This window comes from Erythrolamprus reginae, chromosome 2, assembly GCF_031021105.1.
Source record: "Erythrolamprus reginae isolate rEryReg1 chromosome 2, rEryReg1.hap1, whole genome shotgun sequence".
NCBI classification, from domain to species: domain Eukaryota; kingdom Metazoa; phylum Chordata; class Lepidosauria; order Squamata; family Dipsadidae; genus Erythrolamprus; species Erythrolamprus reginae.
The window spans coordinates 36,331,274-36,403,362 of NC_091951.1; the positions used below are offsets into that span (position 1 = coordinate 36,331,274).

General features: G+C 40.0%; 3 protein-coding genes across 3 annotated transcripts in view; all 3 read right to left on the bottom strand.

Moving 5' to 3' along the window:
• Nucleotides 1-2,152: 2,152 nt before the first annotated feature.
• Nucleotides 2,153-18,654, bottom strand: LOC139159367 (vomeronasal type-2 receptor 26-like). The gene is made up of 6 exons (XM_070736685.1): nt 18,497-18,654; nt 13,718-14,009; nt 12,130-12,942; nt 7,995-8,222; nt 4,731-4,857; nt 2,153-3,063 (listed from the first exon to the last, which is right to left on the bottom strand). Exons 1-6 carry the CDS (start codon nt 18,652-18,654, stop codon nt 2,153-2,155), a joined length of 2,529 nt encoding a protein of 842 aa, XP_070592786.1.
• Nucleotides 18,655-23,280: 4,626 nt separating this feature from the next.
• Nucleotides 23,281-41,035, bottom strand: LOC139159368 (vomeronasal type-2 receptor 26-like). The gene is made up of 6 exons (XM_070736686.1): nt 40,874-41,035; nt 36,179-36,376; nt 35,570-35,851; nt 27,431-27,658; nt 24,854-24,980; nt 23,281-24,191 (listed from the first exon to the last, which is right to left on the bottom strand). The coding sequence occupies exons 1-6, from the start codon at nt 41,033-41,035 to the stop codon at nt 23,281-23,283; spliced, it is 1,908 nt and encodes a 635-aa protein (XP_070592787.1).
• A 28,420-nt stretch (nt 41,036-69,455) lies between these two features.
• The window catches only part of LOC139159369 (lymphocyte antigen 6 complex locus protein G6c-like), a 12,903-nt gene continuing 10,269 nt past the window's right edge, over nt 69,456-72,089 (bottom strand). The window contains exon 3 of the mRNA XM_070736687.1: nt 69,456-69,592. Within this exon, the coding sequence (XP_070592788.1) occupies nt 69,456-69,592 (137 nt within the window). The remainder of the gene's footprint in view (nt 69,593-72,089) is intronic.

Here is a 72,089-nt window from a genome sequence, read left to right on the forward strand (position 1 = left end):
AAAGCCCTTCATGGCACCGGACCAGAATATCTCCGGGACCGCCTTCTGCCGCACGAATCCCAGGGACCAGTTAGGTCCCACACAGTTGGTCTTCTCCGGGTCCCATCAACTAAACAATGTTGTTTGGCGGGACCCAGGGGAAGAGCCTTCTCTGTGGCGGCCCCGACCCTTTGGAACCAATTCCCCCCGGATATCAGAGTTGCCCCCACCCTCCTTGCCATTCGCAAGCTCCTTAAAACCCACCTCTGTCGTCAGGCATGGGGGAATTGATACTTTCTCTCCCCCTCGGCTTATAAAATTTATGCATGGTATGCTAGTATGCATGATTGGTTTTTAAATTGGGGTTTTAAATTAACTTAAATATTAGATTTGTTTACATTGTATTATTATTGCTGTGAGACGCCCCGAGTCTGCGGAGAGGGGCGGCATACAAATCTGATTAATAAATAAATAAATAAATAAATTGATTTATTACTTCATTATCTTTTCCAGGATCTATGACTACGTGGCTATGACAGTGGCTATGACACTGTGAAACATACTGTATATTTCTCTTGTGGCAGCTCTTTTAACTGATCTTATTTGAAATAAATCTTTATCCTTTGTGTAAGGAAAGCCTATCTAATAATAGATTAAAATCAGGGATGGGTTCTGGATCCTTTTGCTGCTAGTTTGGTCAGGATTGCAGTGTGCGTGCACACTCACTTCATGTGCATGCAATTGTCTGCAGCAGAAGCAAAATAAAAAATGGTGGTGCCCACAGAGACATTAACAGAACCTTCTCTGTGATATCATTGCTGAACTACAAACGATTCTAAAGAACCAGTTAGAACTGGTAGAAACCCATCTCTGATTCAAATGGTCAATTTGAATATATTGGCAGTTGGAGAAAAGGGCTGCATAGTTCAATGAGCATGCTGGCAATAAGCAAGAGACCTCTTAAGCATAACCAGTCCATTTTTGCCTTTCGTAAGCTACTTAAAACCCACCTCTGCCACCAGGCATGGGGGAATTGAGATACCCTTTCTCCCTAGGCCTTTACAAGTTTATGCATGGTATGTCTGTATGTATGTTTGGCTTTTTATTATAATGGGGTTTAATTGTGTTTAGTATTGGATTATTGTTATACGCTGTCTTGTTGTTGCTGTTAGCCGCCCCGAGTCTCCGGAGAGGGGCAGCATACAAATAAATAAATAAATAAATAAATAAATAAATAAATAAACAAACAAACAAACAAACAAACAAACAAACAAACAAACAAACAAACAAATTTTTAAAATGAAGTCCCTTAAGCTAGTTATTTTAGGCTAGTTATCTTATTCCAGAATATAATACAATATTACATGTGCAGTTTTATGGTTGCAAGTTAGGCAGAATTATCTTAAGATGGGTGGCCATAAGCATCTTTTAAAATAAAAAAGTAATTAAAAGAAATAAACTATATTGAGATGTAGAATGTTTTAGAGAAATGAGAATAATACACTATCAAATAGTCCTCATGAGAAACTTACACACAGCACAAGAAGCCAGACTCTGAACACGATAGGATAGGGCAAAATGAAATAATTCCATGACGGTAAAGAAGTGAGACAAGACAGCATTACTCTGTTCTTATTTATTTGTGCTCTTTACTGAAAGGATATTAAGAGAATTTGGATTAGAAGAAAGTTCCACATTGGTTGAACAAATATAAATAACCTTCTGTATGCTAGCACACTTCCCCATCCCCAAATCAATTATCAGATTGTCCCAATTGATTGGGGGGGGAATAAGTGGTGGCATAAAATAAATAATTACCCAGGCAGAGGAAGAAAACTTCAATCCATAACAATAGGACATGAAAAAAAAACCCTAAACTCATCACAACTTCATAAAGATTAGCAAACAATTGTCATATCTTCTAAACATCAAATGAAGCAAACGTGTTTCTATAATGCTTTCTAATATATTTAAATTTTGCTTTTAATAATTCAAAAGGAAATGACCTCTTATACATCTCTATTATATCTTATTATATTAGTCATAATTGAGACTTCATGTGAGAGAAAAAGGTTTTAGAATATATAAAACAAAGAAATCTATAACAAAGCTTTTACTTCCAACTATCCTATTTTATCTTAAAAATAATTTGGGCAACAAATAACTTTGAAAATCAAGATCCCTCGTTGTTTTTCGTTATTAGATGGCCCTTAGTGTTTATATCAGGTCTCAGAATAATGATGTAACATTTGGGGAGAAAAATACACCCCAGTAAACCAATGCTGGAGGCCAGGATGGAAAAGATCTGCACAGCCACCATGTATTTCCCTTTGGTGCTCAAGTAGGTCGGGACAAAGGAGATCCAAACACTGCAGAAAACCAGCATGCTGAAAGTGATCCACTTGGCTTCATTGAAAGTCCCCGGAAGCTTGCGGGCCAGGAAAGCCACAAAGAAGCAGATGGCAGCCAAAAAACCCATGTAGCCAAGGGCAGTATAGAACATGATGACTGAACCTTCGTTACATTGCAGGAGGATCTCTCTTGGTTCAGAATGTAAGTCACAATGTGGAAATGGGGGAGAGATTCCCAACCATGTAAGGCAGATGCCCACCTGAACTCCAGAACAGGACAAGACAATGGAGTTGGCCAGACTTTTCCCCAACCATTTCCTCATCCTGCTGCCTGGTTTTGTGGCCAAAAATGCTACCACCACCATGATTGTCTTGGCCAGCAAGGAAGAGACAGCAACTGAGAAAACCACACTGAAGGTGATTTGTTGAAGAAGGCAAGTCACTTTATGGGGCTGACCAATGAATAGAAGGGAGGTCAAAAAGGAAAGCAGGAGAGAAACCAGGAGAATGTAGGTGAGATCCCTGTTGTTGGCTTTGACTATGGGGGTTTCTCGGTATTTAATGAAGATTCCCAGAACTAAGGCAGTGATTAGAGACAAAAATAAGGCTGTGATAGCCAGCATAAGACCTAACATTTCTTTGTAGGACAGAAAAGTTGTGACTTTGGGGACACACTGATCTCGCTTCTTGTTGGAATGTTGTTCATCTGGACACTTTTCACAATGTGCTGCATCTGTAAAACATGAATTGCCTTTTATCTACTGATTCAGTAACATTTTACACCTCATGACCAACTGACTAGGGGCAGGGTGTGGATACACTGTCTAGTGAAGCTGTTCTTTGCTCCTTCATTGCATTTTTTAAAAAACATAAAAATATATTTACCATTAGAATAATGAACTTTAGAGGGAAATGATTTATATGGATATTGACAATGAAATAGCACATAAAGATATAGTTATTAAGCATGAATAAAGTAGAAAATGATTATAGAAAAACATTGCCACCAACCCTTCTTCTTTATTTACCAAGTGAAAAACTATCTTTCCAGAAACCATCTTCTAACGTTCTAAATTCTCTGTGTCAAGTGTGGCATGGATGGCAGCCATTCTTGCTACTTCTGTCATATTTATTTTTAGATATTTTAAATTTTACCATTGTGGCAAATTCTCTAATTTCACCTTCCAATGTGGCAATCACTGACAAAATGTGTTGTTCCAATTCTGTATCAGATTTGTAGAATAATACCTCAAAAAATATTTGGTGTTTCAATTCTATTTTTGTTTATTTTTTTTCTGAAAATTATGATGCATTAAATTCTCTGAATTCTTATCATACAGTTGTTTATTTGTTCCATCTCCATGTCCTATTTCAAAAAATATTTATAGTTGACCTTGGATTTATATAAATGTTTCAAATTCTGTCATCTCTCTAGGTTTTCCCATCTTTTTCAATATTACTTTTTAATGTTTCACCATGGTAAATCCCTACTTTTTTTCTATATGTTTTATTTACAATTTTTCTTTAACAACCAACATTTTTGTTGACATTGTAATTATTGTGTTAACATATTTTTCACACAGTGCTCACAGAAATAATACAATTACATATACAGAATGTATCTCTTCCAATTCATAGCCTTAATGTGCTCATTATAATATATTATTTTGTGTATCAATAGATAATATAGTATCCAGTTTATCAGCCAGTGTTCCACAACATTTTTGGACATTTTATTTTGCTTTGACCCTTCTACCACTCCTTCTAATTTCTCAGCTGTCTTCCTGTATGTTATATTCATCTTTTCCCACCATTTGTTGAGAGCCTTCTACTTTCATATCTTTATTTTTAAATATTCCCATCAATGTCTTATAATTCTTTGTTGTTATTTCTAGATAGAAATAGAACTTCATAGAACTTTATTGTCTCCTGCTGGATCATTTTGTAACAAGTTAATATACGTCTAATGTCCCAATATCCCAATAACTAAAAACTCTGGAAAAGATCACTTTTTAATAAGATTTGGTCAATCCCAAAGCTATCCCTCCAAGTCCCCAAATTTTCTATTAATTCGTGCTTTTCCATTTTTATAATTTCCAATGTACACCTTTTTAACTGTCCACATTTTAAGGTCTTATTTATCTTTTCTTCTTCTGTCCTTCAAGTCTTACAAATCCTCTTTCAGTGTACATGTGTTCAATTTAATTTGCCTCCTGAATCTTCAAAAAACTCATTAAATATTTCCCAGCATCCACACCTACTAAGGTGTGTTACGATTGGGCACTTGTTTCCTGAGTATGGAGGCAGCATACTGGTATAGGATATTAAAACTTGGTTATTATATGTGTCTCTAGAATAAGAGGCTGGTGTACCTTTTTTAATTATCCTTGAGCCACCTACCTTCCTGCCTAGAGATTGTTCCTTCCATGCATGGAGAACAGTAATAGCAGCACACCGGTTCACCTTCTCTTGTGAGCTTGGTGTATCCTGGGAGACAACTTTTTGTACACCTGGAAAAAGGTGCCTTCTAAACAGAAAGTAATGTACGGTTTAGGGAATTCATTTTAAAAGTGGAAGTCAGTGCAAAGATAACTTCATGAGCTCAGAAGTTACTTTTAAGATCTTTTCTCAAACATAATGAAAATATTTCTGTTTGGGTGATTTCTGCAGCATATGAAAGACTACTGGCTCTCCTGTCCAAACATTTTTAGGCTTCTGTTTGTAGACCATGAAATGGTATGGATATAATATATTTAGATCTCAGAAAGATATTCAACAAAGTAGACCACAACCTACTTCTTGTGAGCTTAAAAATGTGAAATAGACAGCATTATCACTAGATGGATTTTTAACTGTCTGATCAACCATACTCAACAAGTAGTACAAGTAATAGTGCTACATCTATTTGGAAGAAAGTAAGCAGTGGGGTAGGCCCTGTACTCTTCAATACCTTTATAAATGACTTAGATCAAGGAATAGAAGGGAAATTCATCAAATTTGCAGATGACACTAAACTGCCAGTAATAGCCAACACCCCAGAAGACAAGCTCAGCATCCAAAAGGATCTTGGCAGACTTGAACAATGAGCCCTATCCAACAAAATAAAATTTAATGTGAAGGTAAGCAAGGTTTTGCACCTGGGCAGGAACAACCAAAGGTACAAGTAAAGATTAGGTTTTGGTCACCAAAATACAAAAAAAAAGGTTGCGATTTTGGAAAAAGTGCAGAGAACAGCAATTCAGATTAAAGACCTGGAGACTAAAACATATGAAGAACAGTTTGCAGGATTTGGTTTTGGCTATTCTAGAGAAAGGAAAGATCAGGGGGGAAATGATAACAGTATTCCAGTATTTGAGGGGCTGCCAGATAGAAGAGGTGGTAAACTTGTAATATGGTAAATGATTTAGCTTTACTAGATAAATGGTCAAAGCAATGGAAACTGCAGTTTAATGTTTCCAAATGTAAAATAATGCACTTGGGGAAAAGGAATCCTTAATCTGAGGATTGCATTGGCAGTTCTGTGTTAGCAAAAACTTCAGAAGAGAAGGATTTAGGGGTAGTGATTTCTGACAGTCTCAAAATGGGTGAGCAGTGTGGTCGGGCAGTAGGAAAAGCAAGTAGGATGCTTGGCTGCATAGCTAGAGGTATAACAAGCAGGAAGAGGGAGATTGTGATCCCCTTATATAGAGCGCTGGTGAGACCACATTTGGAATACAGTACTGTGTTCAGTTCTGGAGACCTCACCTACAAAAAGATATTGACAAAATTGAACGGGTTCAAAGACGGGCTACAAGAATGGTGGAAGGTCGTAAGTATAAAACGTATCAGGAAAGACTTAATGAACTCAATCTGTATAGTCTGGAGGACAGAAGGAAAAGGGGAGACATGATCGAAACATTTAAATATGTTAAAGGGTTAAATAAGGTTCAGGAGGGAAGTGTTTTTAATAGGAAAGTGAACACAAGAACAAGGGGACACAATCTGAAGTTAGTTGGGGGAAAGATCAAAGGCAACATGAGAAAATATTATTTTACTGAAAGAGTAGTAGATCCTTGGAACAAACTTCCAGCAGACGTAGTTGTTAAATCCACAGTAACTGAATTTAAACATGCCTGGGATAAACATATATCCATTGTAAGATAAAATACAGGAAATAGTATAAGGGCAGACTAGATGGACCATGAGGTCTTTTTCTGCCGTCAGTCTTCTATGTTTCTATGTTTCTAACTTATTTTCTAAAGCACCAGAGGGCAGGACAAGAAACAATGGATGGAAACTAATCAAGGAGAGAAGTAACCTAGAATTAAGAAGAAACTTCCTAACAGAGAGAACAATTAATGGAAGAGCCTGTCTTCAAAAATGAGTGCTTCATCAATAAAAAATATTAAAGAAGAGACTGACAGCCACATTTTTGAATGGTATAAGGCTGTGGTGGCAAACCTATGGCATGCATACCAGAGATAGCATGCACAACCCTGTTTGTGGGCACATGTGCCATTGCCAGCTGGTCTTTTGGTTTCTGACACAAGCATTCATGCTGGCCAACTGGTCTTCACATGTGCCAGAGTGCCAGAAACCCAAAGACCAGCTGGCTAGTGCATGCTTGCCTGGTCTTTCAGTTTCTGGCCTTTGGGTTTCCGGCATTCCAGAATGCATGCACGCATGCATGCAAATTCTGGTTTGAGCAGTCATTGTCAAAAAGGGTCACCATCACTAGTATAGGGTCTCTCGCCTGAGCAGGGAATTGGACTGGGAGATCTACAAGGTCCCTTCCAGCTCTATTCTGAATTTGCAATTTGAACAAGCATGGAGTCTGCGGAGAGGGGCAGCATACAAATCCAATAAATAAATAAATAAATAAATGAATGAATGAATGAATGAATGAATGAACGAACAAATAAATAAACAAATAAATAAACAAATAAATGAATAAACAAATAAACAAACAAACAAACAAACAAACAAATAAATAAATAAATAAATAAATCCAGTAGAATAAATATGTGTAGTTCAAGGTTGGAATGTTGGGTCCTTGGTGTCCTCTGATATGGTTGTTTCCTTGTAGACATTTCACTACCGGATTAGATAACATCATCTATGCTATTATCATTGCACCGAGAATGCTATAAAGCTGGGTAGTAAAATATCTGTAAACAACCATGCTGATAGAGCACTAAGGACTGTACTGAGTTACCTGACCTGAGGGAAGGGTTTTGTATAGTTCCTTAGCTTCCTTACAAGGAACAAGCATCATTGAACTAGCCAAAATGCTAACCTAGAACAATGCTAGCATTTCCACAGTTAGCAATCCAGGAGACATCTAGGAGAAATAATAGCAGTGGTGAAATCCATTTTTTTACTACTGCTTCTGGCTTGGTGGGTATGGCAGAGGTAGGATACTGCAAAATCCCCATTCCCTCCCCACTTTGCGGCCAGCCAGAGGTGGTATTTGCCAGTTCTTCGAACTACTCAAAATTTTCGCTACTGGCTCTCCAGAACCTGTCAGAATCTGCTGGATTTCATCCCTGAACAATAGCGTCTCCTTCCACCAGTTTTTTTTCATTAGCATAGAGACTGCATCAAAGTGAAAAGACTGATACAAAAGCAGATGGATAGATAAGAATGGACACATAATAATATCCACAAACAGGCAGAACTGTTTACCTGGTTAAAGGAAGTTGGCCATATGATGACACTCTCATCGATAGAGAACTTGATCTCTGAAGACACTTCTTTTTCAATAGTCCCTATTTTCACCCCAGCCGAAGACTTGTTAGGAAACACTGCCCAGTCCATGATATCAAAGTCAGCGACAGGAATTCCAGCCTCATCCAAATAAACATCATCCACAGAAAGATTGTAAACCTGGAAGTTTCTAAGAAAAGGATGGAGCTGAAAAGACATGGAGAATCACACTTGCCATGTATACATTCTCTTTTGAGCCCCATCAGAAGTGGATATTCAGATCAGTGCCTTTTTGTGACAGAAAGAACATTCTCTTTCTCACTCTTTTCTTCCCTCCTCTAAATCTCCCTTCCCCTCACCCACTCTCTCTCCCATTCTTTCTGTCTCTTTCCCTCTCATACATAAACACATATACTGCTCACGGTCACTCATGCCCTCATCACCTTGAGGCTCGACTACTGTAACGCTCACTACATGAGGCTACCTTTGAAAAATGTTCGGAAACTTCAGATCGTGCAGAATGCAGTTGCTTTCCCAAATATGCCCACGTTACACCAAAACTCCGCAGTCTGCATTGGTTGCCGATCAGTTTCCGGTCACAATTCAAAGTGTTGGTTATGACCTATAAAGCCCTTCATGGCATCGGACCAGATTACCTCAGGGACCGCCTTCTGCTGCACGAATCCCAGTGACCACTTAGGTCCCACAGAGTGGATCTTCTCTGGGTCCTGTCAACTAAGCAATGTCGCCTGGCAGGACCCAGGGAAAGAGTCTTCTCTGTGGTGGCCCCGGCCCTCTGGAACCAACTCCCCCAAGAGATTAGAACTGCCCCCACCCTCCTTGCCTTTTGTAAAAAAACTTAAAACCCACCTCTGTCACCAGGCATGGGGGAATTGAGATCCTCTTTCCCCCTAGGCCTTTACAATTCTATGCATGGTATGTATATATGTATGTTTGGTTTTTATATTAATGGATTTTTAATCATTTCTAATACCAAATTACTATTGTATACTGTTTTATTGTCACTGTTAGCCGCCCCGAGTCTCCGGAGAGGGGGGCATACAAATCCAATAAATAAATAAATATACATATATATTCTGTTCATTATTTTTGCCTGTTCTGTTTTATGAAATTTTTAATTGACTCCTTTTAGTGAACCTATAATCCCTTAAAGTGTGGATAGGGGCAGACTGCCCCTGCTTTGCCTGGGATCGCTGTTCCAGAAGCATGTGCATGCGGGAAAGCAAAAAAACTCACCAAAATGCACCCACATGGGCATCCCTGTGTGCGATTTTGCTACCTGCACAGGTGCAGGAAGCATAATTGCGCTAGATTCCACACTCATGTTACAGAGCTTTGGAGCTGTTCCCAAATAGGCATTCTGGCAGCAGCCCACCTCTGAATCAGAATCAGGATTGAGTCTATCGATCATTTGTGAAGCTCCATCTGCCATCTTGGCCCCAGTTCAGACTCAGTCCTCGAAGAGAATAGACATGAGTTTTTGCTTTCTCTCATCTGAATTTTTAGCTCTAGCTCTCTTAGACTTGAACATCAGACCAATATTGGAATTTAAGACAGAATACAATGGTTACTGTAGCATCTGATACATTTATTTCACAAATACAGGTAATTCTGGACTTATGATCACAATTGTGCCCAAAATATATGTTAAGTGAATGTTACTCCATTTTTATCACATTTCTTGCCATAGTTGTTAAGTGAATCACTGCAGGTGATAAGTTAGTAAGCCAGTTATTAAGTGAATCTGGCTTCTCCAATGACTTTGCTTTTCAGGAGGTTGCAAAAAATGATCACATGACCCTGGGATGCTGCAACAGTCATATGTATGAACCAGTTGCCAAGGACCTGAAGTTTGATCACATGATCATGGGGCTATTGCAATGGTCATAACTGTGAAAATTGGTCATAAGTCACTTTTTTTCAGTGCCATTACTATATAAGACCAATATTGGAGTTTAAGACAGAATACAATGGTTACTGAGGCATCTGGCACTTCTTTATTTCACAAAAATATGAAAACTTTATATCTCTTGAGACAAGGTCTCTTCTTAAAAGCATCCTTCATGGCATCAGACCAGAATAACTTTGGGACCGCCTTCTGCTGCACAAATCCCACCGACCGGTTAGGTCCCACAGAGTTGGCCTTCTCCGGGTCCCATTGACAAAACAATGTCATCTGGCAGGACCCAGGGGAAGAGTCTTCTCTGTGATGGCCCCGACCCTCTGGAATCAATTCCCCCCAGAGATTAGGACTGCCCCCACCCTCCTTGCCTTTCGCAAACTTCTCAAAACCCAGCTTTGCCGCCAGGCATTGGGAAATTGATTCCCCTGGCCACCCCATTTTATGTATGGTCTGTTTGGGTTGCATGATTGTTTTTTTAATGAAGGGTTTTTAACTTTTCTTTTTCAATCATTGGATTTGTATTCCGTAGTGTTGTTGTGAGCCGCTCCCAGTTTTCGGAGAGGAGGGGCATACAAATCTAATAAATTATTATTAAATTATTATTATTATCCTGAACCAACTTACCCAGTTTGGTCTAGAACCCTGGTTCCCAACGTGGAGCCCACGACCCACATGGGGGCAATTGGAACCTTGTTTAAACCTAGTTAACGATCCCTTAAGCTTCCTCCGTGTGAGTAGTTCACTTTTTGAATAATAAGAATTATATGTCATTGAGGGGAGGAGGCCTCAGGATTTTAGAGATGCTTAGGTGGGGCATGGCCAAAAAAAGGTTGGGAACCACTGGTCTACAACAATGGTTCCCAACATGGGGCCCATGCCCCATAGTGAGGCAATTTAATTTTCGATGGGGACAATTGGAACTTTGTTCAAACTAAGTTAATGGCCTTTTAGGCTTCCTCTTTGTGAGTAGTTCACGTTGGGAATAGTAAGAATTATATGTCACTGGAGGGGGGGGAATCAGGATTTTAGAGATGTTTAGGTGGGGCATGGCTAAAAGAAGGTTGGGAACCACTGGTCTAGAACAATGCTTCCCAACATGGGGCCCATGCCCCATAGTGGGGCAATTTAATTTTTGATGGGGACAATTGGAACTTTGTTCAAACTAAGTTAATGGCCCTTTAGGCTTCCTCTGTGTGAGTAGTTCACGTTTGGAAGAGTAAGAATTATATGTCACGGGGGGGGGGATCAGGATTTTACAGATGCTTAGATGGGAGATGGCCAAAAAAAGGTTGGGAATCACTGATTCTAGAAGATTCAATAACAAAATCTGTCTCTTTCTCTCTAAGCCTCTGCGCCTGGTCTGAAAAAGTATTAGAAACTGATAGCGGTTATTGGAATTCCCCTTCATCCCCATCTATGCCTGCTTATATCTGTTCTGTCCGGCTCTCTAGTACACTCCTCCCAAAAATTCACAGGTACAAATTTCAGACACACACACATTTGAAAATTCCAAAACAATGTTCTTTATAATGAAAATTCACTTAAACTAAGCCCTCTTTTGGTACAGCACAGAGCACTGGTCTCCAAACAAACTGGTAATTTGTACAAGTCCATTATCAGTTCTGTGATACTTAGCTTGCAGCTGTGAGGCAATTCACAGTCCTTTTTCTTTCACAAAGTGAAACACACTTTGCTCTGGTTTAGTTTCAAAGTGGGGGAAAATCAGCACACAAAAGGTCAAAGTCAGTAAAGCAGTCATGAAACACAACAATCAGATAATCCTCCACAATGGCCAAACCCACAGGCTGCTATTTATAGCAGCCTCACTAATTACCACAGCCCCACCCAACCACAGGTGGCCTCATTTTCTTTGATAATAATCTCTCAGTTGTAGTTGCCTATGCATTGCTCTCCGCATGCGTGGCTGTATCATTAACTCTTGTTATGAATCCAAGGAGGAGCTAGATAATTGATCTCCTTCTGAGCTGTCTGCCACACTCTCCTCCTCCCTGTCACTCATGTCTTCTTGGTCAAAGGAGCCTTCATCAGCAGATTCCACCGGGGGCAAAACAGGCCTGCAGCATGTGGATGTCTCCCTCACATCCACAGTCCTTGGGGCAGGAGCTGGGCCAGAGCTAACCACAACAATATCTAACATAACATTTAAGAATTTTGTAATAGAAATCTTACCTGCCATGGCTGCATTATCTGGGGTGTCGGATGGTCTCCAACATGCATCCTCTCCTTACTCATTCGGGAGGAAAGGGCAGCACTGAGGACCGAGGCCAGAACCTGGATTGTTGTGGAAATACCGGAGCCATCTTCAGACAGGATTTTTTCAACCAGATCCTGGGATGGGATTTCCCAGCTCTCTTTTTCCAGGCATGTATTCCAAACTTTCTTCGAAAACAAAGGGCTTGAATAAGAACACTGAAATGCTGCCTCCCCAAAATTCATTGTAGCAAAGTAATGTGAATCAAAATCATAATATTGTGTCTTTTTCTTTGTCTGAGTTGTGAAGGATAATAAAAGATATTTATGCTGGAGATTAAGTAATCGGTAAAAAAATCTCACACTTATATCAGACAAAGCTGTGGCAATCCATACTTTTTCCCCAAACAGGATTTCACTTTTCTCAATATCTCGTATTATTACTCCTAGTACTAATGTGGCCTGAAAGTTTAATTGACAAACAATAGTTTTTACTTTAGTGTCACTAAAATATTGTTGGACTTTCTTGTTATTTCCCTCTTTAATAATCATGGGTAAACTTTCTGAGAAGGCAACACAGACCCCTTTTGTTATGGCTGCTGGGATAAAAGTTCTTCTGAACTTTTCACCACTTTCATTGTCCAGAGCAGTGAGGCCGATCCACGTCCATCGGAAATGCAGGAGCAGTTTGATAATTGCCAAGTGAGAAGCTTCTTGTTTTGGAGTCACTCGGTAGAAAAAAGGGAAATTATGTTTCTGCTGTGGAATGTGGCTGATAACCCCATAATTGATCTATTTAAGAAAAGAGGGTTGATTGCTTTGTTTTTAAGGACAAAATTAAGTGCTTAAATATAAATAAAAAAAACGGTATAGATGGGGAAGAAATTAAGAAAAATTTAAGAGCAAAACCAATGAATCTAATTACTGAAGAAGGAAGTGAAAGTTAAATAAACCCTTTACTATGACAGAATTAGAAATTATATTGAAAAAGCAAAAAAATAATGAAGACTTCAGCAAAGCCTTTGCTACCATTCCACATAAAGAGCTGATAGATAAGTTAGTGAAGATTGGACTTAATCCCTGGAGCTGAGTGGATTTCCAGTTGGCTGAAGTGTAGATAACAGAGGGTTGATGTTAATGGTGAGTATTCTGAGCAGAGCCTGGTTACAAGTGGTGTGCTACAAGGGTCTGTTCTGGGTCCCATTCTTTTTAATATCTTTGTGAGTGACATAGGGGAAGGTTTGGTAGGGAAGGTTTGCCTATTTGCTGATGACCTTTTGAGCCGCAGTGGTGTAGTGGTTAGAATGCAGTACTGCAGACCATTTCTGCTGGCTGCTGGGTGCCTGCAGTTTGGCAGTTCAAATCTCACCAGGCTCAAGTTTTATTCATCCTTCCATTCTTGCTAGGTGTGTAAAATGAAGACCCAGATTGTTGGGGGCAACAGGCTGACACTGTAAACTGCTTAGAGATGGCTGTAAAACACTGTGAAGCAGTATATAAGTCAAAGTGCTATTGCTGTTTCTTTTGGGGGCTATTTGCAGAGTGGGTATTCAGTATTCATTCATACCTGTGGGATTTTGTAGATGCTCAGCATGGTAGAAATTTGACTAAAGAGATCAGAATCAGTCCCTTCAAGCAGAGGCAACAGATTATTTTGCTTCCCACAACTATAGTTTGGGACATTCTCCTGCCCCGTGGAAAGCAAATCTATCATGACCTCGTATGTTATCCTTGCATTGAAAAAGTTCTCATAGATGCTGTAGCCCAGGGTGATGTTTGGTAAGAGGTTTGGGTTCTGGTTGATCTCATGAATGGCAAAGAAGAAGGGCAGGACGTGCCAGAAGCTCATACTCTGTATACTGCAAGATAAGAGACTTTAGTTGGTTTTCATCTCAATGTGGAGCTTTCATTTTCAATTAATAAAATCACATCATATTTCCTGAAGTTATTTCTTTATGATATTTATAACTGATCAATTGAATTGCTGTCTTGTGATTCCAGTCTGAAAACTGGGCAATCCAAAAATCTGAAATTAGTAATGAAATGTATCACCCTCTTATGTATCTCTAATGCAGTAGCCCATGCTCTGGAGCTGGGTGATCTCATGAAGAAGGGCAGGGCATGCCAGAAGCTCATACTAGGTATACTGCAGATGAAGATTTTTCATTTTGGTTTTCAATTTTCATATTGAATTCATTGATGTGATGATGGAATTCATTGAATTCTATCATCACATCAAGAAACTATTTTGTCTGAATTCATTAAAAAACAAAAACAAATCATATTTCTGAAGCTGTTCCTTAAAAAACATTTATAAGAGATCATTTGTATTGATCTCTTGTGAATCTATTGTGGAAAGATCAGAAATCTACAATCTGAAATCAATGTTGGAATGGTTTGGTTTTGCAACCCAACAAAACAGACACAGTCTTCAGCAGATAATTAGAACTGCAGAAAAAACAATTGCTGGCAGGCTGCCTTCCACTGAGGACCTGTATATTGCATTAGTCAAAAAGAGGGCGGTGAAAATATTTACTGACCCATCATATCCTGGACATAAATTGTTTCAATTCCTACCCTCAATAATTCCCTCAGCACTGTCAAACTAGTCAGTAAGGTTGAATTCAGGGATGGTCTGCTGCCCGGATGGGGGGAATGTAGTGGAGTAGCAGCAAAAATGGAGCTCCACCACAGAGCACTAATTTGCACGAACTATGTTGAAAGAAAATGCAGGGCGTCCTGCATAAGCCATGCCCACAGTGTGGTAGTAAAAGTTTTGGTAGCCCTTCACTGGTTGCATTACTATTACAACAATATAGCCAAGAAGGTTTCAAGAGTTGTAAACCTAATCCTACGTAGCTTCTGCTCTAGCAATCTCACACTACTTACCAGAGCTTACAAAACTTTTGCCAGACCCATCCTCGAATACAGCTCTTCTGTTTGGAACCCATATCGCATCTCAGACATTAACACCCTTGAAAATGTCCAAAGATACTTCACCAGAAGAGCTCTTCACTCCTCCACTCAAAATAGAATACCCTATGAGACTAGACTTTCAATCCTGGGTCTAGAAAGTTTAGAACTAAGACGCCTTAAACAAGATCTAAGTATTGCCCACAACATCATATGCTGCAATGTCCTGCCTGTCGGCGACTACTTCAGCTTCAACCACAACAACACAAGAGCACACAACAGATTTAAACTTAATATTAACCGCTCCAAACTTGACTGTAAAAAATATGACTTCAGTAACTGAGTTGTCGAAGCGTGGAACTCATTACCGGACTCCATAGTGTCATCCCCAAACTCCCAACACTTTACCCTTAGATTATCTACAGTTGACCTATCCAGATTCCTAAGAGGTCAGTAAGGGGCGAGTACAAGTGCACTAGAGTGCCTTCCGTCCCCTGTCCTATTGCTCTCCTATATCTCCTATACCTTTCTTCTATTCCTATATCTCTTCTTCTATTCTTTCATTGATATGTTTTATTACTATACCTTCTTTTCTATTATTTCTTAGATATATTTTACTATGAGTATCTCCTCTATAACCTTCATCATGTATTTTACTATGTGTATATTGATATATACCCACTAAAACCCTCATTGTGTATTGGACAAAATAAATAAATAAATAAAATAAATAAAAATAAATTAGTCTTCTCATCATTCCTATCACCTTTGTCCTCCCAGGTATGACTGTAACTTTGTTGCTGTAATCCTCATAATTTATATTGATATTGTTTCTTAGTACTGTATGGTTTGATTATTTATTTGTACCCTATGATAATTATTAAGTGTTGTACCTTGCGATTCTTGATGAATGTATCTGGTCTTTTTATGTACACTGAGAGCCTATGCACCAAAGGCAAATTCCTTGTGTGTTCAATCACACTTGGTCAATAAAAAATTCTATTCTATTCTATTCTATTCTATTCTGTTCTGTTCCCACTTTATGTATAAAATAATCTGGTTTGTCTTTTGAAGGGGAAAGTAGGACAATATCATATGAAAAGGTCACTACCATAGCTAATGCGGCAAATATTTTCAGAAATGTATTGTTCAATGAAAAAAAGTGTCAGATCCCTGCATCATTCATTTACCATGATGGCCTTTTCTTTGGTTTTAATATTAGAAGATCAGCCCCATTGACACCCGATTGACACAAGCAGGATCTTCTTCCCCATGTTTTTCTTCAGAGTCAAAGTGACTCCAATTAGAAGTTCTAGACCTGATCCCAACTTTTATTTTCTCTAAATGACTCAGAGGGGCATTCTGACAGCAATACATATTATTCTAATAATTGATAAAATGTCTGAGCAACTGCATGGTTTTATTTAAAATCCACATTAGAAAATCATATTCATATGGAAAAACAGTCTTTTCTCTTTTTCTTGAGATTTTCTTCTATGGTTTTTTTGAGTTCTAATGGTTAGAAATATCATTTATGGGGGGTTTTTCTGCTAAGTACAAGCCTGTTCTGATGACTTTTACATCTTTTAATTTAATTTTTAGTTCTTTCATATAATTCTTCCACAGTAGCCTATAGTGTTTGTAAATTTTGCCTCTCAGCATGCAAAACTCAGAAGAAAACAAGAATGTGCTAGCCATGACAAAGCTTTCCCTTGCCCCATTCCATTGTTAGCCATTAAATCCTTAATGTTAAACTTAATGTTCCTTTGCCATAAAATGATTTACTTTTACTGTTATTATCTTTTCAAACAATATTCTGCATAGAATAATTTATTTCCATAGTTTTCAAAAATGGATGGCTAATGACATTTAGGTATGCCGATATTAAAAATTATAGCATATGAAGGTTCTGTTATATATTAGCCATATCAGATATTAACCATTATACCTTGCAATGATCCTATACTTACATCCTATAGTTCTATGTCAAGACATACATTAATACAGTACAACCACTTACCAGTAATTGATTTTATTTTATTTTTTTTATTTTTTGGGAAACAGCAGAAATGGTCTCTATCACATTTCTTTCCTTTTTAAATCACATAGATGAAGGGAGGGGCTGCTGCCTGGATGTGTGGGAACACAGTGGGGTAGCAAAAATGGAGCACCACCTCAGAGCACCCAATTTGCACTGAAAGATGAAAGAAAATGCAGGGCATCCTGCATAAGCCACACCCATGGTGTGGTAGTAAAAAATCTGGTAGCCCTTCACTGCATAGATGGTGTTTTCAGTGCTTTTAAGTAAAACACACCCAGGACTTTTTTTCCTACCATGGTCCTTGGCTTTTTATTTTTTTTTTATTTTTAAGAATTTCATTAGTTTAAACAAAAAATAAGCAGGAAGGTGGTGATGCTACCATACAAAGCCAAAAGCCAGCCTCCTTTTGAGAGACCAAATTCCCAACAAGCCAGCTTAAGAGAGAAAGCCAAAAGCCAACAATTCCCATCACCCATCTCCTCCCAATAATAGCTGAGACTGTAACTTTCTTATTGTATCCTCATGATTTATATTGTTTCAGAATATGATTTGATTGCTTATTTGTACCTAGACTATCATTAAGTGTTGTACCTTAGGATTGTTGATGAACTTATCTTTTCTTTTATGTACACTGAGAGTAGATCCACAAAGACAAATTCCTTGTGTGTCCAATCACACTTGCCAATAAAAAGAAATCTATTTTCTCTATTCTGTCCTGTGAAGACTTGCCCAGGAAGGAAAAAGATGAGAGAGGAAAGAGAGAGATAGTCGAATTGAGAGATAGAGATACAGTAGACAGAGGTAGAGATAGAAATGATAGAGACAGAGACAAAAAGAAAGAGATAAATAGATGATAGATAGTTGGATAGATAGATAATAGATAGATAGATAGATAGATAGATAGATAGATAGATAGATAGATAGATAGATAGATAGAGACAGACAGACAGACAGACAGACAGAGACAACAGATGATAGATATATGGATGGAGGGAGGGAGGGAGGGATGGATGGATGGATAGATAGATAGATAGATAGAGAAAGACAGACAGACAGACAGACAGACAGATAGAGACAGCACATGATAGGTATATGGATGGATGGATGGATGGATGGATGGATGGATGGATAGATAGATAGATAGATAGATAGATAGTGGACAGATGGACAAGAGAGATAGAAAGATAGGTGCATCATCAAGGAGAATATTGAAGAGAATGAGAAAATAAAATGGAATAGTCTGACTTTAGCTAAGAAGCAAGGCAATAAGTTTCCCTGGCATCATCACAGAGAGTTATTTTGCAAAGAGCCACCCCACCCCCAATATCAGTCTTTTCCTTAAAGGAAATGGAGACAAGAATGAGCCCTGGTACCATAGATATCAGAAATTACCTTTGAAATCTGTTGAATGGCGGTTTAAAGAAAATGTATGGTTCAAATATAGTGCTAGTTGTAGATACAATTGCGTCAATCAGGAAATCTCCTGGCTTGTAGTAATTGAATTGATGTCTTTCCTCTTTCTGCACATTCAATTGACATTTGACCACCATTGTGCCACAGGGAAAGAAGGATGCCAGGAAAAGCAGCATCAGCAGTATTTCAGATATCATGATGGAGATCTTCTGTAGTTCTCTGTGACAGGCACCACTGTCTTTGGCTCAGAGCTGCTTCAGGAAATGCTCTTGCCAAAGAGTTCAGACACACTGACTTCATTAATAAAGATAAAATGAAAATAAAATGAGTATGATTACATTCAAACTTGCAGTGTCCTGCCCAAAGGAGTCAGTCTAACATATGCTCAACATAGGTCCTTATGGACCACATTTTCAGATATTTTTATTAAGCGTTCATAAATATTTTTCAAATCTGTTGCAATGAGTGGTGTGTATGAGGGATTTACTACTGTGCACAAGGGGAAAAAACTTTGTATGACTCATGGGCATAGTTCTAATTTAAGACTTATCAAAACAGATAACTTTTTATTCCCTTCACTCAGGAGACTTATTCTTAGCAGAATAACAGAATCTGAGAGACATGTCTTTGAAAGAAATATGGAAATGAATTGAGTAAACTTTTGATGAGCCAAAAATTCTTTATGGATAGAAAAGAATATCAATTTCCTGCTGGAAATGAGTTAGTCCTTTTTCTTCTTTGCTTCAATGATCACTACTTATTAAAGTTTGTTGCAAAATCAAAACCAGAAACACACCCAGAGAGAGAGACAACTGATTCATCTGGATTCATAAGCTTCTTTATAAACATAATAATATACATATTTAGAATACCACAATTTGAATTCTTCAATAAGGTACAGACAGCAGAGTATAATTTCAGCAGAGTTCAGAATGGAGAGTGCAGACTAAACCACACCCAGCCTTAAGCTTAATTATTCATTTTTGATTCTCTGCACAGACTCAGAAGTAGTTAGCTCCTATTGGTTATTCTCCCGGCATGCCCCAACCGCCCGTAATTACAGGATACATAGTCCAAAAAGACACACACCACACGATAGAAAGAAAACCAAAAGTCTTTATCAACAGAAAAGCAGAAAAAACTCCCTTTTTAAATGTCAAAGGGGTTTTCTGGTACACACAAGGCACAGGTTAAATGCCATCCAATTTCTCACCCAGTAACTGGGAAATTGAGTCCAATTCCGAAGTCCAGAAAGTCCACACACAGTCTTAAACAGGGAAACAGCAAAACCACGATCTTGATGAAAGTATAAATCAGGTAAACTTCCACAAGGCTAAACCAGTACGCTGTTCTTTTTATCTGTAGCACTAATTACAGCAGTCCCACCCAACCACAGGTGGCCTCACTTCTCTCCTGTAATAATCCTTCAGTTGTTCTCTCCTATGCATCACTCTACGCATGCATGGGTCCATCATAAGTTCTTGTTCAGAATCCAGGGATGATAAGGATGATTGATCTCCTCCTGGGCTGTCTGCCAAACTCCCCTCTTCCCTGCTACTCACGCTTCCTTCATCAGAAGAGCCTTCGTCGGTAGATTCTATCGGGAGCAAAACAGGCCTGGGGCATGTGGATGTTTCCCCCACATCCACCTCCACATTCCTTGGGGCAGGAGCTGGAACACAACATTGGTTGACTGAGTTACTATGCCTATTCATTTGCTGACCTTTTTACCATTATCTCTCCCAGTTCATGAATATCTTAACCAGGCTGGGGTTCCCACTTACCACTGCTACTGGTGCTGATGCATGTGCAGCTCTGGGTGACCAGTGGGCGTGCATGTCAGAATGAGATTTGGCTTCTGAGCATGTGCAGGAAGCAAATTTTGTAAGAAGAAGTGTGGCCGTGTGACATTTTGGGGATTTTTTTTCTTTTGTGTATGCACAGAAGCAAAAAATTGCTGAAAATTGCCAAAATCTCTTTCTCTCATATGTCCTTTTGCAAGATTTTGCTTCTTGTGCATGGACAGAAGCAAAATATCACTGACATGCAGGAGTGAGCACCAGTGAAAATGAAGCTGTGTGCCCAGCTCCAGCTGATTATACCTCCCTCCCATCCTCCTCCTCCTCCTCAGAAAATGGCAGTGAGACCAGCACCGGCAGGAGTTGCAGGGGGGGCCTTTCCTCCCCCCTCTTTTCTCAACAGCTGATTGGCACCCATTCGCCTAGCTATCCAGCCTGAGGCAGGGGGCAACCCAAGAAGGAGACCACGGGAAACGCGAAGCAAATTGTCACCCTAGAAAGCGACACTGGTGAGGTTGTAAGTTGAGGACTTAACAGTTCACTTGCACGATAATCATTCAAGCCACTTCCACCTGGTCACATGCTCATCAAGCCACTTCTATCAAGTCACATGGCCATCAAGCCACACCCACAAAATAAGCCACACTCACATCCAGAGTTGCACTCACAGCTCCATTTCCATTACCAGCGCGGCGTCTCCCCACCTTTCCGGTAGGAACCCAAAACTGATTTTAACACTATTAAGATCTGATTCCCTGACTCAGGAATGTCCATACACATTTCCAACTCAAAAGTTCGGCCAGCCAGGAAGTAGTCTCCGTGATGTCAAAGCCCCGCCCCCAGAATCCTATCGTGGGATTCCCCACCTGCTGCGGCATCCTTTCCTGTAAAAATAAAAGGAAACAAAAGGAGGTGGGGAATTCCCCACTTCCTTGTTAATTTTTACAGAAAAGGATGCTGCAGCGGCTTGCTGCTGTTCAGGTTCGGGTTCGGGTTTGAGTTCGAGTTCGGCGAACTCACCCGACCTTCATGGCAAAGTTCAGGTGAGTTCGTCGAACCCGAACTTGGGTTCGCCCAACACTAGTATCAGGCAGAAGCCATTTTAGTTGGGGTTTTGGCCTGCCACAATTTATGCTATTTTAAATATATATTCTTTGCTATGGGAATTTGGGAGGGATAATTGCATGATGGATGTCTGCATGTAGCCATAACAGATTGTCAAGGTCATCTTTTAACTCTGCACTTCTACACTTGCACAGAAGGAGATGGGAGTTGCTGCAAAGTTGGCAGATGAAGATTGGTCAATGTGATAGACTTGGGGCTGTGGAGACAAGGGCTTGAATTTTCAAATGGGTGCAGAAACCCATGGGACTTCAGATTTGGGTTTCTCCCAGATGTGCCACCATGCCTTTTATAATAAATTGGAACTCTGATGAATACTTTGCTTTGGATCCTGATTTAATTTTTGATGCTATTTGGAAGCCTGACAAGAGGGAAAGGAAAGCATTTGTATGAGCAAACTACAACGTCCAAGGCAGGGGTGGGCTACTGCCTGGATGATGGGGGGGATGCAGTGTGGTAGTGAAAATGGAGCTCCACCCCAGAGCACCCAATTTGCACTGAAAGATGTTGAAAGAAAATGCAGGACATCCTCTTTGGGCAGCCTCTGTGTTAGTCCCAAAAACGTTTAAAATCCCCAAAGCCAGCGATTCTGTTAAAAACAAAAGTGTCTAGGAAAAATATAAGGAGATAAGATCTGGAATTAATTCTATGTGAACTGGGTTTCTGTCTCCCTCTCCTTTCCAAATGGCTATAGTATTCTGAAGAACAAATGTTATCTAGAACAGAGGTCTTCATAGCTGGATGGAGAATTCTGGGAGTTGGAATTCACAAGTCTTAACTTGCCAAGTTTGAGGACCCCTGGTCTAGAAAATAAAATGAATAATGCTTGAAACGTAATGTTTTGCCAGAAACTTTCATTTTGTTTGATAGTCTAATGAGCCGGGGTGGCGTAGCAGTTAGAGTGCTGTACTGCAGGCCACTGAAGCTGATTGTAGATCTGTAGGTCAGTGGTTCAAATCTCATTACCAGCTCAAGGTTGACTCAACCTTCCATCCTTCTGAGGTGGGTAAAATGAGGACCCTCATTGTGGGGGCAATATGCCGGCTCTGTTAAAAAAAGTTCTATTGTTAACATGTTGCAAGCTGCCCTGAGTCTAAGGAGAAGGGCGGCCTAAAAATTTGAATAAATAAATAAATAAAGGAAGGAGTGTTAAGACCATTATGTGGAATGGAACATTTTGGTATGTTCACTTAGGCTGCGAAAATAGCAAGGGACACTTTAGATTGAGTAAGTGATTATTTTGTGAGTGGCCATTTTAATCATGAGGGCACCGTTATGACAATGCTCAAAATGTGCTTTCAAAATTCTAAGTGAGATGTTTTTGTCATTTCACTGTTCTATAGCTGCTCACTTCTAGGATGTGGGTGAATTCGATGACCTGCTTGTTTTTAGTTTAGCTATGGGTATTGTTTTGAAGTTCTTGGAAAATCCTTGGTCAAGTCACATGATTGTCAAGCCACTCCCATCTGGTCACATGACAAGCAAACCACTCCTACCCAGTCACATGATCATCAAGCCACACCCACAAAATAAGCCATGCCCATAGTGTGGTAGTAAAAATTTTGGTAGCCCTTCCCTGGTCCAAGGTTATAATTAAGAAAATCAATAATATGAAATGATAAGTGATAACACATCTCACACTCAACCTTCAGCGTGATGCAGACTATTTGTTGGTTCCTGGTTGGGAATGAAAAAGTGTTACTATTTTAGTTACATTTATCAATCATAATTAAAAGCCATCATGGCAGAAAGAAAGAATTCTTAGAACACATCAAAAGGTTTTTATTTTCAAGATATCTTGGTTTATATTTCCAATTACTACTAATAAATAAAGCATCAAAATCAGAAGCCATTATGTTTTCTCATCATTAGATGCTCTTTTCTGTTCATGTGAGGTCTCAGGATGATGATGTAGCATTTGGGGACAAAGATGCAGCACAATAAGCCCAGGCTGGAAGCTAGAATGGAGAAGATTTGCACAGCCACCATATATTTCCCTTTGGTGCTCAAATAAGTGGGAACAAAGGAAAGCCAAACGCTGCAGAAGACCAGCATGCTGAAGGTGATCCACTTTGCTTCATTGAAGCTCCCTGGCAACTTTCGAGACATGAAAGCCACTATGAAGCAGATGGCAGCCAGAAAGCCCAAGTAACCAAGGGCAGTGTAGAACATGGTGTCTGAGCTTTCATTACATTGCAGGGAGATTTGTCCTGATTGAAAATGCAGATCAATATCTGGGAATGGGGGAGAGATTCCCAGCCATATCATGCAGATGCCCAGCTGAACTCCAGAACCAGAGAAGACAATAGTGTTGGGCAGACTTTTCCCCAGCCATTTTCTCATTCTGCTACCTGGCTTTGTAGCCAGAAATGCCACTACCACTGTGATAGTCTTGGCCAGTAAGGAAGAAACAGCAATTGAGAAAACAACACTGAAGGTGACTTGTCGAAGAAGACATGTCACTCTCTTCGGACGGCCAATGAATAGAAAGATGGTCAAGAAGGAAAGCAGGAGAGAGACCAGGAGAATGTAAGTGAGGTGCCGGTTGTTAGCTTTGACAATGGGAGTTTCTCGGTATTTAATGAAGATAATCAGAATCAAGCCAGTGGTTAGAGACAAAAAAGAGGCACAGAGTGCCAACATGATTCCCAAGCTTTCTTGATAGGATAGGAAACTTAATGTTTTGGGAACACACTGATCTTTCTTTTTATTGGGCTGCTGGTCATGTGGACACTTTTCACAGCGGGCTGCATCTAAAAAACACAAAGAACTGCTATGAGACTCTGTTTGCCACTCCGTATGCTGATTTCCGAAATTATTTACTGTTTTTCCTTTAATAAGAATTGCTTCATTAATCTCTGGGAATTCCCACTCTCAGTAACGGTCATACACAGCCCCAACACAAAGCTCTGGCTTCTGAGGCTTGAAAGATAAACAAGATCAGGCATTGTGTGGATGTATAAGCTCCTTTCTTGTTCCCGATCTTCCCTCCCTCCCTCCTTTCTTTCTTTCCTTCCTTTCTTTCTTCTATATAAAAATAAAATATTCATCATATTTAATAACAATTAAACTTGTCTAAGGGCAAGTTATTTACCAAGCTGGACTTGAGAGAGGCTTACTATCACATACAGATCAGGAAGGGGGATGAATGGAAATTGCTTTGAATTGTCCCCTGGGGAGATTCCAATTTAGAGTCATGCTCTTTGGACTGCAAGGAAGCCCTATGGTCTTCATGCAATACATCAATGAAGTGTTCCACCCTCATTTGTACAAGAGGGTTCTGGTTTATTTGGGTGACATTATACCTTTGTAATTGTTTGTGTACTTCAGCAGATGCAGGCTTTGACAGACTTGATGGAACTTGGAAGCTAAGCAGGATCTGGCTTGGTATGGATCTGGCTCCTGAGTCACTTACCTTCCTGGGTGGAGATTGTTCCTTCCTCACAGGGAGAACAGTCGTAACAGCAGACTGGTGTTCCCTCTCTCTTAAGTTTCTTGTATCCTGGGAGACAACTAGAAGTGCATCTAGAAAACGGCACCTTCTAAAAAGAAAATCCAGAGTAATCTATTTTAAGAGGATTTTTTTCTATACATGGAAATTTTAACTTTTTTTAACATTAATTTGGGTAATATGGTTAACAAATTATACACATTCACACACACCATTGGCTACTTTCATAAAATCTTTTGAGGAAAAATTAACCAAATTTCAGAATGACCTAGCGGGATGGATGAAATCAACCACTGAAATGGATTTATACTTCAAAGATTCTTGGTTCCATTCTACCAAGAGGATATGATATGACCAGACAGGGCTGCTCTCCAGCTGCTCCTGGATATTAAAAATGTTTGAAAATCTTCCAAGGATGAACCATAATCCCTAGTGTTCTGTGCACAACCTCAGAGCGAACCCAATGACTCAAAAATCCCTTATTTCATGGCAAAAATCACAGTCTTTATTGATAAAAGCACACACAGTGAAAAGCAGATTTAAATGGCAAGGAAAAGAGAGTTATTTCTCTGTCTGCAGTGAAGCATTAACAAAGTCTTGAAAAAGTGCCAAACCTGGCCTAAATGGCATTCCTTAGATAACAAATTCCATTTATCATTCAATAATATAAATCAGCTCACCGAAATCCCAGGCAAAAGTAATCCAACAGAGAATATTTTTTACTGAAGCAGAAATCATGGTTTTGAAGCCTTTTTCAACCACTCCAAAACCTTTTCCATTCAACGGTGGTGAAACACCACACCCCATTACCCAAAATCCTTTGCTTTTATACTGCCTGGAAATGACATCACACCCCAAAGAGCTAAGGAGGTAAGCTAATACTGTTTACTATGCAACTCCTCTTGCCTTCTCAGCAATCTCCTATATCGAGGATCTATCCATGAACTATCTACTCTATTGTCTTTAACATCCTCAAACTGTCATATCAGACCCCACTAGTGGTTCCTTGGGTTCATCCAGGTCACTCTCACTCCCTGCATCAGCTGGCAAACCCACTGGCTAAGGGTATCCAGAGGGGCCTGGCTCATCCTCCTCAGAATCTGACATGACCTGAGATGGACAAAGAGCACTCACAACACCTCGGAGTAGTCCATTTTTAATAGGATTTGGATCCAGAAATCACTTGATATTTATTTTATTTATTTATTTATTTATTTATTATTTAGATTTGTATGCCGCCCCTCTCCACAGACTTGGGGCGGCTCACAGCAAGATACAGCAAATCATGACAAATCCAAATAAATTTAAAAGATTTAAAAAGATTTAAAAAGAACCCCGTTTACTAACAAACACACACACAAACATACCATGCATAAATTGAACATGCCCGGGGGAGGTGTTTCAATTCCCCCATGCCTGACGGCAAAGGTGGGTTTTAAGGAGTTTACGGAAGGCGGGGAGAGTAGGGGCAGTTCTAATATCTGGGGGGAGTTGATTCCAGAGAGTCGGGGCCACCACAGAGAAGGCTCTTCCCCTGGGGCCCGCCAACTGACATTGTTTAGTTGACGGGACCCGGAGAAGGCCCACTCTGTGGGACCTAATCGGTCGCTGGGATTCGTGCGACAGAAGGCGGTCTCGGAGATATTCTGGTCCAGTGCCATGAAGAGCTTTAAAGGTCATAACCAACACTTTGAATTGTGACCGGAAATTGATCGGCAGCCAATGCAGACTGCGGAGTGATGGTGAAACATGGGCATACCTAGGTAAGCCCATGACTGCTCTCGCAGCTGCATTCTGCACGATCTGAAGTTTCTGAACACTTTTCAAAGGTAGCCCCATGTAGAGAGCATTACAGTAGTTGAACCTCGAGGTGATGAGGGCATGAGTGACTGTGAGCAATGAGTCCCGGTCCAAATAGGGCCGCAACTGGTGCACCAGGCGAACCGGGGCAAACGCCCCCCTCGCCACAGCTGAAAGATGGTTCTCTAATGTGAGCTGTGGATCGAGGAGGACGCCCAAGTTGCGGACCCTCTCCGAGGGGGTCAATAATTCCCCCTCCAGGGTAATGGACGGACAGATGGGATTGTCCTTGGGAGGCAAGCCCACAGCCACTCCGTCTTATCCGGGTTGAGTTTGAGTCTGTTGACACCCATCCAGGCCCCAACAGCCTGCAGACACCGGCACATCACTTCCACTGCTTCGTTGACTGGACATGGGGTGGAGATGTAAAGCTGGGTATCATCAGCGTACTGATGATACCTCACCCCATGCCCTTGGATGATCTCACCCAGCGGTTTCATGTAGATATCATTTATTTATTTATTTATTTATTTATTTATCTATCTATCTATCTATCTATCTATCTATCTATCTATCAATCTATCTATCTATCTATCAATCAATCTATCTATCTATCTATCTATCTATCTATCTATCTATCTATTTATCTCAAACACTATAATTTTCCGCCCACCCCGAAAAAAAATTAGAGGGAACATTGATGACAGTGAATCAATTATACAAGCCACAAGCAACAGCTACCTCTTTAAATGATGTTGGCCATATGATGGCACTCTCGTTGATGGAGAATGTGATTTCTGAAGAGGCCACGCTTTCTATCTTTCCAATTTTCACTGCCCTATGAGAGTTATTTGGAAATATTGCCCATTGTACAATATAAAAGTCAGTGACGGGAATTTGATTCTCATCCATATAAATGTATTTTCCTGAAATATTATGAAGTTGGAAGTCTCTCAGAAAGCGATGAAACTAGAAAAAACACAAATGATTACTCCTGTACATTCTAAATTTCTTTCTTTTATGAAATTTATTTACTTACTTACTTACTTACTTACTTACTTACTTACTTACTTACTTATTTACTTACTTACTTACTTACTTTCTTACTTTCTTACTTACTTACTTACTTACTTACTTACTTACTTACTTACTTACTTGCTTACTTACTTATTGGATATGTATCCCGCCCCTCTCCGAGGACTCGGGGCGGCTCCCATATACAATATCAAGTCTAAAATTGAATTATTTATTTATTTATTTATTTATTTATTTATTTATTTATTTATTTATTTATTTATTTATTTATTTATTTATTTATTTATTCAATTGGATTTATATGCCGCCCCTCTCTGAGGACTCGGGGCGGCTCACAGCATGTACAAAAACAGAACAATAATATGAATATAATTAATAATACATTAAAACAATCATTAAAATTCTAATTAAAAGAGAACATATCAAACCAATCATTCAACAATCATACTGAAAACCATTCATTGGTCACGGGGAGAGATCTAAAAACCCCAAGCCTGGCGGCAAAGATGAGTTTTTAAACTCTTTTGGAAGGCGAGGAGGGTGAGGGCAATCCGAATCTCCGGGGGGAGCTGATTCCAGAGGGGACGCCTAGGTCCCACCAGCCGACATTGTTGGGTCAATGGGACCCTAAGGAGACCAACTCTATGGGACCTCACCGGTCGCTGGGATTTGTACGTCAGAAGGCGATCTCAGAGATAGTCTATATTCTAATAGTCTAATAGTTAATATAGTCTAATAGTTAATATAATTAACTATTCTAAAACCCTTGGAACATTAAAAATCATTCATTCACTTTCAACAACAAACATACTTTGCACTCATCAGCCAGAAGCTAGGGTCTAGTGACCCCAAGCCTGGCAAGATAGATAGGTTTTCAAGTTCTTATGGAAGGCAAGAAGGTTGGGGGCAGTACGAATCTCCAGGGGGAGCTGATTCCAGAGGGCTGGGGCCCTGACAGAGAAGGCTGTTCCCCTAGGCAACATTGTCTAGTTGACAGGACCTGTAGAAGGCCGACTCTGTGGGACCTAACCGGTTGCTGGGACTCATGCAGCAGAAGGCGGTCCTAATTACAGGTCACCAACATATTTGGACTATGGCAATCATACTGTGTGAATACTCCTGCTGTACAAGGTGATCATCCCACTATGGCTGCTTCACCACCTTTGGTCTCAGATGCCCATCTCTCCTTTCAGCAAAAGCACCACTGTCACAATTTGCCTTTTGATGTATTATTCTATCTTCATGCATGAATGTCCAAAATGCACCATTCCTGCTTTCCCAACCATTGTAATTCTTCCTGAACTCTCCTCCTACATCTTTTCCCATGTTACTTAACAGAAGGAAACCTGCTGGGGTTTTTTACAACTTTTTAATCCATTGTTTTGGGATGGAGTTGGGGTGACTGAGTGGAGCTGAGCGTTTACTGACTAGATGCCCTTCATGAAGCTACGCAGAGTTTTCAGCAGATATTTTCTATAAAGAAATATCTACTGCTACCTAGGCTTGAACCCTCAACCTTCTGAGGCAAGCATCTTCACTGCATCACTGAGAAGGAAACATGCTAATATTTGGACACATTATAAAGAAATGTTCAGTTCCAACATTTTCCTTCCTGAAAATTCTTATTTATACCATTTTTTTTTTAGGATAGAATTCTTTATTGGCCAAATGTACCATATTTTTCAGTGTATAAGACGCACCTTTTTACCTCAAAAAAGCGTGCCAAAATCTGGGTGTGTCTTATATACCGAATGCAATTGGGTGGTGGTCAGCAGTGGCGGAAGCAGCCCTCCTGTAGTCCGGCAGAGGCAGCTTTCCATGCGGTTTGGCGGCTGGCACTGGCCTCCGCTACCAATGTACATGAGAAGCCACTATCGCTGGACTACGGGAAGACTGCTGCCGCTGCTGCTGACTGCCACTGCAGTCACCCTGCCGCAAGTACTCTGGACTCCTTCCCACCACCGCACACACACTTTCCTTTGCTGCCATCCCCACTCTGGTCTCCTCTTCTGTCTCTTACGTTAATGCCGTGGAGCTAAGCCGAGCTTTTGCTGGCAGCGGCATTTGAAGTTGTTACAGCAAAGGATGTTGATTCAAGATTCATGGTGAAAGAAATGGAAACTGCAGTTTAATGTTTCCAAATGTAAAATAATGCACTTGGGGAAAAGGAGTCCTCAATCTGAGTATTGTATTGGCAGTTCTGTGTTAGCAAAAACTTCAGAAGAGAAGGATTTAGGGGTAGTGATTTCTGACAGTCTCAAAATGGATGAGCAGTGTGGTCGGGCAGTAGGAAAAGCAAGTAGGATGCTTGGCTGCATAGCTAGAGGTATAACAAGCAGGAAGAGAGAGATTGTGATCCCCTTATATAGAGCGCTGGTGAGACAACATTTGGAATACTGTGTTCAGTTCTGGAGACCTCACCTACAAAAAGATATTGACAAAATTGAACGGGTCCAAAGATGGGCTACAAGAATGGTGGAAGGTCTTAAGCATAAAACGTATCAGGAAAGACTTAATGAACTCAATCTGTATAGTCTGGAGGACAGAAGGAAAAGGGGGGACGTGATCAAAACATTTTAAATATGTTAAAGAGTTAAAAACTTCCAGGAGGGAAGTGTTTTTAATAGGAAAGTGAACACAAGAACAAGGGGACACAATCTGAAGTTAGTTGGAGGAAAGATCAAAAGCAACGTGAGAAAATATTATTTTACTGAAAGAGTAGTAGATCCTTGGAACAAACTTCCAGCAGACGTGGTTGGTAAATCCACAGTAACTGAATTTAAACATGCCTGGGATAAACATATATCCATTGTAAGATGAAATACAGGAAATAGTATAAGGGCAGACTAGATGGACCATGAGGTCTTTTTCTGCCATCAGTCTTCTATGTTTCTATGTTTCTAAAACCAGGGGGGGGGGAAGTTGCAAGTGCCGAACTGCCACGCTGCTCTCCTCGGTGGCTGGGAGGGGGAAGGAAAAGTGGCCGTGACAAACCTACCAAGGGAGAGAGGCGCCAAGGAGAGCAGCCGGCAGCTCGGCACTTGCAATTCTTTTCCCCAGTCTTGAATCAACCTCCTTTGCTGTAGCAACCTCAAATGCCTCAAAAAAGAGGATGGAAGCCAGAAGGAGAAAGGAGAGAGGAGAGAGAGAGAGAGAAATAGCAATACGTTCTGAGGTAAGCAATAGGTACGATGGTGAGAAAGAGCAGGAGGAAAAGTTCCACCATGATGGTCCGCTTAGAAAGCCGGCAAGGGGGCCACGAGAGCTTTGCTTGAAGCTTCTTTTTCAAAGCCTGATTCAGTGATGGGATGAGTTGCCCTGGCTCCTTTTCCCAGGCTCTGGCATTTCCTCTCTGCCTCAAAGTGAAGGCTCGTTTGCTTCCCCTCACCATCTCCTCCTCTTCCTCCTCCGCTGTGTGTCACTATCCCCATGCCCTAGTTCAAGGTAAGACTATCTTGTGCTCGTGGAAAGTCATAAAAAGAGCCGAGCGGGGAGTTGGGGGGAGGAGATCTTGGAAAAAGGGAAGATGTCATTGCCATTTTATATATTAAAGATGCTGAAATGAAAAGAGTAAGGGAAGAGGACATTCATCCCTGAAACCTTTTATAACAGTGGTTTGAGCTTTCATGGAATAACAGGATCCACATCCTTGAGAGATTCCCACCTTTTTGTCTTATTTTTGAGTCTTTTGTTATTCCCTTGTTGTCCATACAGGCTTTGACACAGAAGTCAAGGTTTGAAAAGTAGTTTACACATCTCATTCCACACAAAAATGGCCGGCAGATAAAAACAAAACAAAAGCCTCTGCTTTATCATCTGCTCTCCAACTCTTGCCAAGGCTTGTAAAAAATCCAAGAATGTTTTTTTTTTAGTTTTCAATCTTCAGAACCTTAAGTTCTAGAAGGCAGTGCCCCCCCTTCCCCTCACATTTTGTAACTAGTCACCTTCATGTAAGAAAATAATATAAATATACTTAAGCACAGATTAATCTTAACAAAAAAACCCACATTAGCTTCATTGAAATGCAATGCAGAGAAATTACTGGAAAGTTTTAATGCAGTGTTAAGATATGGACATGATATAGTCATACATCTCAGGGAATGGGAAATAACCATACATTCATCTTGAGATGTGCAATATTGCCATAGAAGACAGAAAGGTCTGGTCTCCAAATGACTGAGGGTAGATTTATGAGTGCACGTAAGAATTGGGAGAGGAGTGGATATGTCTATTTAGCACATCTGTTCCCAAAACCTCTAGATCCAGACCACATCAGTCTTCCGACCACAGTGCAATCCATTAAGGCAGCAGCATGGTTGATCCAGAAATTGTCATTTATGTGATTGCTTCAGTGATGCTATTGCAAGATTACTTGTGTAGCTCACTTGATGTTTAACAGTTTTCCAGTATTTTCTGGTATTTTATTAAACAATATAATACTACACCATCTGGTTGAGAATACTTTTTTCCTTGTTTTTCTCCTCTAAAATCTAGGTGCGTCTTATACATCGGTGCTTCTTATACACCAAAAAATATGGTAATTGGACACGTAAGGAATTTGCTTTTGTTGCATATGGACCAGATTACTTCTGGAACTGCCTGCTACCGCACGAATCCCAGCGACCGATAAGATCCCACAGAGTTGGCCTTCTCCGGGTTCCGTCGACTAAACAATGTCGTTTGGCGGGCCCTAGGGGAAGAGCCTTCTCTGTGGCGGCCCCGGCCCTCTGGAACCAACTCCCCCGGAGATTAGAACTGCCCCCACCCTCCCTGTCTTTCGTAAACTACTCAAGACTCATTTATGCCGCCAGGCATGGGGGAGTTAAGATATTCCTTCCCCCTAGGCCATTACACCTTATGCATGGTATGTTTGTGTGTATGTTTGGTTTTATAATAAGGGTTTTTAGTTGTTTTATTAATTGGATTGTTACATGTTGTTTTTTATCATTGTATGCCGCCCCGAGTCTACGGAGAGGGGCGGCATACAAATCCAATAAATAAATAAATAAATAAATATGGTCTCAGTGTACATAAAAGTATACATTTCAACTTTCATCTAGAGGTGGCTTCCTCCCAGTTCGGACCAGGAGCGACCTGCTGGTGATGTCACGATGATGTCACAGAACCGATTTGGTCAGTGTCAGTTTGTGGGTGCTGACATCTTTTAAATTTTTTAAAAATATATATTTATTTATTTGGGGGGGATTTTTTAAAATTTATTTTTCTTCTGGGCATGTGCAAAAGCCGAATTCCCAGCACTGCACATGCATTGCCATCTTATTTTCACCTTTTTTTGTGGGTGATTTTTTTTGCTTTTTGGGGGTAATGTCCATGTGGCCACACAGTGAACTGGTTGCGAGGTAAGTTAGAACCCACCCCTGCTTCCATCCCTACACTTTGCCTAGATGTCTCTCTTCCTTCTTTTATATTTATTTTTGGAAGAGCAGAAAGGAACAGGAAAAGGCCATGGGATCTGCTCCTCCTTGAGAGGGCAAATACTAAAGCAAAATTGCAGTGGTGAGTGTCAATCCATGAGCAATTGGCATTAACCTGTAAGGGACCAACTGTCCTGGTTGTGTCCTGAAAATGCTATAAACCACTTTGCTAAAAATCCATTCTTCTGGTCTAAAGGTAAGATATAGTCAACACAAACTAATCAAGGGAGAACAAGGTGCTTACTGTTTCATTGTAGTGATTGTTTAATGGTCAAGTGGAGATAAGAGACAGGGTGGCGCAGTGGTTAGAGTGTAGCACTGCAGGCTACTTCAGCTAACTGCTAGCTGTAGTTCATCAGTTCAAATTTCACCACCGGCTCAAGGTTGACTCAGCCTTTCATCCTTCTGAGGTGGGTAAAATGAGGACCCAGATTGTTGGGGGCAATATGCTGACTCTGTAAACTGCTCAGAGAGGGATGTAAAAGCACTATGAAGTGGTATATAAGTCTAAATGCCATGTCTATTGCTCTTTTGTTCTTTTTCAATACTGCATTCCCTTTACATCTCATACCAATGCAACTTGCCCAGTTATGTAATATTCACCAATCTTTTTTTCTCTTCTAAGCCTTTGTTTTTGGTAAGTGGAAATTTGGGAACTGATGTTAGAAACCTATTCGTCATGGTTGCATCTCACCTCTCCAAGCTTCATGAGCCGGCAGACTGACATATGGGGTGTGGGATATTCAATATAAGGAAGAAACCCAGCTGAACCATATGAGAAGTTACAGACAGCCAAAGTCAAGTAACAGTATGCACAGCTGGGAACCAATCATTGGTTCCCTTAACAATCTACAAGCACCTAATTGGACATTTGCAGATAACCAAGGAATGACTGGTAGTCAGGGGGGAGGGAACTTTCCTTTGTGTTATAGTGGCTATGGTGCAGTACTGCAAGCTACTTTAAGACTACTGTAAGTACTGCAAGTAATTTTAAGACTACTGAAGTTTGCAGATGATACAACAGTGATCGGACTCATTCGAGACAATGATGAATCCGCATACAGATGGGAAGTTGAACAACTATCCTTGTGGTGTGACCAGAACAATCTAGAACTGAACACACTCAAAACCGTAGAAATGGTGGTAGACTTTAAGAGAAACCCTTCCACCTCTCACAATACTAGACAACACAGTATCAACAGTAGAGACCTTCAAATTTCTAGGTTCTATCATATCTCAAGACCTAAAATGGTCACCTAACATCAAAAACATCATCAAAAAAGCACAACAAAGAATGTTCTTTCTGCGCTAACTTAGGAAGCTCAAACTGCCCAAGGAGCTTGCTGATACAGTTCTACAGAGGAATCATTGAGTCTGTCATCTGCACATCTATAACTGTCTGGTTTGGTGCTGCAACCCAACAGGACCGACACAGACTTCAGAGGATAATCAGAACTGCAAAAAAACAATTGCTGCCAACCTGCCTTCCATTGAGGACCTGTATACTGCACGAGTTAAAAAGAGGGCGGGGAAAATATTTACTGACCCCTCACATCCTGGACACAAATTGTTTCAACTCCTACCCTCAAAATGTCACTACAGAGCACTGCACACCAAGACAACTAGACACAAGAACAGTTTTTCTTTCCAAATGCCATCACTCTACTAAACAAATAATTCCCTGAACACTGTCAGACTTTCTACTAAATCTGCACTTCTATTCTACTAGTTTTTCTCATCATTCCTATCACCCATTTCCTCCCATTTTGACTGTATGACTATAACTTGTTGCTTATATCCTAAGATTTTTATTAATATTGCTTCTTCATTGCTTATTTGACCCCTATGACAATAATTAAGTGTTGTACCACATGATTCTTGACAAACGTATATTTTATTTTATGTACGCTGAGAGCATATGCACCAAGACAAATTCCTTGTGTGTCCAATCACACTTGGCCAATAAAATTCTATTCTATTCTACTTCTGCTGACTGCCGGTGCCTGCAATTTGGACAGTTCAAATCCTACCAGACTCAGGGTTGACTTAGCCTTCCATCTTTCTGAGGTGGGTAAAATGATTGTTGGGGGCAATAGGCTGACTCTGAAAACTGCTTAGAGGGCTGTAAAGCACTGTGAAGCAGTATGTAACTCTAAGTGCTATTGCTAGTGTCTGCATGGAAACAAACCTGAGATTCAGCTTATGCTACTTCTATACCCATTTCCAAACTCCAGTAAAGTATACTCTTGACAAAACAAATGGCCAGGAGTCTTTCTTTGTTAGATGACTGAGTGAGATGGTTGACAGCACCATTCTGCATCATCATGCCCCTCCCATCTTAAAAAGATAACTAAACGAACAACACAATTGAAGAAAGACCACTGGTGGAACCTCAAAGGAAAAGTCTTACCTGCCATGGCCGCAACCTCCGGAGTAAAAAGTGCCCTCCAACCCTCAATCTCCTCCTATTCAGTTGCAAAGGATAGGCAGCATTTAAGGCCAGGAATAAAGCCTGAAGACTGTTGTAAATGCTGAAGGCATCTTCAGAGACGATTCTGAGCATTTCACGACGTGCAAATTCCCACCTCTCCTTTTGTATGAATCTTATCCAAACCTTTTTAGATAGCACAGGTCTTGAATAGAAGGGCAGAAAGGCTGTTTTCACAAGCTTGTTGATATTAAGCGTGTCTAACTTAAAATAATCACATGGTGCAATTTTTCGGGAAAAAGTTGAAAAAGATAACAAAATATGTTTATGATAGAGATTAACATGTTGATAAAACGATCTGATCCCTATGTCTGTCAAAGCAGTGACAATCCACACTTTTCCCCCAAATCCTTTTGGATGATATTCAAATTTTGGAATGATTGATGCTAGGGAGATGGAGGCTTGTAAGTTCAAGTGACATACAAAAACGTTTACCTCACTGTGGGCATAATGAAGAAATGTCCCAATTTTTCTCTCTTTATTTTTCAGTGGTATGCTTTGTGAGAAAGCGACGCAGACACCCTTTTTTACAGCTGAAAGTGCAAAAGAATTTCTAAACGTTTCCCCTTCTTCATTGTCTGGAGCAAAGAGACCGATCCATGTCCACCGGAAATGCAGAAGCAATTTGACAGTTGCTAAGTGAGGAGGTTCCTGCTTTGGGATCATTCGATAGGAGAAAGGAAACTGATGTTTCTGCTCAGGAATCTGGTTGATAATCCCATAGTTGATCTAGGATGAAACAGAGAAGGTGGGTGATCATTTTCTTCTTAGGCCCAAGTAGGAATACAAACATCCTTGATTTTCAAGCTGTGAAGGGCTACCAAAATGTTTACTACCACACTGTGGGAGTGGCTTATTTTGTCGGTGTAGCTTGATGGTCATGTGACTGGGTGGGAGTGGCTTGCCATCCAAGTGACCAGGTGGGAGTGGCTTGACAATCATGTGACTTGTCCAAGGATTTTCCAAGAACCTCAAAACAATACCCATATCAATGGACTCAAAACAAGCAGTTCATCAAATTCACCCACATCCTAGAAGTGAGCAGCCATAGAACAGTGAAATGACAGAAACATTTCACTTAGAATTTTGAAAGCACATTTTGAGCATTGTCATAAAGGTGCCTTCGTGATTAAAATGGCCACTCACAAAATAATCACTTACTCAAAGGCAACAATCTAAAGTGTCCCTTGTTACTTTCACAGACTAAGTGAACATCCCACTCCATTCCACATAAAAGTCTTAACCCTCCTTCCTGCAGACTACCAAACAAAATCAAGGTTTCTGGGAAAACATTAGGTTTCAAGCATTATTCATTTTATTTTCTAGATCAGGGGTCCCCAAACCTGGCAACTTTAAGACTTGTGAATTTCAACTCCAGAATTCTCCAGCCAGTTATGAAGACCTCTATTCTAGAGAATACTATAGCCATTTGGAAAGGAGAGGGAGGCAGAAACCCAGTTCACATAGAATTAATTCCAGGTCTTATCTCCTTATACTTTTCTTAGACACTTTTGGTTTGTGGCAGAATCACTGGCTTTGGGGGTTTTAAACACTTTCGGGAAGAATGTAGAGGCTGCCCAAAGAAGACACCCTGCCTTTTCTTTTAACATCTTTCAGTGCAAATTGGGTGCTCTGGGGTGGAGCTCTATTTTCGCTTCCGCTCTGCGTTCTCCCCCATCCAGGCAGCAGCCCACCCTCTTTTTCAAGCATGAATTGGGTTCTCTCTGTCTTGTCTGACTCTTCTGTATTGGAGTCATACTTGATTTCCCTCCAAGGGAAAGGAGTAATATGTGATTTTTAACAAACCTTGACTTTACCCTTGCTCTAAGTGAGAACCACAGGCAACATAATATGACCACTTCTGTTCAAGGACTGAACAGAAGTGGTATATTTTGCTTCTGGGTTCTGCCAAGACAAAGACATTGGAATACTCCCTCCCATCCCCACCCCCACCCAAATAGTGTCCCCTGGCATGTTTGAACCAGCAACATGAGAAAATATTATTTCACTGAAAGAGTAGTAGATTCTTGGAACAAACTTCCAGCAGACGTGGTTGGTAAATCCACAGTAACTGAATTTAAACATGCCTTGGATAAACATAGATCCATCCTAAGATAAAATACAAAAAAATAGTATAAGGGCAAACTAGATGGATCATGAGGTCTTTTTCTGCCATCAGTCTTCTATGTTTCTATGTTTCTATGTTTATTTGCAAATGGAGAAATGATTTCTTAAAGTAAAGAGATAGTTTGGTCTAACGGCAAAGGCTAAAAAACATGGACTGTTAGTCCCAAAGGTGCTTTTTCAAGAGGCGAAAGTTTCTCGGTTTTCTTTTTGAAGACATTTCACTTCTATCCAAAAAGCTTCTGGGTTTTCTTTGAAGACGTTTCACTTCTCATCCAAGAAACCTCTGATTGGATGGTCGAGGATGGAAGCGTTTATACTCCTTGCAGAGAGCAGGTCATTTGCATCCTTTTAGTAAATTGTTAAAGTCACTTGGAGGTTTATCTGTGTTGTCCGGGTGGTGCAAATGAGTATGGAGGCTTCTTGGAAGTGCTGAAAGGACTGTGTTGTAGATTGGAGATAGTTGATGTCGTATCTCTCTTCCTCTATTGAGAAAGGGCTGTTAAGTTTGACATAGATGGCCTCTTTGACCCATCTTTCAAAACAGCATTCCTCTCTGTCCAAAATGTGGACTTTGCCTCTTGAAAAAGCACCTTTGGGACCACCATGACATGGATGACTGAGAATCTCCGTAGATATGGGCCTGTGAGCTGTTGTACATCCTTAGGGATGAAACCAACAGGATGACTTTGGGCCAGTTGCTTTCTATCACCCCAACACACCTCACCAGTGGTTTGCTTGGGGAAAATGAGAGGATGAAGTATCTGAGAAACCGCCTTCTGCCGCACGAATCCCAGCAACTGGTTAGGTCCCACAGAGTTGGTCTTCTCTGGGTCCCGTCGACTAAACAATGCCGTCTGGCGGGACCCAGGGGGAAGAGCCTTTTCTGTGGCGGCTCCGACCCTCTCGAATCAGCTCCCCCCGGAGATTAGGACTGCCCCCACCCTCCTTGCCTTTCGTAAACTCCTCAAAACCCATCTCTGTCATCAAGCTTGGGGGAACCTAGACACTTTCCCCTTGCCTATGTAGTTTCTGTGCACAATATGACTGTATGTATGCTTTTATTTACTGGGGTTTCTCTTTTAGATTTTTATATGCATAATTGCTATTTTAGATTCTAATTATTAGATTTGTCATTATGTATTGTTTTTATCACTGTTGTGAGCTGCCCCGAGTCTACGGAGAGGGACGGCATACAAATCTAATAAATAATAATAATAACTATTAGATATGTTCGCCATCTTGTTTGCCATGTTTAGATTTTTTAAAATCTAAAATAACATTTAAAAAGTAGCATTTCCCCACTTTTCCTTGCTTGCACTCCCCGATGCTTCCTTTGGGTATGGATGAATTAATATTTTTATTGCCATTCTTTCTCTTGGAGGAAACTCAGGTGATTGAAATGACTGGAAGATAAGGGAGACAGTGGAGGCAGGAAGAAAAGATGTTGTCAACAAGAATGCGAATTTCATTTCGAGCGATGATTGAGCGATCTTCAGCTCACGTATGAATAAAGACATCTGATCTGAGTAGAAATTAGTGACACAAAAAGGGGACTCCTGTGAAACGATCTAATTTTTTAAAAAAATGATATGCACAGATGCCAAGTTTTTTTTTTTTTTTTAAAAAGAAGCATTTAGATTCATGATAGAAATATACTATCTCAGGGTCCTTTTCAAGTTTCCCATCTGGTTTCATTTGTATGTTGTTATGGATCACATACAGGTAGTATTTGACTTATGATAATTCATTTAATGACTGTTCTAAGTTACAGTGGCATTGGAATAAAACAACAGCCTATGACTAACCCTCACATTTAAAATTGTTGCAGTATCCCTATGGTCAACAATCAAAATTCAGGCAAATACAACTGGCTTGTGTTTACATCAGTTGCAGAATTCTGGCGTCACAGGATCACCATTTATGATCTTCTCAGGAGGCTTTCAACAGGGGTGAAATGCTACTGGTTCAGCCTAGTCTGACCATACCAGTAGCGATGGCTGGTGGTGGTTCAAAGAAACATAGAAACATAGAAGACTGACGGCAGAAAAAGACCTCATGATCCATCTAATCTGCCCTTATGCTATTTCCTGTATTTTATCTTAGGATGGATATATGTTTATCCCAGGCATGTTTAAATTCAGTTACTGTGGATTTATCAACCACGTCTGCTGGAAGTTTGTTCCAAGGATCTACTACTCTTTCAGTAAAATAATATTTTCTCACCTTGCTTTTGATCTTTCCCCCAACTAACTTCAGATTGTGTCCCCTTGTTCTTGTGTTCACTTTCCTATTAAAAACACTTCCCTCCTGGACCTTATTTAACCCTTTAACATATTTAAATGTTTCGATCATGTCCCCCCTTTTCCTTCTGTCCTCCAGAATACACAGATTGAGTTCATTAAGTCTTTCCTGATACATTTTATGCTTAAGACCTTCCACCATTCTTGTAGCCCGTCTTTGGACCCGTTCAATTTTGTCAATATCTTTTTGTAGGTGAGGTCTCCAGAACTGAACACAGTATTCCAAATGTGGCCTCACCAGCGCTCTATATAGCAGGATCATAATCTCCCTCTTCCTGCTTGTTATACCTCTAGCTATGCAGCCAAGCATCCTACTTGCTTTCCCTACCGCCTGACTGCACTGTTCACCCATTTTGAGACTGTCAGAAATCACTACCCCTAAATCCTTCTCTTCTGAAGTTTTTGCTAACACAGAACTGCCAATATAATACTCAGATTGAGGATTCCTTTTCCCCAAGTGCATTATTTTACATTTGGAAACATTAAACTGCAGTTTCCATTGCTTTGACCATTTATCTAGTAAAGCTAAATCATTTACCATATTACAGACACTTCCAGGTAGTGGCGGCAGTGCGAGGCTACACCGACCCACCTGGATGTCATCATTTTATATTCTTTTAGCCCTTTGTGCATGCCCAAAATGTTCACCTCTGAACCAGTAGGGAAGATTTCACCTCTGACTTCCAACAAGCAAATTCAATGGTGAATATGAATTCACTTAATGACAGTGTGATTCACTTAACCACCCTGGTGAGTCACTTTAACAGCTGTGGTGATTGTCTTCATCATCTGTTCATACCTGTGGGATTTTGTAGATGCCCAACATGGTTGAAATACAGGTAAAGAGCTCAGAATCTGTTCCTTCAAGCACAACCAACAGTTTTTTGCGTTTTCCACAACTGTAATTTGGGACATTTTCCTGTCCTATGGAAAGTGAGTCTATCATGGCCTCATATGTCATTCTAGCACTGAAGAAATTCTCATAGATACTGTAGCCCAGGGTGATGTTGGGCAAAATCCTTGGACTTTGGTTGATCAGATGAATGGCAAAAATGAAGGGCAGGATGTGCCAGATACTCCGAATATGACTGCAAATTAAGACATTAGATTAAATTAACAAAAGATGGAAGGGACTTTATAGGTCATCTAGTCCAAACCCCCACCTAAGCAGGAGACCCTACACATTTCTGATAAATGGCAGACCAATCTCTTCTTGAAATCTCAAGTGATGAAGCTCCCACAACTTCTAAAAGCAAGCTGTTCCATTGGTTGATTGTTCTCAGTGTCAGAAAAATTCTCCTTATTACTAGGGTGAATCTCTACTTGATCTGTTTCCATCCATTATTCCTTTTCTGGCCTTCAGTTGCCTTGGAAAATAGTCTGACCACCTCCTCTCTGTGGCAGCCCCACTGCACACTGCTGGCTCGTATTTAACTGGTTGTCCACTAAGACTCCAAGATCCCTCTCAGGGTTACTGCTATTAAGCCAGTCTATATGTTTACTTTTGTTTTTCCTTGGTAAAGTGTAATACTTTTCTTTTCTCTACATTGAATTTCATTTTGTTAGATAGGGCCCAGGGCTCAAGTCTGTCAAAATCCATCTGGATCTTGAACCTATCTTCTAGGGTGTTAAATACTCCTACCAGATTAGTATCATCTGCAAATCTGGTAAATTCCCCTTCAATTCCCTCATCTTTTATGAAGATTTGAAGAATACTGGGCCTAAGATGGAACCTTGTGGTACCCTACTGCTACTTCCCTTCAAGTAGACATAGACCCATTAAGGACTACTCACTGAGTATGGTAAACTTCACTACCCATTGAGTACAGTAAACTTCAGATATTAACAGGTCTAGAAGGAGAACATATTAGATTTTTGATGCAGCTTTCAACCTTCAGTCATTTTTTAATGTTTAGTGCTAGATGCATTTTTTATGTTTAATGCTGGTTGTATTTCATATTTGGGATTTTTTAGTACATGATTTTTAGTTTTTGTTGTTGGTTTCAGATGTTTGTTTTCTTCTTTCTTTCTTCCTTTCTTTTGCTTTGTTTTCTATTTTATCTTTGGAAATAGAGAGTAAATAAATAGATAGATATTAACGGATCTTCCTCCCTCAATGAAGATATTTATCTTCATTTCACAAACCCTTCATATCACATTCCTTTAAAAGAATTTATAACTTATTCATTGGGATTTCTATATTATCAAGCTAACCAAGAGAGTTAATAAAGTCATACTGTGAAATCAATAAAATGAATTATTCTAAAAAAGTCAAGGTAAATTGGGTGATTTCCTGAATGGCAGAGGAGGAGATCCTGCTCACTGCATTGCAATTGAAGAAATATTGCCAAAACATTATTTAATACATTTATATGGCTGCCCAGATCTACAAGAAGTGACTCTGTATGCCACACAACATTTATTGCTGCATTGAAAAGTAGCCAACTTGGCAATTCTTTACTTACTTATTGATGGATTTCTCTGGGGGGGTTTATCAATAGGAAAGTCCTGTTCATGCAACAGGGACCTTCTATGCAGGATGGAGATCATATCTAACTCATTATAAATTGGATAGTTTGGTTTTTATTAAAAATCACTTTAGAAAATCATTTTTAAAAAACAATTCTCCCATTTAATTATTTTAGTACTAAATACTAGATTTAGTTGAGTGCTAGTTTAGAATATAGAATATAGAATTCTTTATTGGTCAAGTATAATACACAATTAATTTGTCTTCAGTGCATAAGCTCTCAGTATTGTATAACTATCTGAAAGGAAATATTCTGCCAAAAAACTAAGCAGGAATTTGCACATTACTTAATGACTGCTGTACTCAGTGTCCCACTGATAGAGTGATATTAATAACATCCTAAAAATAGGAGAAACTTTGTTTACATAATTAGATTTGTCTTCTGGTCCAGTTGTCCCTGTTCCAAAATGTGTCTCCCTTTATTTTTTTAGCCCGTACATTTAAACAAGCTGGTTGGATTATTATTGTTTTGGATTATATAATGAAAAACCACCTTTCTGATCTTGCTTACAAAAATATTTATTTTGTTTACCTTCTGAAGAGGTTCTTAGCTGATTCTGAGGAAAATAAATGCTCAAGGCTAAAATAAATGCAATTTATGTAACCTTGTTTACATATAAATATTTAATACACACACACTTTTGTAAAATACACACACAATTTTGTAAAAAAAAGAAACTGGCTGAGAAATTTTTTAAAAAGATTGAGTGAAATATTTAGGACTTGTTGGGCTGAAATAAACATATATTTCAAAATAGAGTGGTTATTTTCAGTTAGTTACTGGTTCTTATTTCGAAACCAACAAGTCCCAGGTAATAAAATCACAATAACCTCATCACTAACATCATTGTCAAAGTCTTTATAATTAAAGATAATTACAGATTAAAATTACAAATTAAAGATCCGATCCAGTATTATCCCCCTGGACAGAAGAAACAGACAAAAGGCCCAAGAAGAATGGTGAATGAAGGATGGAATTTTCTCTTATTAATATATTTAAAATGACTGGAAAGAAATATTTCAAAAAAGAAGGAACTTTAAGAAATATTGTAAAATTTGAAAAACCTACATAGAATCCATGTATTTATAAATGTATTACTTAAATGTTATTTAAATCTTAATATTATGGTATTTATAAGAAAATAACAAGTGTACAATAAAATGGATACAAATTTTCAAGGACACAATGGAACAATGAAACACTACGGAAAAAAAGATCAGTAATGTTTATACCAAACTCTAGTTTGAGAGATGCTATGTAATTCTATTACATTTCTAAGATTAATTAATCATACCATAATACATGTTGGAAATGCCAGAGAAAAGAATGAACATTTTATTATAAATTGTGGTTATTCAAAAAGGCTGAAAAGGACTGGAAAGAAATTCACTTAAAATGTTTACAAAATAAGGTTCAAATTAAAACCCAGAAACATTTATTCATTTTGACATCTTTCTTCTTTTTTCTCCTGCTAATAGTAGGATAATAATTTTCTAGCTTTTGTGAATTAGTCCTTAAAGTTCAGAAGGAATTTTCTAAAAACCAATTAGTTAATACATTACATTATTTATTTAGCCATTTGACATTATACCAGTAACTCATATATCTTAATATGCTTTTGTCATAGAATTATATATTACTTTTTATTTTATTTTATTACTTTTTATTTTATTTACCTCTGAGATAGCATTCTAAATACATTAATATCTCAGTTTATTATATACTGGTATATAACATTTGATTATACTATGTAAATTATATTAGTTATAATTATTAATTAATTAATTATTAATTATTTTGCCTTGCAAACCTTTTATAGTTCTGTGCTAGTCATACTAATTTTTGATACTACAGTTCATTTATTTATACTCAGTAAGGATCATTTAAATATGGAATGATGTAAATTTAATGTTTATGTTAATTCATGCAAAACAATGACTGAAAAGAAATGCACAGAATAAGATTATAAAGGTGAGTTAGGACAATATTCAATTTACTTCATTAAGTCAGTTATATATTTTTACTTTAAGATAGATGAGAATGGTGGGAGGGAGAAGGAGAGAGGGGGAGAAAGAGAGAGAGAGTAAAGAGAGAATAAAAATGAACTTTCCAGAAATATACTTTTCATTAGAACAGCTGAAATATCTTCTCTGTAATTTGAGTTTCCTTCTGGTTCTAAGGGAACATTCTTAGTTGATGTTGTTGTTTGATGGTTAATGCTGTTAATATATCTTGTCTGCAAAGGAAACAATCTCTTTTGAGAGCCCGAATGTCCCTTTTGCAAAATAAAACTGCCCAAATGCCAAAAGAAAGAAGGAAAGAAGGAAGGAAGGAAGGAAGGAAGGAAAGAAGGGGTTAATTTTACAATCCTTTTATATTTCTATGTATTTATATTAATTTTAATACTTCAGTTATGTTATTTACATTCTGCACAGATCTCTTTTTATATGGGATGATGTAAATTTAATTTTAATATTAGTTCATATGGACTGATAGCTGAAAACACAAAATAAGATTATAAAAAGTAAGATGTGACAATATTCAATTTACTTCACCACATCAGTAAAACATTTTTATTTAAAGGTATGAAAACTAACCATTTCTCAGAAATGTACTTTTTTTTAGAACATCTTGAAACGGCTTTCCTGTAACTTGAATTTCTTAGTGTTAAAACTTTTAAAAGTTTAAAACTTTAAAGAGTTTTTTTTTAAAAAAATATGAAACCAGAACTTTATTCAAAGCATGAAGCCTACACTTCTTTGAAAGGAAAAAGAGAAAGGACCCCTTTCCTTCATCTTCAGCTAAAAGGATATTTGATAACCGTCTCTGGTGTCACCTAGAGTCGTGTTGTGAAAACCCAAGGAACCACCTGCCCTTCTGCAAGATTGCTGAGAAGGCTATGAGGGATTAATGCCAGCTTCTGTTGGACGATTGAAAAGAAAAACTCTCAAAGTGCATTTTTAAAAAGTGTGCGATCTAGACAAGATGAGCAGTACACAAATCAATCAATCAACCAATCAAATAAATATTATATTATATTATATTATATTATATTATATTATATTATATTATATTATATTATATTATATTATATTATATTATATTATATTATATTATATTATATTATATTATATTATATTATATTATATTATATTATATTATATTATATTATATTATATTATATTATATTATATTATATTATATTATATTATATTATATTATATTATATTATATTATATTATATTATATTATATTATATTATATTATATTATATTATATTATATTATATTATATTATATTATATTATATTATATTATATTATATTATATTATATTATATTATATTATATTATATTATATTATATTATATTATATTATATTATATTATATTATATTATATTATATTATATTATATTATATTATATTATATTATATTTAGCAGAAAAAAGCCTTTTTAAATAAGGAGGGAAAAAGATGACCAGCGAGCAGCTAACAGGAAATCAGGAATGTTTCTCTGCTGAAAAAAAGACCACAGAAAGAATAAAATCAGTTACCTCCTAAATGTTTTGTTTGAAGGCTGGATGAAACTGTACGGTTCAACGTGAGTCATATAGGTGGAGACGATCCCACTAATCAGGAAATGTCCTGGTCTGTAATGATTAAACATATACCTCTCTTTTAACACACTGAGTGGACACTTAATCTTCAACATTGTAGAAGGAAAATGGGACATCAGGAAAAGAAGCAGCAACAGCATTTGATATATCATGAGGGAGATTTCTCTGAAAAAGGCACCACTGTCTTAGAGTGGTCAAAGGAGAAGCACAATTCTCATCCCAGAGAGCACAGCCACACCGACTCTACAAAGAGAGATGAAATGCAACACTAAAAGAGCAGTCTTCAATTTCAGAGCTGCACAATCCTACTTACAGATATCACTATATGGTCTATATGGAGCTGGGGGATCTTTTATGAGAACATATAAATATTATTCAAGTTTGCTTGTTTAGGAGTTTCTAATTATTTGTTTCAATGGTTTCAAGGCCAATTGGGAATAGGGGTGCATAGGCCCTGCTGGAAGTAGGATAGATCACTATGATTTCGATAATTATAAAGAGAGATGGCATGATGTGATCTGCATTTTTTTGTTTTGTTTGGGGGCCATATGTCCCATTGAAGCATTTGATTGTTCCCTCAAGAGACCTAATTCAGGAAAGTTTGAAAGTTTGAGTAAAAGAAACTTTCTTTTACTTATCATTGTTGAGATTTGAAATGATATAAAGTGAGAACTTTAGACTCCCATTCCAATCTGGATAAAGGATAAAGTTACTTAACTAATAACATTTTAAAGATAAACTATGAACCAATTTGTACCAATTGAAATATTGTAATACTGATTGATTTATGTCAGTAAAGAGTTGCATCCTTCCTAACTTCAAGTTAGATCCAAAGAAATCTAGTGATTCCAACTCAAGGAGCAGACAAACACCATGCAAATGGGTATGGGGGGCATTGAATTATGGGTGTGGGAACACATGTGCGCACAATAAGTACCTGATGGAAAAAAGGTTTACCATCATTGTTTATTAAAAAATCTCTTCCCTCATTCTGGAATGAAAAACAATGTGTCATTCTTTATCCTTTCCTTCTATTTATGTGTGGATCTACATAGTTAAACTATGAACTGGATTTAAGAAGTCTAATAATCAGGTAAACTTTCATTATCTCTTCCCAAAATTTGAACGTGCAAATGAACAGCTTTCACCTTTCTTGATTTGAGTGCAAATTCCCTGGAACCTTGGGAATTTTCATAAATCCAAACCATGCATTAGCCAGAAGAATGCAATTAATTTCTCCCTGAATTAATTTGGCTGGAATGCTATAGGGTTCCTGCTTAGGCAGGGGGATTGGACTTGATGATCCGCATGGTCCCTTCCAACTCTAACAATAAATAAATAAATTAAATAAATTAATTAAGCATCTAATGGCCAGGGAGATAGAATTCAGAGAAATGAACAAGAACTGGCTTATAATCAAAGAGGGATGAAATGGGTCCAAATACAGGTAGTCCTCAATTTACAAAAGTTAACTTAGTGACCTTCAAACTTATAATGGCACCCTTAGCACACTCACCCATAAGGACAGCCCCATCTGGGTCAGAGCAGATGCAATATTGGTGGGATAGAAATTATCAGTAGGTGAAGCACATTTCTGAGAAACAATTTAATGCAGAGATTAAGGCACCAGATATGAACTTGGAGGCCATGGATGCTAGTCCTTCCTTAGATACAATGCCCAACTGATTGCCCTTAGGTCAATCACACAAACTCTCTCATTCTGGGAAGAAGGAAGCAAGGGCAAACCACTTCTGAAAATGCTGCCAAGAAATCTGCAGGGACTAGTCCAGGCAAGCATCAGGATTCAAAACTGACTTTGATGCTATAAAAAAAAGAAAGAAAATTTATATCACCATTGTTTTATGCCGGTCAGGGGTGGTTAGATTCATTTCACTTTTACACAATAGTGCAGCAAAACTTTGGACTGAATCCACCCAACCCTGACTGGCATAAAACAATGCTGATATAAATTTTATTTCCTTTTCTTTGAATTTTAAAGCTGCACCTCATTGTTTGTTTGATTGTTTGATTGATTGATTTATAAGCCGTGGTCACCTGGGGAGCTGTAATGTCACCACAGGGGACTGTGAAAACTGGAAGAAATGTTATGATTTAATTCTTGTGTTAAGTCTTGGTGGTCTGTGGCCATGGTCCTGGGCCACAAAATGTATTTAAAGGGGGTCCATAGTGGCAGAAAGTTGAGAACCACTGCTATATTTGTCACCAAGTAGATTTCTTGTGACTCATGGCTTGGGTCAATTGAGATTTTGCAGTAAGATGGAGGTGTAAAGTACAATATTAACCTTGACCATTCCTATATCTCATATATAGGACAGACAGGGTTTTATATACACTGCTCAAAAAAATAAAGGGAACATTTAAACAACACAATATAACTCCAAGTAAATCAAACTTCTGTGAAATCAAACTGTCCATTTAGGAAGCAACACTGATTGGCAATCAATTTCACATGCTGTTGTGCACATTCAACTTTATACAGAACAAAGTATTCAATGAGAATATTTCATTCATTCAGATCTAGGATGTGTTATTTGAGTGTTCCCTTTATTTATTTATTTATTTATTTATTTTTGAGAGAGAGAGAGAGACAGACAGACAGACAGACAGACAGATAGATATTAGATCCAAGATGACCAACCAGTGCCTAACAAATACATACTTCATCTACAATGAACAACGATACAAACAAATAGAAGGAGCTCCTATGGGATCACCCCTCTCACCTGTCATTGCAAACCTCTACATGGAACATTTTGAAACCAATGCCTTAGATAAATCTGAACACAAACACAAACTCTGGCTTACATATATAGATGATACTTTTGTAATTTGGTCACATGGAAAAGAAAAACTAGACAATTTCATCACACATCTCAATAGCTTACACCCCAAAATACAATTTACTATGGAAATAGAAGCCAAGGACCAACTTCCCTTTCTAATCAACAAATAAACCAATGGCACCCTAGGACACACCATCTATCAAAAGAAAACACACACCAAACACTAATTAAATGCACACTTCCACCACCACCCTGCACAGATCATCTCAGTAGCCAAACCCTTCATCTCCAGAACCAAATGCCTAGCTGACCGAGACCACCAGAAAACTGAATCAAACAAGCTCAAAAACGTATTAATTTCCAATGGATTTGAAAGAAAAACAATTACAAACCTAATCAAATAAGAGACAACCCCCCAAAACCAAGACAAAGAACAGGATAATGGCACCACCCTCCTCCCTTACATTAAAGGCAGCACAGACAAATTAGCAAAATTCTCCACAAACATAATATCAAAACATACACAATCATGCGCACAAAAGATGCTAGGGGAGACAATATGGGTACCTAAGGATGGGAGGAATAACAACAGGCTACCAATTTTTTTACTATCACATTGTGGGCATGGCTTATGCAGGATTCCGTACATTTTCTTTCAACATCTTTCAGTGCAAATTGGGTGCTCTGGGGCGGAGCTCCATTTTCGCTCCCCACTGCGTTCTCCCCCATCCCGGCAGTAGCCCACCCCAGAACAAGGGGGAGAAAGTGGTGATTAGCACACCCCAAATATTGTCTCATAACCCTACTCTACCCCCTGGGGAGAGAAAGAGGCAATATGCAAAAGATAAAAAAGGAACAGCAATTCCATCTGCTTATATGACTAAGCTAGCAACAACAAATTACAGGAGGGAAGGAAGGGTGAGGGCCTGTGATGCAGGCAATGAGCAAATTGATTAGCATTATATCAAATAAACTGTCTTCAATGGGGATTTTAACACTCTGACGACGTTAGTAGAAGACTAGCAAAGCTTAGTTAATTTTAGTAGCTTTTAATAAATGTTAAACATTCCAGAGATCACAATGGCTGTTGCCTCTTCATAAGTAGGTAGGTGGGTAGGTAGGTGGGTAGGTAGGTAGGTAGGTAGATAGGCGGACAGACAGATGGATGGACGGACGGACGGACGGACGGACGGACGGACGGACGGACAGACAGACAGACAGACAGACAGACAGACAGATAGATAGATAGATAGATAGATAGATATGGGGTCAGCAAGATTGGATGGTTGGAGAGACCATGAATGGTTCTACCAGGATGGCTGCTTGTTTATATAATGGTATTAAAGCAACTTTCTTAATTGCTCTGGTTTAGGAGCAGAATACTCTCAGGACCAACTACTACCTCACGCTTCCCTGCGGCCAATGAGGGCCCACAGAGTTGGCCTTCTCCAGATCCTGTCTGCCAAACAATGTTGGTTGACAGGGCCAAGGGGAAGAGCCTTCTCTGTGGCAGCTCCGAGTTCGGCCCTTTAGAACCAACTGTCCCCAGAGATTCACACTATCCCTGCTCTTCTGGTGTATGAATGATATTAGTAGGGTTATTATTAGTAGGGTTATTGTTTTTATATTTTATCTTGATACTGTAATTTTTAAATTAGTTTTTAATATGTTTTTAACTGCCAAGAGTCCACTGGAGTTGGGCGGCATTCAAATTTTTATTTGTTTGTTTGTTTGTTTGTTTGTTTGTTTGTTTGTTGGTTGGTTGGTTGGTTGGTTGGTTTGGTTTATTTGTTTGTTTGTTTGTTTGTTTGTTTGTTTGTTGTTTGTTTGTTTGTTTGTTTATTTGTTCGTTCGTTCGTTCGTTCGTTCATTCATTCATTCATTTATGTATGTATGTATGTATGTATTTATTTATTTATTTACAAATTTTGTTAAACATTAAACATTTTCCTGAGAGATCCCGCTTTTGAACGAGACTTACTTTTGAATGGATCATTCAGAACCATCAACCTCTTGATTTACACAAAGTTGATTGGTGCTTCTTTTTTATATATCACACATACACACACACACACACTCTCTCTACTGGTTATACTGGATATACATATATACTTGAATGGAATTCCCGCTGATGGTTCTGTGACATCACAGCTAAAATGATCAATCAGAATCAAAGCACATTCTCTCTGGTTCTTAACCTCTTCCCAAGTCCCATGGATGCTAGGAAGTACCCAAGCACAGAGGTAAGCGGCTCCCCCCTCCCATTTCTAATTGTAACTCCTCCACTTCTCTCTCAATCCTTTAACCATCATGCTGACCCACGATTATTTCTCTGCCTTCTTTTCCTCTTATTCAAAGCCCTTGGCATTCACCTTGAAGTTTATTTAATTCAAATCATGATCCTTCACATCCTTTTGTTATTTTGCAATTCTTGTATATTCAAGAGGACTTTTCTTTACTTCCATATTTATAGGTGTAAAATGGGAGTTCTGAGACATTTTTTAAAATTCAATCGAGAAACATATGAGGCAATTCTTCTGGATGGTTATATCAAATACTGGAGAGAGAGAGGGAAGGGGAGAGGGGAAGAGGGAGGGAAGGAGAAAGTGAGTGTGTGTGTGAGAGAGAGAGGGGGAATGATTTCTTGGAATTTCACTGATATGGAACCATTATATGGTTTGCTTTGGCAATACAGATTGTGCAAACAAACACATGTTTGTTAATATGGATCATTTTGAATGGGCCTAGCTATCAAGGATGGCCCCTAGCTACCAGAACATCCAGACCTGTTTTAACATTTCAGACTGACAGAACATTGTATGTGTGTGAAAAGATGAATTGCTCTCTTTTGTGAACAATTGAGCCGTGGTGGCGCAGCAGGTAAAGTCCTGTACTGCAGGCCACTGAAGCTGACTGTAGATCAGTGGTTCAAATCTCATCACCGGCTCAAGGTTGACTCAGCCTTCCATCCTTCCAAGGTGGGTAAAATGAGCACCCGGATTGTGGGGGCAATATGCTGGCTCTGTTAAAAAGTGCTATTGCTAACATGTTGTAAGCCGCCCTGAGTCTAAGGAGAAGGGCGGCATAAAAATCAATCAAACAATCAAACAATCAAACAATCAAACAAACAAACAAACAAACAAACAAACAAACAAACAAACAAACAAACAAACAAATAAATAAATAAATTTGCAATGCATTGTCGTACTAATTTTTATGACATAATTATATGCATATTTAGTATACAATAGTACCTCTAGATACGAGCTGCTCTACATGCGAGTATTTCAAGATACGAGCCACGAGGGGAGAGACATTTCTGTTCTATTCCCGAGCTCAAATTCGGGATATGAGCCGAGCGTCCACTAGGTGGCGCAAGAATCCTTGCTTTTGGTTATCTCGGAGGGGAAAAACAACTTGTTCCATATACGAGTTGCCCCGAGATACAAGCTCCCTTATGGAACGAATTATGCTCGTATCTAGGGGTACTACTGTATATTCAATTTTTATGCTGCCCAACTCCCAGGGGCTTTAGGTGGCTCCAACCAAAAATATAAAACATCCAAATAATACTAAAACTTCTAAAAACAGTTTGAAAACAATTTAAATGCAACAATTAAACCCATGCATACCATTAATGGCCAGATCTCGATGGTTACCACCACCAGATCAATGGCCCCAGGCCATTATAATTATTCATAATTATAAACATAATTCTATACATAATTATGAGTACGTTAATAACTATTGATATCCCGATCCTCCTATGCATTTCTATGCAAGTTTCCTTCTTGAGCAGGGGGTTGGACTAGAAGACCTCCAAGATCTCTTCCAAATCTGTTATTCTGTTGTTGTTTTTAATTCTCATTTTAAAACCATCCAAATTAATGGTCCATACTTCCTTAAACTGGTTATACACTACATAGAAAATTGAACCAGGACATCCCAAAGCTGCTTTTTCAAGAGGCAACTTGACTTTCTGCTTTTTTCTTGGAAGACATTTGGCTTCTCACCCAACTCTGAAGCAGCTTCTTGGATGAGAAGTAAAACATCTTCAAAGAAAAAAGAAAGAAAGTCCATGACTTGGATAACTAAGAATCTCCATAGGCATTGAACCAGGACCTTCCTTCATAACATCATCTCTTTAGTTCTTATGCAGTTTCAGTCTTTCTTCTAGCCTTGTCTTCTGTTCTGTGTCTCCAACAACCTGAATTTTTATTTCACTAAGTAAGTATAACTCTGAACAACTGAATATTGCTGTAATCCAGATTCTTAAACTTCTCCCATTATCTTTTAGGGGGGCATTGGTTACTCTCTTGTGAAAGCATAGATCATTAGTGTTAAATTTATATTTTACTGACAAAGAAATAAAGGGAGACCAGTATTGTTGTGAGTGGTCCTTGATCAACTCTGGTAATGATAGATTCTGAGGAGGATGAGCCAGGCCCATCTTGGTATCCTGGGTCAGTGGTGTTGCCAGCTGATGCAGACAGTGAGAATGAGAGAGAAATAGACCTAGATGAACCTGAAGGAGCACCAGAGGTAGCAGATATGCAAATGACAGTAGGGTCTGACTTAGAGGAGGAGGAGGACGACGACGAAGACTATGAGCCTTTATTAGATGCCTGCTTTAGAAAACTAAGAAAAAGACAAGAATACTTGTATGAGAAAAGGAAGTAGTCTGTAGGTTTTTAACTCTAGGGAATTGTTGACCATTCCCCATAGGTATTTAGGGTTGGCTGATGAGAAATTCAGGGTAAAGTTTCAACATTTTGTAATGGAGTCAGTTGGTGTTTGGGAGTTCCAGCCATGTTACGCTAGCCAACTGTTATTTCTCTGTTTAAAATCCTTGGAGTAAAAGTGTCCTGTCTGCGGAGAGGCTGGAAAGCAATAACTGTAAGTCAGTGAAACTGGAGACTCTTTATCTCATAAAGGAATGCATAATTAGTTTTGATCTTCGGCGGCAGCCTAGCTGCTGGACTGTTATCTCTTCCTCTCACTGAGAAGCTGCCAAGACGAACGCACATGCATGACTTTGGCTTGTATAAATGATGCTTTCTATATAAAAAAGATTGATTTGAAATATCGGTGTGTGGATTCCTCCTTTGTTTTCAATCTGCATAGACCCAGAATAGGACAAGTATAGATCTATTTCAAGCTATTTAGCTCTTGTCAGCTGGTCATAACCTTTCTGGGATTCAAATCCGGGTAGCTGATGAGAGCTAAATAGCTTGAAATAGCTTGAAATAGATCTATACTAGTCTTCCTTTATTACTTTGTCAGTAAAATGTAAGTTTAACACAGAAATAGTTTGTTGTGAAAGCAACTGCCTGTGAAGTCTCCTGAACTGGGACTGAAAGGTGAAAGTGGAAGCAGTATGCTCTGTCCCATATTTGGGTAGGTCAGGTTGCCCCAATAGACCAGTCTTACTGGAAAAACACTCCCAGATCATTAGATTGACCAGCAAACCAGATCATAGCTTGCATGAAACATCTCCCATTTTTCTTTTCCAGATTTTGAATATTTAATGCCATTGCATTGGAAGACATGTTTGGTCCTGCTTCCATAAACCTTGGTCTTTCCTCGTATGGGTGCCTGCATCCCCAAAAACATACCTCCAACACCACTAACTACAGAAAACTTACTCTCAGCACGTAACAGTTTGCAGATCGGTAACCGGGGATCTGAAGAGATGGTGAGGGCTTGCTTAGATCATGCTGCCCAAAAATTCCATCATGAGCCTCACTCTCTACGAGATAATGCCACCTTGATTATTCAAGTGAAAGGAAGAAAGATAATGGAGTTTATCTCTAGTGAAGGAGAAAACAAGATTTTTGTTTCTTGGTTAAAAGGAAAAATATACTACCATATTGAGATCGCCACCCTAGAAGTATACTTAGATCAATTGTCTGTTTCTCCACCCTCACTAACCTCTGAGAACTTGGAGAAAGTGAGGCAGGAGCTTACTAAATGGGACAACAGTACTAAGGAACTGCGGGCTTGCTTGGATCTGTCTATAACAGAGATTGAGAAGGAACCTCCTTCGGTGAAGAACAATGCTGAACTGACTATTGAGTGTGGTAACTCCTGCTTAGATTTCATTTCTGGGAAGGGGAAGTCCCGTATCCACATCGTCTTTTCTGATAAGCAACCTCACTATCGAGTTCGAGTTTCTTGCATGGATGTCTATTTAGACAGGTTGAACCATCACACAACGTTGCTCACCACGGATAACTTGATGAAACTATGGAAAGAAACAGAAGACCTTAAAGGATGCACAGTAGACCTGCGTGCCTGCCTCAAGCGAGCTTTGCAGGAGTTTAATGCTTTGTCCCCACAACACCGGGCCAATGCCACTATCTTCATTGACTGTGATGGGAAAAACTTCAAGATGGTTTCTGGGCATGGAGATAGCTGGATCTCTATCTTCAATGTTATTGGAGATCAACATTGCCGCCGAGAAGTCGTTCTAGCATTGGGAGAGGTGGAGTCATCAAGCAAGGCAACAGGGAAACAAGGGAAAGAAAGTTCATTATTTTGGCTAAGAAAATCCGAAGCAAGGAGAAATGCAGAGGAAGGTCCATCTAATCTGGCCTGGAAGACGTCTAACCAGCCCAAAGGACTGGCCATTGGGAAAAAATCTAAAAAGGAGCCATCCAATATGATTGAGTTAAAACAACTGGCATCAAATAATGCAAAAGAGGGGGAAGAAACAGTGCTTGTTCAGGCCAGAACACCTTCCAGTGGGGAAAAAATTGATACTGGACTCTCCAATAGTTCTAAGGTACAGGGAAAAGAACGTTCTCTTCTACCAAACTTATTATCAGCTGGTACCAAGAAACCCCAGCCTGATGGAAAAGGAAGTGATCTTGCTGGAACACTGAATTTATACAGTGGGACAACAACAGAGGTGGTTCTGGTCCATGGGAAGAATGAGGAAGGAGAAAGTGAAGTGGCAGCCTCTAATGACTCCACTGATGAAGACTCATCTAACATGCTAGAAAAATCATCCGAGAGCAGACAGGGAGATGGTGGACCAGAAAGATGACTTATCTAGAGGATTAAAGAGCCAGGATAATACGGTAGCCAGTCCTTTGACTGGTAACGCGATGGATCGATTCCAGAGACAGAGTAGTGTTTCTGGATCTGGAAAAAACAGAGGGCTGGTCCATCAAATGAATTGTGCAAGAATGATAACAAATAAATGATCTATGGACCTGAGATTCTTCTTTAGAGTGTCTTTCTGTAGGCGCTTTTCCCAATAGTGACAATATATTCTAAGCTCATTCTGCTACCTCTCTAAGGATTTCCTAGTACACTGATGATGAACCTATGGTGTGTGTGCTATAGGTGGCACGCGGAGCCATATTGGAATGCATGCAAAGTATTGCCCTTTGTCAGCTCCAGCATGCATGTGTGCACTGTCCAACTGGTTTACGGTCATCTTTTTGGCCACCTTCACTCTCCCCAGTTTTCAGTAAAGCCTCCTGAAGCCTGGGGACAGCAAAAAATGGCCAAACGGGCCATACGGAAGTTTGTTTCTGAACTTCTGGTTGGGCCATTTTTTGCTGTTTCCAGGCTTCAGGAGTGTGAAGGCTTCAGTGAGACCTATGCGCATGTGCAGGGGGCAGCATGGTGGTGTTTGTGGGCACGCATGGGGAAGTCAGTGCGGGAGGGCATGGGTGTGGACAAACATGCTAGTGTGTGTGTGCACCCCCTTTCAACACACAAGCCAAAAGGGGTTCGCAATCACTGTCCTAGTAGATTATTTTTCTAGCCCCTCCCCAGTGGTGTGCTCCTACGAGTATGGTCAGGTACGCAGTACTGGTAGCAAAATTTTGGTCAGGTACACAGTACCAGTAGTAAAATTTTTATTTTTTTAAATTTATTTTTCCTTTCTGGGCTCTGCGTATGTTTTTCCTATCACGGCAAATGAGATTGAATGTGTATAATTTTAGAGCTGTGCGTGCGTGTGTACATACATTTTATATAGTGGATAATCAGGGGTGGGCTACTGCCTGGACCAGGGGGAACGCAGTGGGGTAGTGAAAATGGAACTCCACCCCAGAACAGCCAATTTGCACTGAAAGAGGTTGAAACAAAATGCATAAGCCATGCCCATAGTGTGGTAGTAAAAATTTTGGTAGCCCATCACTGCCCCTCCCAAGTGCTGATGCTTTTCTGTCTCATTTATGTTGGTATGTCTTGGTATAGCTAGGCTATGAGACCTTCAACATACACCGAGCAGAGATTAAGAAGAGTGTGGATGTGTGTGTGTTACAGCCAATAATGACACAGACTCAGTTATGCTGAGTAAGTACTATTTACATATATACATAAAACAGAAACAATCCATAAACTGCACATAGCAAGCACTAAGCAATACAATACAAACTGCACATAGCAAACACTAAGCAATACAATACAAACTGCACATAGCAAGCACTAAGCAATACAATATAAACTGCATATAACAAGCACTAAGCAATACAACACACTCCCCCCAAGGTAATAATAAAAGTGAATGAGCAATTCAGCATCATTGTCAGGAGGGATTACTGGCGCCCTCTTATGGCAAACTAGCCAAAAACCTTAAAGTGACATTATAACTTGAAATACAACTACAATATGGCAATCCCAAATAACCATATGTACCATGTACTAACAATTTGTTTTCTGTTTTAGAATTTCTAAAACATTTCAGTCGTTTGACTTTGCAGCTTGTGTTGATGTTTCAAGGTGACTGAAAGTTAGAGGTGGGTTCCTCTTGGTTCGCACTGCTTCTATATAACCAGAAGTAACTTCGCAGCTTGGATCGCTGGAACTGGCAGCAACCCAGGCCTGCCACACCCCTGAGCTGGTTCTCTTAGCGGCAGCATAAGCACAGCCATCTTGTTTCTTTCTTTTTTAGTACTGCACATAGGCAGAAGGTCATTTCTGGGAAGTGACGTGTGCAAACATGCACTTCCGTCACGATGCAAACCACTGGGGAAGGTAAGTAGAACCCGCCCCTACTAAAAGAAGCAAAAAGGCAAAAAATAAAATAAAATTCATTCATCACAATTAGACCCTTCAGGGCTGATGTTAATCCTGAAACAGATAATGTTTTGAGAGGCTAAATGTAAATGTAGAATATACCTTCAAAGCATCCTCTATTCTTTTATTGTTATTTGAACCATTAAAATATATATGTTTGAGCAAGTTAATAGAATAGAATAGAATTCTTTATTGGCCAAGTGTGATTGGAAATAGAAGGAATTTGTCATTGGTGCATATGCTCTCAGTGTACATAAAAAGACAAGATACATTTGTCAAGAATCATGAGGTAGAACAATTAATGATCTTCATAGGCAGCGATGGGCCACCATTCTCGGTACTACCGGAAAGGAGCCTGGGAGCATCCGCAGAAGCTGAATCTCATGCGAGAACAATGAGAGAGAGATTTCTGGGCCTTTTTTTTTTGCTTCCCTGCAGTGTTGTGGTTAGCTCTGGCCCTGCTCCTGCCCCAAGGACTGTGGATGTGGGGCAGACATCCACATGCCGCAGGCCTGTTTTGGTCCCAGTGGAATCTGCTGATGAAGGCTCCTCTGACCAAGAAGACATGAATGACAGGGAGGAGGAGAGTGTGGCAGACAGCTCAGAAGGAGATCAATTATCTAGCTCCTCCTTGGATTCGGAACAAGAATTAATGATACAGCCACTTATGCGGAGAGCGATGCATAGGCAGCAACGACTGAGAGATTATTATCAAAGAAAATGAGGCCACCTGTGGTTGGGTGAGGCTGTGGTAATTAGTGAAGGTGCTATAAACAGAAGCCTGTGGGTTTGGCCATTGTGGAGGATTATCTGATCGTTGTGTTTCATGACTGCTTTACTGACTTTGACCTTTTGTGTGCTGATTTTTCCCCACTTTGAAACTAAACCAGGGCAAAGTGTGTTTCACTTTGTGAAAGAAGAAGGACTGTGAATTGCCTCACAGCTGCAAGCTAAGTATCACAGAACTGATAAGCGACTTGTACAAATTACCAGTTTGTTTGGAGACGAGTGCTCTTTGCTATACAAAAAGAGTGCTTAGTTTATTTGAATTTTCGGTATAAAGAACATTGTTTTGAATTTTCAAACGTGTGTGTGTCTGAAATTTGTACCTTTGAATTTTCGGGACGATTCTACCAGAGAGCTCGACAGAACATGCAGAAGCAAAAAGACCTGAAAATCTAAGGTAACAGCCATTGCACGTATCCCCCTGCCGCTCGCCCACCTTGCCTCCCCGCCCGCCATTTACCACTGCTTGTAAGTTCAGGGCACACGTGGAAACTCAGGGAGGGTGAAAAATGGCCATACTGGAAGTTTGGTCAGGCCAGAAACAGACCTATTTCTGGCCTCCAGAGGGCCTCTGGAGCCTGACGAGGCTGTTTACCACCCTTCTGGAGGCTTGAGGAAAGCCTCTGGAGCACAGGCAAGGCAAAAATGCCCCTCACTCTGGTACTGGAGGTTGACAACTTTATGCCCACCATGGCCATGCCCATCCAGCAACCAGGCAGAGAACCTTTGCTCGTGGGAAAGTTGTGGACTTATCTGGCTCATGAGGTTCATGCAGGCTGAGGGTTTCTGTCAGTTGAAGTCCACCTGTCATTCAGAAACATTGACTAGAGAGCCATCAGTTGAATTCAGCTCTATGGAGGGTGCTCTAGATCAGTGTTTTTCAACCAGTGTGCCATGGCACACTAGTGTGCCATGAGACATGGTCAGGTGTGCCATGGGGAAATTAGAGAATGCTACAAAAACCACCTAAGTGTCAGCCCCCCAACTAGGGTAAGGCTGTGCCTTCTTAACAATCTCCTCAAGCGGGAGTGGCAGCTGGCATATCCAACCGCTTTTCAGAAATGGGAAGCAAAAGGCCGAGCCTCAGGAAAAGGGGATGTGGGATTCAGGAGGTGTGCATGATTGACAGGGGCACAGCTCAATAGGCATGCAGTGGTCCCCCTCAGCTTTCCCACCCTTCTCCAACCATGGGCGTGGGTGGAACAATGGGAGGAAAATGAGACGGAAGCAGGAAAATGGCAGCGGCGTTGGCAGCAGCAGCAGCTTTAGCAGTGGCTTTGGGTGACGGCGGCTCATGGCAGGGCGCGGCACCCATAGCCTGCTTCCCCGCGCTGCTCCTACTTGTGATTCTTTCATCCCTGCATGAGCTCGGGGTGGACAACCGAGAGGAGCACAGATGGAAGGAGAGGCTACTTCCTCCTCGGAGACCCACCGCCCTCTTAGCCAGACCCGGTGTGTGCCGGAGTAGAGGAGGAAGACCAGCACTAGTTTGCCTGGGGTGCACTGGGGAGGAAAAAAAAGAGCGCCAGGCTGGCCGCTGGGCAAAAAGCGAAGGGAGCGGAGAGCAATGCTGCTTTTGTAGGATGGATTGGAGGGCTGGATAGAATGGAATGGAATGGAATGGAATGGAATAGAATAGAATTCTATATAGATATTAGACCTTTTTCTTTTTATAAGAAGCCCCAGCAGAGGGTGATATACAATGCATCACAATGCATCACAATGTTATCTATATTATATATGGCCTACTGAAGGGTCATCTTCTTAAAGAGTTCAAATATCTATATACACCATCAAAACAGACAGAACCAAGCCCCCTGCACCCAGCTGACACTATATGTATAATATTTACTGCATTAGAGTGTCATTTTGTGTCATTTTGGTTAGTGGTGTCCCTCAGGATTTTGTAAATGTAAAAAATGTGCCACGGCTCAAAAAAAGGTTGAAAATCACTGCTCTAAATGATCCCCATTAATCCAGGATCGTTAGAAAAGTTTTGGATTTATCCTACCCTTACAGGGTCTCAGGGTGATTGTTGTTTCATGAGATATCTTAATTGAGGGTTCTTCTAGTGTAAACCATCTGTGTAAATCTTAAAAACATATTTTGATAAAGGGGGGTTGGTTAATCATGCAATATCAACTCTTCCCATCTAAATAGTATTTTCATGCCTGGGTTGTATACATTCTAAATGAGCTCTAGATGGCAGCAAAGTTGATACTATTCTTCTGAACTGAGGATCCCTTTATATATTGAGCACATATATGGTCTCCTGCGGAAACTAGATGAAGCTCTTTACCCTCCATTTACATTGGTAGAGCCTCCTTGAAGGACAGTAGTAGCAGACAGTAGGTAGTCAGTGGATTGTTAGATGTCCGTATATTCATTCCCCCATCCCTCAAATTCTACTAAGCTGTTATAACAGCATCAAGGTTCATTACTCAACAGTAGTAACTGTGAGAGGGATCTTGGAGTCCTAGTGGACAACCATTTAAATATGAGCCAGCAGTGTGCAGCAGCTGCCAAAAATGCCAACACAGTTCTAGGCTGCATTAACAGAGGGATAGAATCAAGATCACATGAAGCGTTAATACCACATTATAAGGCCTTGGTAAGGCTACACTAGAAATACTGCATTCAGTTTTGGTTGCCACAATGCAAAAAGGATGTTGAGACTCTAGAAAAAGTTCACAGAAGAGCAATAAAGATGATTAGGGGACTGGAGGCTAAAGCATATGAAGAACAGTTGCAGGAACTGGGCATTGCTAGTTTAATGAAAATAAGGACCAGGGGAGATATGATTGCAATGCTCCAATATCTAAATGGTTTCCACAAAGAAGAGTGAGTCAGGCTATTCTCCAAAGCACTTGAGAGTAGAACAAGAAGCAATGGGTGGAAACTAAAAAAGGAGATAAGTAACTTAGAACTAAGGAGAAATTTCCTGACAGTCAGAATGGTTGGTCAGTGGAACAGCTTGCCTCCAGTGGAAGTTTTGAAGAATATGTTGGCTAACCATCTGTCTGAAGTAGTATAGGGTTTCCTGCCTAAGCAGGGGGTTGGACTAGAAGACCTCTAAGGTCCCTTCCAACAGGTGGCACATGGCGCTATATCGGAGGGCACACAAAATGTTGTCCTATGCCGCTCTGGCAAGCTAATTTTCAGCCTCGAGAAAGGTCATTTTGCCCTCCAAAGGGTTCAGAGGAGCTTCCTGAAGCCTCAGAGTGCAAAAAACAGCACAACATGCAAACCGGAAGTGCATTTTCTGAACTTATGGTTTGGCCATTATACTGTTCTTTGCACTCCGGGGCTTCAGGAAGCTTCCCTGAACCCTTCGGAGTGCAAAAAACAACACACAGGCAAACCGGAAATCCATTTTTCTGAACTTCCAGTTTGCACATCTGCCTGTTTTTTCATGTCCCAGGCTTCAGTGAGACCTGTGTACATGAGCGGAGATGGGAGGGAATTGTGCACGTGCGCGGGGGCAGCATGGGGGATGTGCATGCATTGAGGGAAGGGAAGAGGTGTGGGCACATGCACCCATGCTAGCACACCCACACACCCCGTTTTGGCACACAAACCAAAAAAGGTTGGCCATCACTGGCTTAGATAATCACCATTACTTATCTAATCATTATCATCAAGAGGTGAATGTCTTTGGAGAAGACACATAATTTCATGTCTCTTTAAATATAATTGTGGATAAGGTAAGCTAAGAATAATGACTCATCATGGATCTTTATTAAACTAGATAAATGGTCAAAGCAATGGAAACTGCAGTTGAATCCTCAATCTGACTATTGTATTGGCAGTTCTGTGTTAGCAAAAATGTCAGAAGAGAAGGATTTAGGGGTAGTGATTTCTGACAGTCTCAAAATGGGTGAAGAGTGCAGTCAGGCAGTAGGGAAAGCAAGTAGGATGCTTGGCTGCATAGCTAGAGGTATAACAAGCAGGAAGAGGGAGATTATGATCCCGCTATATAGAGTGCTAGTGAGACCATATTTGGAATACTGTGTTCAGTTCTGGAGACCTCACCTACAAAAAGATATTGACAAAATTGAACGGGTCCAAAGACGGGCTACAAGAATGGTGGAAGGTCTTAAGCATAAAACATATTAGGAAGGACTTAATGAACTCAATCTGTATAGTCTGGAGGACAGAAGGAAAAGGGGGGACATGATTGAAACATTTAAATAAGTTAAAGGGTTAAATAAGGTCCAGGAGGGAAGTGTTTTTAATAGGAAAGTGAACACAAGAACAAGGGGATACACTCTGAAGTTAGTTGGGGGAAAGATCAAAAGCAACATGAGAAAATATTATTTTACTGAAAGAGTAGTAGATCCTTGGAACAAACTTCCAGCAGACATGGTTGATAAATCCACAGTAACTGAATTTAAACATGTCTGGGATAAGCATATATCCATCCTAAGATAAAATACAGAAAATAGTATAAGGGCAGACTAGATGGATCATGAGGTCTTTTTCTGCCATCAGTCTTTTATGTTTCTATGTTTCTAAACCTGTGGGTAAACATTTGAAAACCACAGCTTCCATACTCTGGTCCCCTAATTATAATTAATCAGCTTGATCTAATGTTACAAGTTCTCATTTGCTTTGGTTATTTTTTCTAGTCAGATAGAATTCATAAATGTAGAATCCACCCTGGCATTTCTGGAATGTACTGTATGTTTCATTTAAGATGACTTGGATGACAGGATAGATGGGGATCTCATCAAATTTGCAGATGACATCAAACTGGCAGGACTAGCCAACTCTCCAGAAGATAGGCTCAAGGTACAGAAGGATCTTTACAGACCTGAACATCTGGTGCTATCTAACAAAATGAAATTCAATGGTGAAAAAAATAAGGTTCTACATTTAGGCAATAAAAACAAAATGCACAGGTTTGGTATATGTGAAACCTTGCTCAACAGTAGTAACTGTGAGAAGGATCTAGGAATCCTAGTGGACAGCCATTTAAATATGAGCCAGCAGTGTGCAGCAGCTGCCAAAAAAAGTCAATACAGTTCTAGGCTGCATTAACAGAGGGATAGAATCAAGATCAGCTTGGTAAGGGAATCCGGCATTCAGTTTCAATTACCATGATATAAAAAGAATTGAGACTCTAGAAAAAGTGCAGAGAAGAGCAACAAAGATCATTGGGGTTTGGAGGCTAAAACATATGAAGAATGGTTGCAGGAACTGGGTATTTCTAGCTTAATAAAAATGAAGACTAGGGAAGACATGATAGCAATGTCTCAATATCTCAGGGATTGCCACAAAGAGGGGATCAGGCTATCCTCCAAAGCACCTGATGGTAGAACAAGAAGCAATGGGTGGAAACTAATGAAGGAGAGAAGCAGCTTAAAACGAAGGAGAAATTTCCTGACAGTGGAACACATTGCTTCCAGAAGTTGCCTCCAGAAGTTGTGAATGCTCCAACACTGGAAGTTTTTAAGAAGATGGATAACCATTTGTCTGAAGTAGTGTAAGGTCTCCTGCCTAAGCAGGGGGTTGGACTAGAAGACCTCCAAGGTCCCTTCCAAATCTGTTGTTCTGTTCTAATTCTATTCTATTTCATCCCATCCCATCCATTCCTATTCTATTCTATTCTATTCTTATTCCATTAAGCCCAGTTAAGGGCAGTTCTCTGCTAGCAGGTGACTCAAAAGGAGATTAGCTCAAAAAGAAACCAAAACGTTTTTGGGGAAAGGAGGTATAGGGATTCAAACTAATTTTTGTTCTTAACTGTTTTCTTATTGGTGAGATAATGGATGTATCTGAGCCTAGTATCAGAGTAACAATTGGTTGTGTTCTAATGGCTATATTGGAACAGTGCACATGCTTAGAAATATAACTTGCAACATGCAAGAACATGTATTAAGCAATTGTTTTGAGATGATGAAAAATGAGTCATATTTGCCAAGTATGTATGATAGCTTTTTCCAGTTGTTTCTGCCTATGGAGGCACACATAACCATGTTGCTTTCCTTTATCCCCCATATGTTCTTCCTCATCTTCCAGAAACATTGGGACATCACCCTGGGTATTGGAATTTCCCACCGGCACAGCCAGCAAACAACAGATGTTTATTGGCACTCATAGATTTTTAAATAAGTAAACAGATAATCAAAAGTGCAGTAGGAGGAGAGAAGCATGTCTTAACCAGTTTGATTTCTATGTGAATAGAGTGGATGTCATTTACTTGCTTGCTTACTTATTAGATTTCAACATTAAAAACTAATAAAGAATAAATAGTTTTATTTAATGAATAAATATTTCCAATAACAATTAAAATTACAATTAAAAAGAGGGGGGAGGAAGGAAATGGGATGCATAAGGGCAGGTGGGATCTTCCACTATTATGTCAACCAACTCCAGTGTGATATACCCCTATTGAAGACCCAAGCCAACTGACCAAGCCATGTTTCCAGACCGTTAAGGAACAGAATGGAACAACTCACCGCAACCAACTTGATGAGGCCAACTTGTCATGGCCAACTCAATGTGGACAACTCGCCACAGGTAACTCACCTTGGGACAACTCGCTGCGGGACAATGCAACAATTCTATTTAATTATTTAAAATAAAATAAAAATATTGTAATTTTTGCCATTCACATTTCACTCTGTCCCTCCTTATGCATTTTTTCCCTTTAATGATTCTATCCCACCATTTCTTTGATATTAGTGCAAGTCAAAGCAGAACAGCCATTGCTTTCCTTTATTTCTGAATATATATTTGCAAGATGGATCAGCTATAATTTGTAGCAACCTAACATTGGTTTATATGAAGCCCATACAGGTTTACTGTTGATATAACACTTCTCACATTGCCTTCTTTTCTGATGAGGCAATCAAGGGTCATTCCAGAAATATTCTGAATAAGGTCTCTCCTGGGTCCGAAAGCAGGTTTGGATAGGTTCCAAAATTTAGTTCATTGGTTTCTCCAAAACATGGCACACATTAATAGAAAGTAGAGACTGTTGGTAGAGGGCAAAATAAAATTTGGATGTGTTTCAGAACCAATGGGGATGTAGAAACTTAATTACCCAACCCTCTCCTAGAAAAATGAAATAGTTTAGGAAATATTAAAAAGGCAGGATATTATATTTCCCTGAGGAGAAATGGAGAAACATGATTTTGGAGACAGAAAGCAGTCCCCCCCTTTCTTAATAGCCCTCAGCAAATGTCAGGACTTAAGAGATAAAGAGCTTATTGAAAGAAGCCAAGTATCTTGGTAACTCTATTCATAAGTAAATACCCTCACCCAAGGGCCAGAACAGGAAGCCATGTTAGGAATTAGCTAATACCTTTTCAGAACAATGCCCCTTCATCGCATCATCTCAGTTGCACCACCACCCAGCAAACTTCAACACAAACCTGGGAGCTCAGAAAAACACATAGGATTTGTGCTTTGCCTATAGAGCCAACTAAGACCCATATATAACCCCTATTTAGCCACATGGGAGTCTGACAACAGCCAATAGAATGGATGTTCTTTTTAAAATTTTAAATAAATATATTTGGGGGGGATTATAACAGATAAATATGCGAAAGAAATATATTATTTAATAATACGTATAGTGACAGCAGCCAGAATGGCTTATGCAACAAAATGGAAACATAACGACACAGCAAATGATGAGGAAATAATAAGGAAAATTTTCAACTGTGCAGAGATGGATAAGATGACAATTACAAATAAAGATGAATCCGAATATTATTTAACATGGAACAGATTTTATGAAGGGTTAAAGAACAAGGATAATAAACTATAGAATGTGTAAATACCAGTTGCTATCTGTATATAGATATAAACAATAAAACAAAAAAGAACAAAAAACAAATTGGTATATATTGAAGAGCACACAATAATGATATCATTAGATCAATATATAATGATAGTTGTATTATATAGTTGTATGAATATATGTGTATGAATTTTGATGAACTGATCTTCAACTGTAACAATGATAGGAACTAAGTTTTCTAATACTATACGTTATGTTTTTGTGTATAATAATAATAATAATAATAATAATAGAATACATGTTCTTGCACAAGAACAGGAAGCTCAAATGCAAAGCCCAAGAGAAGATATTTTTAAAAAGACTCTCAACTCCATGTGGCCAGCTGCCCAGAAGAACCCATGTGGTCCTGGTTCATCATTAAACTATCTTTCCAATCAGCATCCACTCCAGCCTCTATTTTGCCTCCAATGCCTTTCTCCTGGCTTGGATCTGAACTAGATGGATATTTCTTCCCAGAGGGACTTTTTATTAATTTGAGACTTCTGTAATGGACCAGGCTCAAATTATCTACTTCGCACACATCACAGAAAGACCCTCTGGTGCCCGTGACTGACACATATGATTATTGCCAGTGAAAAAGAGCAAAATTAACAGATTAGCAGAATTGGAAGGGACTTTCTGGGTCATCTAGTCCACTCCCCTACCCAAGCAGGAAACTCTACACTATTTTGACAAATGGCAGTTCAGACTTTTCTTGAAAGCTTCCAATGATGAAGCTCCCACAATTACTGAAGGCAAGCTGTTCCACTGGTTAATTGTTCCTTATCTTTAGGTTGAATCTCTTCTTGTTCAGTTTCCATCCATTATTCCTTATCTGATCGTTCAGTGCTTTGGAAAATAGCTTGACTGCTCCGTCTCTATGGCAGCTCAATATTCCCTCAAATATTGGAAAACTGTTATCATGTCTCCCCTGGTCCTTCTCTTCCCTAGATTATCCATGCCCAGTTCCTGCAACTGTTCAGAGTATGTTTTAGCTTCCAGTCCCCTAATCATCTTGTTTGCTCTTCTCTGCACTTTTTCTAGAGTCTCAACAGAAATTTTGTAGTGTGGTGACTATAAAAAAGACATTGAGACTCTAGAAAGAATGCAGAGAAGAGCAACCAAGATGTCAGAGTATCGGTCTGGCCAATAGGTGGCATGCCAGGTAGAAGGAAGAAAATTAAAGTAAGGGGGAGGGGAAGGGGGGAAAGGCAAAAAGTCAATATATTTATAAGATGCAGAAAATGGTACATTCAAATGAATACCTTGCATACAAGGGGAGTGAGTGAGGTTGGAGGAAAGGCAAATAATGAAATTGATGCTGCACATTGTGGTTTTGTGTGTGCGCATGTGTGTATTTTGACATTCCTTCAGTCACTTTGATTTGATGGATGTCTCAGTTCCATCCCGTAAAATCTTGTCTATGGACCTATGTGACTTGTGAGCCATCAAGCACACATAGCTCACACTGCAGCTTTAAACATTTTCTAGGGAGGCAGGAATAATAGCATGGGGATGGTGTTTTTAGGGTTTGATTTGGAGCAGAAGTTCAGGGTGATACCAAATAGAACCATCAATTCAGTCCTTAGTGGACTAAAGACCTGTAGAGATTCTCAATCATCCAAGGCTGTGGTTGTCCCAAAATTGCTTTTTTTTTTTCAGGAGGCAACTTGACTTCCTTGGTTTTTTTTTCCCTTTTGAAGACATTTCACTTCTCATTCAAGAAATTTCTTCAGCTCTGGCAGAATAGTGGGGAAATGAAGGATTTACATTCCTTGTAGATAGCTGGTCATTTGCATCTTTTAGAGCAGTGTTTCCCAACCTTGGCAACTTGAAGATATTTGGACTTCAACTCCCAGAATTGTTTCTTTTTTAATCCATTCCTACTCCCACACCATTCAAAGGGTGTTCATCTCGAATTGTTTAGTTGGAAATCCTGAGGACACAGAGTGCTTTAATGATCCTGGATGAAAATGTCCAGCTGTCTGCAACGAATATAAAACCTTCCATTCCCCACTATCCTGTCAGAATCGAAGAAGCTTCTTGGATGAAAAGTGAAACATCTTCAAAAGAATAACAAAACAGGAAAGTCCAGTTGCCTCCTGAAAAAGCACCTTTGGGATAGTGGACTAAAAGCCGTGTATTTTCTCAGGAGTAGTGATGGGCGAACCCAATGGTGTTTGGGTTCGGCAAGTTCAGCCGAACTTTACGCCAAATTCAGCCGAACCCAAACCGAACCTGAACTCGAACCCAAACGGGGAATCCCTCCCATGAAGAGATTCCGGGGGCGGAGCTTTGATGTCACCGGCAGGTTGCTAAGGATGCCAAGGTGATCACTTCCTGGATTCCATGGAATCATAAATCAAAAATAAACATGTTTGTTTTTATGTGAAAGGACCGCCTTTTGCTTGCAGCATCACTGCGGTGTCCTTTTTCATAAAAATAACAATGTTTATTTTTATGTGAAGACCTCCCTTTGAAGGAGCTGGGGAATCCCTCCCACTTGGGAGGATATGGAGGAGATACCATCCAACCTCCAAAATGACTTAAATATACCCCTGGAAATGGTCTTAGGACAAAGGGTTCAGAAAATGGGCCGCCATTATGATTTCAAAGGGGTGGAAAGGCAATAATATGTTCCTGCATAGTTCAGGACAACAACAACAACAAAAACCAGAATGTGATAACAATATGAGTATTTCTTTTAAGCCAAGAAGGAAAAAAAGAAAAAGAAAACACATCAGGATCAGCCTTTGCAGGATTGCAGCTCTGCCCAGCCCTGCCTTGCCAAGCTGAGCTTTGCTATTGGAAGTTGAAGCTTAATCCTTATTGCACAAGTCAGTCGTGCAGCACATACGCTTGTAGGTTCTTCTGAAGGGAGTGTCCCTCCGCTCAGATCTGCCGCAGAGTTCCCTATATTCACCACACCCGAATCTTTTAAAGAGCAGCAATCCAGCTGATGGGAAAAAAAGAAAACAAAACGAAAACAAAACAGAAACGTGAGATACAAGTAACTGAGATTACCTCTCTGCATCATACAGATGCACCTCTTCCTGGAGAGACACTGACGTGCCCTTTCCCTTCAAATCCCAATATATTTATAGACTGGCTCGGATCTATTTGCACACCCTCATTCCTCGATGCGTGCAATCTCCAGTTTGCTGTACTTGGTTCAGTTCCTATAAAGCTTTCCACTTGGCTGGGATTAATGGAAAAAGCTAGAGACTTAAAGTCTATGCAGGTTCACAATAATCTGGTTCACGGTTATCTCAAAAGCTTATCCCCCTCCTGAAAAAGGCAACTGGAAGATTAATAAATAAATATCGGGTGGGAGGGAGGTATTGTGCTATTATTCTGCTGTTTGTCTAAAAGGAAGAAACATGAAAGAGTATCTACTGCCTGAGGTGTTCTTTTTTTTATTTTTTGGAAAGAAGTATTTCTGATCAAATAATTTCAATTCGTAAATGGACTTAGAATGAAGAAAGAAGCCCTTATGATTTTAATTAGACCACTTCAGTTTAATAGGTTGAAAACTAATTTCTCTTTTAAACTCTCCTTTTCTTGATAGTAAATAATACGAGGGTGAGTCAAAAAGTAATGTCATTTTATTTATTTCAGGTGAAGTTTTTCATTAAAAAATACTTGAAATTTTTTCCAGTTATAAACGATTATATCATTTACGTTCTGAAATATTTTGTTTCTTACTTTGCAGGTTTGTAGATTTTCAAGGAAAATTCTAAATGGCTGCCCCCTTAGAGTTGCATCAAAAACAAGGAGTAGTGATTGAATTCCTTGTTGCTGAGGGGAAAACCCCTGTGAACATTCACAGATGATTACAAAATGTGTTTGAAGACATTTGAGTGTTTGAGAAGCATTATTCCAATGACAAGGAAGTGAAAGCTGCAGTGAAAAAGTGGCTGAAAGAACAGTCAGCAAACTTTTACGAGGCAGGGATAAATGCTCTCATTTGAAGATGGAACATTGCTTTTGAGAGAAATACCCGGCCAACGGTTTTAACCGTCGGCCGGAGTTGCCTCAGGGGTGGGGGGCGACGGTGATGCAGCTCTTTCGAGCTGCGAACTTCCAGGTCTTTGGAAACCGGAAGTTCGGCTTCTGGCAGAGCGCCAATGAGGCGCGCTGCCGGCTGGCTGAGGCGGGCCCACAGATCGCCCTATTTAAAGGGCGATCTGCATGGGACCCACACTGTTTTTCTTTTGAGCAAAACAGCCTGCTTTTCGTGCAGGCTGTGGCTGGACGGCGATCGGCAGTGGAGAGGCAGCGGATCGCTTCTTCTGTGGAGAACGGGGCCTATCGAGGCCTCGTCAGGCTTGCTGGGTCAGGGGCTTGCGGGCCTCTGACTCATTTATTTCTTTTATTGCTTTTACAGCGGAGAGTAGGGCAGCCTACTCTCCAGGGGGGTGGGGGCAGGTCGCAGCGGGGCCCGGAAGCCTCGCCCGGTAGGCAGTTTTTGCTAATTCAGGGGCTTTTACCTCTGAGTCTTGGCTAAGCTCTTTTCATTAGGTTAATTTTGGTTTAGTTGTTGGGAAAGGTTGGTGCCCGGGGTACAGGGGGTTGTAGGGTAGGCCCCTTCCCCCGGGGGGGAAGCTAACCCACCCACCTCAGCCTCAAACCCTCCCCCCGATACCCCCCCTTCCCCCCCACCCCCATCGGGGGTTTGTTGGCAAAGGAAGGGCGGGGTGTTAAGGGGTGGACAACCCCCTCTTTTTTTAGTTAGGGGGCATTGGGGTTTTGGTTTCTGTGAGGCCGGTGGGCATTGTTCGGGGGTGGTGGGATTAGGTAGGGTGACTTAGGGTTCCCTACGGTCCCAAGGGCTCCCATTAAGAGGCCACACCTAGGTAGGCTTTGGGGCTTCCCTTTGGTGGGTTTGCCCAGGGTTTTTAGGACCTCAGGACCTCCCATCCGGGTGGCTGAGGGGGAATAAGCCCAATTTTTGGGCTTGTTATTGGTATTTGGCTGGTGTTTGGGTGGCCTGTTTGGTATGGGCCCCAGGAAGCGCGTAGCTACTCAGGCTCCACAGGGCCCTCGCCCTCGGAGGGCCAGGGTCCCATCCTTATGGGCTAGGGAGGCGGGGGTTATAGTTCCCACCCCCCAGGTGCCACCCCCTCCTACCGCCCGGGCCCCTCGAGGCCAGGAACCTGTTGTATCAGCTCAATCATTTTCTGCTCTCTTAGATCACCTGGACCGCATGGACGCCCGCTGGGAAGCCGCCTTCGGGGCACGCAGTGGATCCGGGCCCTCAGCGGTGTTGGGAGCCCCTCCTGTCGCTGGGCATGCGCAAGAAGCTCCAGACCAGAGCGACCCTGTGGCATGGGATGCCAGTTCTGCGGCCGGGGCCCTCGGGGCCCCATTGGATGGCAGGGGTGAGTCTCTTTCCATCACACCCACACCGGTTGTTCAGGGGTTACCCACCTTAACCCCCCCGGCAGGACCGG

Coding starts and splice junctions, on each gene's coding strand:
- LOC139159367 (XM_070736685.1), bottom strand. CDS start 18,654: ATGGTGGTCAAATGTCAATTGAATGTGCAGAAAGAGGAAAGACATCAA. Junction 8,223..12,129: donor AGATAATGCAGCCATGGCAG/GTAAGATTTCTA, acceptor ATGTCTTTTCAG/CTCCATCCTTTTCTTAGAAA. Junction 4,858..7,994: donor GGCCAACTTCCTTTAACCAG/GTAAACAGTTCT, acceptor CTTTCTGTTTAG/AAGGCACCTTTTTCCAGGTG.
- LOC139159368 (XM_070736686.1), bottom strand. CDS start 41,035: ATGACATATGAGGCCATGATAGACTCACTTTCCATAGGACAGGAAAAT. Junction 36,377..40,873: donor GCATCTACAAAATCCCACAG/GTATGAACAGAT, acceptor GTTTCATCCTAG/ATCAACTATGGGATTATCAA. Junction 24,192..24,853: donor AACAATCTCCACCCAGGAAG/GTAAGTGACTCA, acceptor TGTGTTTTTTAG/ATGCAGCCCGCTGTGAAAAG.